The sequence below is a fragment of the Pistacia vera genome, unplaced genomic scaffold (genome assembly GCF_008641045.1).
Source record: "Pistacia vera cultivar Batoury unplaced genomic scaffold, PisVer_v2 Contig225, whole genome shotgun sequence".
Taxonomy (NCBI): domain Eukaryota; kingdom Viridiplantae; phylum Streptophyta; class Magnoliopsida; order Sapindales; family Anacardiaceae; genus Pistacia; species Pistacia vera.
The window spans coordinates 82,024-154,112 of NW_022196030.1; the positions used below are offsets into that span (position 1 = coordinate 82,024).

A 72,089-nucleotide genomic window follows, 5' to 3' on the forward strand; every position below is an offset into this window, starting at 1 on the left:
GAAGATCTTCATGTACTGCAAAAACTTGAGAAACCTTAGGAACAGTAGAGAGATGTTGAGGCACAGCTGGTGTTGCATGGTGTTTGAAAGGTTGCAAAAAGTATAAACCTTCAGCTTCTTTACCAATCCCCTTTACCTTCCCACTGAAGAGATCCTGAAGTATACAAAAGTCAAGAAATAAAGAGATGAAACAAGACAAATCTCTTGTCATCTTTGCAACTGAAATCAAGTTGAATTTGAAATCTGGAATATAGAGAACATTGGTGAGTTTCTAGTCAGAAGCAAGATAATGTGATCCAATATGAGAAACTTTAGACACATGACCATTAGGCAATCGAACTAATGTAGAAATAGGTGAAGATACTAAATCTGATAATATATCAATACAAGGGGACATATGATGACTAGCCCATGTGTCTAGAATCCAGGATTGTTTTTCCACTAGTGAAGATATAAAACACTTTATACCTGCCATGTTCACCATTCCATCTGCTATAGAAGTAGTTGAGTCCTTGTTCAAGAGTTTGAGGATCTCTTTATATTGTTCCTTAGAGAATACTAGAGCAGTAGATCCTGGATTGTTAGGCTCAGTATGATTAGTAGGTGGAGCTAAAACATTATTGACTGAAGATTGAGTTCCTGTGATTTTTTTCCGGTAAACTTAAAGTTAGGAGGATAGCCAATGAGCCTATAACAATTTTCCTTCTTATGACCTCCCACATTGCAGTGCTCCCAAGTAATATTCCATTTTTTCTTTCCCTTGGACTATTGCTGTGATGATGATGATGAGTATAAGACAGTGGATTCCAGGGAAGACTCTGATGTGGATCTAGATCCTGTTATGCTCCTTTGACTCTCTTCTGTCACAAGCATGGAATAAGCTTGGTTGATACTAGGCAGTGGATTCATAATCAAGATCTGTCCTCTTGCTTGCACATATGTCTCATTCAGTCCCATGAGAAACCGCAGAAGTTTTTGATTCTGCATATGTTCCACATAAGTCTTTGACATCTCACATTCACATGTAGGTAGCTGTATGATAGATCCATATTCATCCCATAAAAGTTTGAGTTTAGCATAATAAGTGGATATAGTTGAAGTTCCTTGTGTTAAAGTAACAATGTCTCGGTGCAATTGAAAAATCCTTGAACTATTGATTTTGTCAAATCGCTCCTTTAAATCCTACCATACCAGGTGTGAATTAGAAGCATAGATTATACCACTCAGCAATTCTTTACTTACAGAGTTCATAATCCAAGAGAGCACAATGGCATTGCATCTGTCCCACTGTTGTTGCAAGTTAAGTAAAATTGTGTCTCTTTTACAAGTTACATCAATAAAACCTATCTTGTTCTTAGCAAGCAATGCAATTTTCATTGATCGACTCCATGGAGAGTAATTTTCTAATCCAATGAGTTGAAAAGAGAAACTAAGATAGAACTTGGAGTATCCGAGGGGTGCAAGTACAAGGGATGATTGAAGTCCATTGTTGATGAACTTTGATTATTCTGAGATCCAATTCCAGTTAAGATGCTATCATTTCCTTCAGTTGCCATTGATGTTTTATAAAGATCTCATATGAAATGTTGTATTCGAAGCAACCGAACTTGCTCAATATTTTGAGTGAGGAAAAACAAACTAAAAGAATTGAAAGATTTGACAAAACAGAACTAAAATTTAATAGTAGATCAGCACCAGATCTGGTGAAAAAAAATCTGATGATTAAACAAGAATTTCAGGCCTTAGATCAAGGCTCTGATACCATGTTAAGAAAATGTATTTGGAAGAACTGAAAACAAAATGAAAAGAAAAGAAATACTCACTTCTCTTATTAATCCAACCTTTACATCAATATACATATATATACAACTTGTAAAATAACCGTTTAACTAACTCTAACTAAAACTTCCAGCTCAGCACTCAGCATAACTAATTTTCACAGCTCAGCTTCTCCTCTGTTGCTTTTTAACAAACTCAACAAATACATACACATGCATGTATACCATACACAGAACACTGAGAAAGAGTTCCAACTTTAAAAGTGGGGAGAGGCCGTGAATTATATATGTGTCGCTGAAAAAACTCTACAGGTTAAAAAAAAAGAAAAATCCTGATGAAGGCGAATATACAAAAAAATTATTACAAAATAGAAATAAAAGACACTGAATTCTTGATCAAAAATATTTTATAAGAGAACTTAATGACTCAAGAAACAAAGGGTGACATGACCATGAAAAAGATTAATGGGTAATATGGTTCATAAACACCGTAAAAATTATATAGCACAATGGTGAATCAGCAAACAGAGGGTGGCAATACTTGATAAATAAATGATCAGTGAAGGAAGATAATTGTACAGAACAAAATGATGCTGCAAAACAAAATAGAAACAACATGCAGAAATATGTAGCTTGCCTGTACTAGTGAAGGTTTGTACCGCAGCTGCAACTTTGGAAAGGCATGCCCATTTAAAGCTGGAGATACCTGAACCAGTATATCAAGAAATCGTTCATCTTCTCTTAACCATTTTCTACATAGGCAAAGATCATCTTTTGATTGCCCACTGTACTGCAGAAAGATGAAGAAAATCAGAGGAAATATTAAGGCAGATGTTGAGCAAATGTAAGTAATAACTCATGGAGATAAATAATAACCAGCTTTATCCAGTATCCAGTATGATTTGATAGTACATGGGGATTTGATAATACATATACAGGAAAAAAACTACATCAGTTCCATGCATTTTCATAATAATTAATTACTTCCCCGCAAGACTTTCTTGAAAACACAGATCAAGCCGATTAATGTATTTAGTGTATAATATAATTGAATTAATTTCACCCATGAAAGATGGGCAAAACAAAAGACTGAAATTATTTAATACTTTTTTTAATTACTAATATATATGGATGTGTCTCTCATTCAACCACTACAACAAAAATGGTCTACGGTAACATGCAAAAAGTGTTACCGTAGGTAATTCATAGCATTTATAAGGAGGCTATGACAGCCCATGTTACTAAAAGGTAGGCATTGATAACACTTTTTGTGTGTTACTAATCATTTCAATAACTGTCATAAAATGTTGTTGTTAAGTATATTGTAACACTTATTCGTAGTTACAAATGATTTTTGATAACACTGCATAAATGCTATAAATAAGTTTTCTGTAACATTCTTAACCTGCTACAGTTTAATTTTCTGTAACATTCTCAAAATGCTATAAATAATTTTTCTGTAACATTCTTAACCTGTTACAGTTTAGTTTTCTGTAACATTCTCAAAATGCTATAAATAAGTGTTTTGTAACTTTTTTAACCTGTTAAAGTTTAGTTTTCTGTAACATCTCAAAATGCTATGAATAAATATTTTGTAACATTCTTAACCTGTTACAGTTTAGTTTTCTGTAACATTGTTAAAATGCTACAGAAGAGTTTTTAATAACATGTTAAAAGTGATATCAAAATATCATTCATTGCATTTAGTAAATGTTACAAAATTATTTTCCATAAAATTTTGAAAGTGTTATCAATGTGACTGCTATAGCATATATAAAACTGTTATACTTGTTATTTAAATAATACAAATTATAAATAATGATACACTAATTTTCCGAAGAACATTTCATTGATGGTGAACCTTCATATACAAAAAGTTTGCATATATGCCTAATAAATAGGCACCCAACATCCTTTACATCCATAAAATCTAATATACTTCATATATCATATCACATTTTGTAACATATAAAACTTCATATACAAAAAGTTTTATATATGCCTAATAAATATGCACCTATCATTTTTACATTATAATACCTTGATGATTGGAAGATTAACTATGAGCAATAGTTAATACCTACCAATCATTCAAAAAATTCTAACAACAAAAACCGTCATGCATACCATCTTCCATTCCAAATTGTGCTTTACCTAAAAAGTACTCTTGCATTTTCACAACCTACAAAATCATTAATACAAAAAAATCTTCAATTCCTATGTATATTCTCAAAGATGACAACACATATCTATTGTAAATTCAAGAAAAGACAAAAACACCCCAAATATTAAATGCAAAAGAAAGAGGAAAAGAACATGTTTAAATCTTCAACTTCATAATCACTAGTTCTAAAAAATGGCACCATGCAAGTTTAAAAGAACATGTTTAAATATTCAACTACACAATCACTAGTGCAAAAATGCCAATTGCAGTTTTACAAACTGCAAACTGCAGTGTGCAATTTTGCATACTGCAGTTTGCAAAATGCAGATTGTAGTTTGCAAAAAATGCCGATTGCAAAATTGCAAACTGCAGTTTGCAAACTACCATGGCAAATTATTCTACAGTAATATATAGAGCTTGTTTCATGCAATATTGCATGCTAAATCTGTTGATCCTGCAGCTTAATTTTACTTGTATTTAGTAGCAGAAGCTTACTTGTAACGCCCCACTTGAGGTACGCAGTTATTGTTTCTTCTTTTGCTCTTATTTGAGTTGGGTTCTTGGTAATATTGGTTGGTTGACTTTTGATTGAGTGTTATGTTGGATACTTGCCCTGAAATTGGTTGAAAATAGAAGAAGTCAGTATTCCATGCTTCGCCGGGGCGAAGAATAATCTTTGCCGCGGCGAAGAGGTGTTGAAGCCACGGGGAAACTGCTGGATAGTTTCGCCGCGGCGACAGGCCGACCAAAATGTTGTTAAGTTTTAGATATTTTCTTCCTTAGGGGCAATTTGACCATTCTACCCCTAACTAGCTGGAAAAGTGGGGAGTAAATTGAAAGGATTTTTCATGGAGAGTATGTTGCTATGGGGGTGTGTTTGTAATGAATCAAAGGATATAGATAGAATTCCCAAAGAAGAGTAAGGGCAAAATGGGAAGGCTTGTGTATAAATTTCATTAAAAGGAATTAAGACATTTCAAAAACCCTTCATTCTTCTTCTCCATCGCCACTCTCCTCTCTTGCTTCCTCTCAATTTCTCTTTCTTTTGTTCAAGGAGTTTTGAAGGGCTTTTGGAGTGATTAAGGGTAGAAAATCAATCTAAGNCAGTTTGCAGTTTGCACACCATCAAGAATCTTTCTTCACTCAATTAAATAACAAAGAACACATTATTATGTTATAGTGCAAAACCTTTAAAGTTTTACAAAGACAGTAGAGTGACCTACTTAGATATATTTCATGTCATGCTACACAATTTAAATGAAAATTAAAAACTTCTGAAGATAGATCAAACTCTATACATAAACTGTGTGTTCAGACAATTAAAACATTGAATACATATATACCTCAACATGAGAAAATTTAGATACTAAGATAATGCATACCTCACCAGCAGCTACACTAATGACATGAAAAGTATAACCTTGCCCAGAATTTAAAAGAACATGTTTAAATCTTCAACTGCACAATCACTAGTTCTAAAAAACGGCACCATGCAAGTTTAAAAGAACATGTTTAAATATTCAACTTCACAATCACTAGTGCAAAAATGCCAACTGCAATTTTACAGATTGCAAACTGCAATCTGTAATTTTGCATATTGCAGTCTATAAAATGGCAGACATTTTTGTATACTTGGCACAACCAGGATATAAAGGAGTTTCAGCATCTTCCAATGATTGCGTGAAATCATTGTTTCTTCTCTCTTCTGATGTTGAGGCATAATGATTGGCTCTCATATATGCACTAGTAATTAAGTTAAAAGCATCTGAACTCTTTACTTGAGTAATAGTTTCTATAATATCTTCTATTTCACCATAATGGAACCAAATTTTATATGTAGGATCTATTCCTCGTATAATCAGATGCTCATAAACAACATCTATACCATGATGAGTCAAGTTGCGACAATCTTTACAAGGGCATAAAATCTTTGCTTCATAGCCTGCATTCTTTTCAGCCATCCTGACAAAGTCCCATGCACTTTGAATGTATGCATATGTAGCTCTATCAAAAGACCAAAAAAAAAAAAAAAAAAAAAAAAAAAAAACCCTAAAACATCTAAAACCTTGTTAAGGAAAATCATTATTACTTCATACACATATGGAAGTGTGTCTTTTAATCTTTTTCTTACCTATTCAGATGCACCCAATCCTTATTGATCATCATCATTACTTAATCTACACAATTATTAAAAGTCAAACAATACATGAATAATTATATGTAAACATGGCAAGAACATTATGAAAACAACAAAACATGAGTTGAATGTAAGCAACATAATATGCAAATTCCATTGAACAACACAATAATGCTTACTCTCCGAATACTTAATGATTGTAGCTTATTAACTTCAATCCTTCTTGTTGCAATAATCTTTAATTCCCTCTTGATATGGGACAAATTTCGATCTGCACAAATGGAAACACTATTACAATTTGACAAATACAATAAATTCATATTCAAATATGTACATGCAAATTGTTTGAGACTTCGCTTTTTGCAAACTGCAGTCTGTAATTTTTGCAAGCTGCAGTCTACATTTTTGCAAGCTGCAGTCTGCATTTTTGCAAGCTGTAGTCTGCAAACTGCAGTCTGCATTTTTGCAAACTGCAGTCAATAACCTGTCATTCAAGGTTAGCTTCCCCTCATGCTTGCTTCATACAACGTTTGAGTATTGTTAGCTTCCTCAGCTCTTATCTCCATTTCTGATGATTTTCTATTCTATCTCTTTTTGCTTTATTTTTCATCTATCCCTCTCTCATATTTATATTATCTATCTCTCTTGTGTACAATATTCATTTTAAAACAGTATGATGCTTAAGCACCACTCATTAGATTTGAATATGCAGTTTCATTAGATTTGAAAGGTTGACCTCTCTAGAATTGATATATTCTTTGTCCAATTATTGACTTTGAAATTATATAATTTCCTAGAAGTTTAACCTTTTTGTCTGTTCAATTGAATTTTCAACGAAATTGACTCTGTGTGACAAGGAAATACTATAACAAAATAGACGTCACATTGTTAAATTCCAAATATACAAAACCAGGTCTTAGATAAAACAAGCATACTAATTCCTATAGAAAAATAAGACTTTCCAAATATTCTAGTGAAGTCAAGTCCTGAAGGATCAGACTTTTCAACTGAAGATGCATGCAAGCTATCAACTTTCGATCAATGATTAAATCATCAAGCAGAAGTTCATCAAATTCAGAAGTATATTCAAATCTCCTCTCTCTGCAGTTGTTAGTGTAAAACAGGAGTTACAAAGTTTATGCAGGCCGATATTCAGATGCCAAACAACATCGTGCAGTTGCCTCCAAAACATTCAGTCAAGTTCAAAGATTTCAGGCTTGATCTGATAGGTTATTGACTTCTCCTCAATTATAATTTCCAAGAACTTTACCCTTTTGTCTGTGTAACTTCATTGACCATTGATACCATATAACAAGGAAATATTATACCAAATTAAATAAGGAATCTATATATACAATCCATAAACCAACCACCCAAAAAAATAAAAAATAAAAAGAAAATTTCTCATTACCCGATCGTGATCATCAGTCTCCTTAGCACACTTGATTTCTGAATCAATAACCTGTAGCAGAGACTCATAAGAACTAGGCTTTTTAGTCACAACATCTGAAGAGAAGTGAAGTTGAAGCACAAAAGGGCTCAAAGTTTGCAAGCTGCAGTCTGCATTTTTGCAAGTTGTGGTTTGCAAAAATGCAAGAAAATGATTCACCTGAACTGTAGCTTCACTAATTTGCCTCTTAAAGGATGAGAGCTTCGATTTAGGGTTTAATAGGTTATGGGTATTGGAGATTTTAAGCTAAAAATTCGATGAAACCAATGATTTTCACTATATTTTTCTGAATGAAGATGATTAAGTGTAGGGTATTCTTTTTGAGTGAGTAGGTTGGAAGAGTTAAAAATGCTCGAAGTGTAGGGTGGCATCATTGAGATAACGAAAAATTGTTATAGAGGGAAGTTTGTAGCTGAAATTTTAGTGAAGTAAAATTACAAAAGTGGCATGAAGAAGATGAGTGAATGAGGTATTAGGTATTTTTTTTGGGGGGAAAGTTTGTTTGGCAGGTATACAAATTTTTTCCCGGTTAAACTTTAAGAAAATAGTATTTGTTATTATATTTTGATTTAGTAACACTTTTAAGTGTTACCATATCCTAATTTAGTAGAATCAATATTATTTCAATACACGCAAATTGCCTACGGGCCAGGAGGCGCTGCCCCCTGCACCCCTACCCATTGACCGGACAACGAGACTCTCGAATGCGTATGCGTGACCATTTATTGTTGAAGTGGTGGATAACTCCAACACTTGGGAGAAGAAACAACACCAAAAAGTGACGAAATCACACCAAGAATTAAGGTGAAGAGTCAAGACAGTGAAATGGCTTTTTCAAGAGAGATTTCGAGTCAACAAAGCTTGGGGAAGGTGGATCTGACCTTAGGGAGTATGGACCAGCCCCTAGGATGTCTAGAAGTTGCCAAAAAACTAAGAAATTAAAGTCATCGAGAAGATGAATAGTCACATATGGAGGAAGCTTAATGGTCGTTGGAATCCAGGAAGGTCTTCCATGATGACAGCCAGCCGTTGGAGAAGGAAAATGGTTGTCGAAGGTGGAAGCTGGACGGTCTCCGGAAAATGGATGAAGATGGGTGGACGTTTTTGGCTTTGCATAACCTTCCATCTTCCTTTTATACTATTTGTAAAAACATTTTAGTTTGGTCCCTACATGAATGAGATGTAACAAAGTAAGCCCAAATAGTAAATTTGACCCTTAAACAATAAAAATGAGACAAAATCAATCTCATTTCATATTGGCGGAATAATATTTTGTTTTCCGGTAAATAATTGGGTTTATGATAACACTTATAAAATGTTACTGTATTTTGATTATATGGCAACATTATAAAAAAATTACTATATTATTAGGTTTATTGTAACACTTTAAAACTGCTACTGTAGATATATTTTCCATAACATTTAAGAAAAAGAGTTGCTATTGATATAAAATGTGTTACATATAAAAATTGTTATCATAACATTTTAACATCAAGTGTTACTATAGATAGTCTACGGTAACACTTTAAGGAAAAGTGCTACTGTCTAGTGTTACCGTAGGTCATTTTTGTTGTAGTGCTTCTTCTGTGCCCTTTGCAAAAGTTGAGTAGTTGAAAAGGACTCCTGAAGCTGAGCATATATCTAAATTAGTTTTGCAGTTGACCATTTGGGTATCAATTGTAAATCCCTTTTGTAGATATCTGATATAGTGTGATCTATATTGGAACCATTTCAACTTTTGGTATTATTGAGTTTGATAGGAAATTATTATTCTTGTAAGAGGAGAATATATAGATTTTGGATGTGTCATTCAATTGAATGGCTTCTCTTCTTTGCTTTACCAGATTGAATTTCAGAAATTTCATAATATCTATTTAATAATATAATTAATAACATTAATGCAAGTCTTTCTTTGGACTATCTAATCTTTATACAACATTATTTGATTAAATTTTGTGAAAAGGAATGACGTTCATTAGACATGACATGCAAAGTTTTTTATGCTGTCGCGTACAACAATAAAGGTATAACATGTAATCACCATTAGGTGACTGAATAGTAAAAGAGCAAAAAGAGATTTTATAAGCTTTTAAGTTGAGTTTTCACAGGCCATAAGTGCTAATAGGGGTGGTTATTGAGGAGTTTGCTCAATTGTCAACTTTCTTGCATGCATTGTGAAAGAACTCAAATAAGTATGATAAAAAAGATGAAAACATAAAATGTATGTTAGAATTTCAGCAGTGGCGGATCCATTTTTTTATATTAATATGTATAATTTATATATTTTGGCCCACCCTAACAAAAATATTAATGGACAAAAATAGTAATGTATAATAAATTTTTATTTTGGCCCACCCTAAAAGAAATTCCTGGATCCGCTACTGAATTTCAGTATTTGTCAGGGCAAAGAAACAACAGTCAACCTGCACCTATAATAAGGCTGGTCAATCCATAATGATAAAGTGAATACCTTGCGTCCAAAACGACCAGACCATCCAATACGGTGGATATAGAGCTCACGATTATTTGGAAGGTCATAATTGATCACAGTAGAAACCTGAAGAAAATAATTAAGATGAAGCTCTGGTTTCTTATTTTTTTTATACAGTATAGTGGAACATTGAATAAATTAATAGTAACGTACCGCTAAGGCGCTAAGGTAATTTTCATCCTAAAGGAGACGAATTATCCGAAAGTTGGGTGTTATTGTTGATTGTTTTATTTTGAGGTTTAATTGTTTGTTGCATTTCCCATCTAAAGGTAAGATTGCAATATAACAACTTGAGATCTCATGTGATAATGAGATGATCTTAATTACGGCTTATTCATGTTTTTTTCCCACCTATGGTGATATAGTAAATAAAGTATTATATATTGTGGTGTTTATATTTAGGTTTAGTATATATTTCACAATACAGTAAAATCTCTCTATAATAATACTCTATATAGGAATAAACTCTTACATGGTCATAAAAAATTATAGTCCCTATTTGGGATAGTTATAAATAAGAATAAACTCAATATTGTAATAAGTTATAATTTTCTAATTCTCGTCTTAAGGAAAGTTGTCTCAATATAGTAATAATTATCTGTATATTACCAAAAAATATATGTTATGTTACATTAAAGGTTTAAGATGAAATAAAATATTTATCTAAAGTTGTTTGGGGTAATGATTTATAGTATGTAATTACTTGCTAGCATGGACACTTTTTTGTTGAAGCCAAAATATTTTTAGCTTCTCAAGCATGTTTAGAGTTTCATGGCATGAAACTTTTTGTATTTCCGTACTATCATCCTTAGGATTATTTCATTTATCTTCTTACCTATTTGTAGCAATGATTTCTTCGGTTAAAGCATACATGATTTGTTGCTCATTTGGATGATCGAGGAAGATATTAATATCCATTCGATTAGTGTAATGAAATTGTCGAATCTGATCACTCAATTTTGCAATGACTCTTTTATTTTCCTCATCCACTTTATTTGTAACTTGCAATTCATCGAAATCGGGGATCGTAATTTTGCAATGCTTAAAATCATTGGCAATTGTTTGTGGCTTCACATTAATTGACCATGCATCAACTGCATTTATAGTTCAATCAATGACACTTATCTTTGCTGGTTCCAAGACACGGTCTTCTATCCATTTCAAAAGTAGACAATTGAAGGACTGAATTGAAATCCTAATACTGCTAACATATGAATTGAAATTTTAACATATGACTTGAAATTCTAATACTATACTACTAAAACATGAATTAAAAAAATAAGAAATCAAAACTATAATTTTTGTAACTGCACCTCCATTAAGTTATAACCTCCTTATAGTAATAAAATTAGTTGGTCCTACCATTATGACTATAGAGAGATTTTACTGTATAAGGTTAATTGTTAACATTGATACTTTGACTATGGTTGTTGGCTTGAGAAGGTAATAAAGAATTGATATTCCCTATGAATTATCTTTTTAAATATTAAAACAATTGTGATTGGAATTGAAGTCATGGCATTGAAGAGAAGAACACCAAAGGCTATTAGAACAACCCACCAAAGAGAAAAGGTGGATTGGATGATTAGGACTCTTTGTGGTTATAAGTTTAAACCAAATGGACGTGAACACGAGTTAGTCCAATTAGTGTATCATTTTATTCATGTAAATGAAAAGATACAGGATATTGTCTTAGAAGGAGAATTGATTAAAGATGAGTTGAAGTTCAATGTCCTTAAGGAGACTCTTAATTACCCTAGTCTCGTTGGTTTCGTTGATTTGCTTTGGAACAAGCTGCAAAATCAAAGCTCTAAAGTCTTTAATAATGATTATAGACGTTATCCAATTCATCAAGGAGCACATAAATTAGGGTGCCAGAAAGACGACCGATGCATTTATTGGAGTCTCGACTAGTAAAGGTCATCAGAAGAGATTTGGTGTTCCCTTGCCTAGGACAGATTACAAATTAGATAATGATCTTAGAATAAGGCTTATTAGATCCTTCCCAGTTTGTGGGAAGTGGCATTTCGATTGATGTCTATGATAGTTGGATATTAGAATTTTGGACGGTGATATAAAATTGTGAATGTCTTTATTAGCCTTGTCCTTTTTTAGTTTTATAAAGATTCAATATGCTTGTAATGTTACTAAGGATAATTTGTTGAAATTGAAATCCTTGAATAAAATGGTGTACATTTTTTGTTTGAAAGAAGGTTATTTGTAGAGCTTGATTTGTTTATCTCCCTAGTTGATGCACTACATATAGTTTAATATCTCTTCCTTGGCTACCTCTGTATTTGTTCAAGAAAATATGAATTTTCCTTTTTTATCTTGGTCATTAAAAGATGAAAATTTTCTTCATGCTTGTTTTAGTAATTCTGAAACCATGTTTTAATGAAGTTAAAAATTGTCAAGATTGAAAATTCTCCGCATATAAAAGTTTTCTTTTTCTTAAACAAATAAAAAATAAAAAAAAATTAATTTATTCTTGACAAATTTTTTTATCTCATTTACGGGAAAAGTATTTGCTATATTGTTTTTTCTTTATAACATGTTCATATACGAGTCTTGAAAAGTTTCAAAGAATTTGTTTAAAGCTTTAAATGAAGGTTTTAAAATCTATAAATAAATTTTGAGGTAATAAGTATTGTGCCGAACATGAAACTATTATTTATATAGTTGGTTGTAAAAAGGTTTTGTTATGCCTTGTATACCTAAGCAAAACGGGATGGCTGAGAGTCATAGTTGCACTAGTAAAGGTATGATGAAACATTGTTAATATGTATTCTATGAAATGTACGTAATAGTTTGTGATAGTTTGTGTTTTCTACTATTAAAGTTATACTCATTGGTGATAAGTGAGTGTTTAAAGCTAAAAGGGAATAAAAAAAAATTAAATTGTTTTATGACTAGATTACTAGCTATGAGCTTCACATAAGGAGTATATTTTTCATAGAAATGTTATTTCTCTCATGTATTATGCTCTCATGTTTTTTTAAGGTCAGTGGGAAGGAATTTTAATTTCTCTAAAAATCATCAAATAATGAAGCAAATGAAAATTTTTGCAAGCTTCAATGAATTACACCCCTGCGATCAGGAAATTCCAGATCGCAATTTTGCAACTTCTACAGTAAAAATTCAGCCTTTCCACTCCTCCAATGGCTGGAAAAAAGTCTCTCTAATGGTCGGAATGGCCAGAAAAGCCACATATGGGTTCAATTCACAAAAGCCCCAAATCGGGTTCCTAATTTATACAAGAACCCTAATTCAAAATTAAGCCAAACCCAAATTTCAATCCCTTAAAACCAGATCCTATAATCTAATATGATTAGCTCTGATGCCACATGTAAAAAAATCAATCAATCATTCAATCAATAATAAATCAAACCAAATGATAGAAATCAATCATGATTATCAACATCCCAAAAGATCAACATATAGATTATAGAATACTGAATTAAGAGTATAGAGTCTAAGACAAACCTGATTTATTTATGGTTTCTGATTCTTGGATTCTTCATGGAAGAAGCGACAGTTTTTCATATGTCACAGAAAGCGTAGGTCTTCCTTCCAATAACATACACTTAATGATGACTAATAGATGGGTAAAGTTGTTCTAATTACGTTTGAAAAAGAGACCTAGCCAATTTATATATTAGTTTATTGGGTCCGTCCATTAAAGGTCTAATAAACCCTGAACCCATTACAACCTCAAGTCCACACTAGTTGTCAAAACTAGATTATTCAAAATAAAGTGTATTAGGTAAATTCCGGAATGATCACATGAGCTCATTAAGATATCTCATTGAACTATGTATTTGCCCGGTTTGATTAAATCAAAATATAATTCATGTTAGCCCATTCTTAGGAAATTTTCCAACAATAATTGATCAAGCGGTAGAAACCTGAAGAAAATAATTAAGGTAAAGCTAATCTGGGAAAAAAGAGCAAAAAGATGTTTTTTTTTCCTAATACATTTACAGCGCAACGCATACAAAAAAATTAGAACATTAAAAATAAATAACAAAAGGACTTGTCTGTTGAACATAAAGTCCTCGAGCCCAAATATCTGTTGTAATAAGGACACGGGTTGTACCAGAACGAAATTCTGCCATAATTGCGTCTCTTTCTCTCTGAGGCATGTCTCCATGCATTGATGAGACAGTAAAATTGTAGCCACGCACCTTCTCCGTTAGCCAATCCACCTGATTCGAAAGTATAAAACAATTATATGATATATCCAAAGATCATAATATAAGAATCCAAACTCTGGTAATGAGAGTTGAAAGTGAATATTACAGGTATCTAGTAACTCAATGAGTTCATTTGTCTCACTAAATGCCAAGGAAAACTTTAAGGAGAAAAAAATCGGGGAATGTTTCTCCTAGTCCCCACCATCAATCCAGTCCAGAATGCATGTTCATTCAACATTAATCAGAATTTAGGTTACATTTGCAGACATTTGAATCCAACTGTTCACATGCATTACATATATATCACACTATTGCTTGCTACATACTATTTATTACAGTTAACTAAATGGTTTTCCCAGTGTAGTAATGGGTCCAATAGTTATTTAACGGTAGAAAACAAAAATTAGAAGCTCCTTTTAAAAGGATAACACATCAACATTTTCATATTTAATCTCACCATTCCGAGTGAAATTAGATACCAAAGAGATTCGTTTCCTGTTCAGATTTAAAACCACTAGCCAAATAATACCTTTCGCTTTGTGTTGCAGAAAAAAACAGCTTGCATAATTGTAAGGGTATCATAGAGATCGCACAGTGTGTCAAACTTCCACTCCTCTCTTTCCACTGCCACAAAAAACTGCTTGATTCCCTGTTTTATCACAAAATATACAAAATGGATAAAGAACTTGTCTTAGTATCTAGATTTACAAACAAATGCAACAAGCCTAGAGTAGAACAATCATTTACCTACAAAGTCAACTCATCACGCTTCAGAAGAATCTTTAAAGGATCGGTCATAAACTTGGTTGTCATCTCCAAGATTTCATGAGGAAGGGTAAGTAGCAGATATCAAGACAACCTACAATAACATATTCAAAGATTTAGAATGCCACTGCTACAACTTGTCACACCTGAGCAGTGAGCATTACTATCAGCTATTCTAGAGATTAAAATGAACAATCAAACAGTTAGATGTAATATGTAAGATTGTGATACAATGATAAAACGTTAAAACTATATTAAGAAACAAGAAACTCATTGTAGACTACATTTTCAGATTGTTATCTCTTTTCATCTTCTCATTATGTTACATTTCAATCAAATACAAAACCCATCGACACCACAAACACAGAAAGCAAACCTGAAGATCTGGTGGAAGATATCGGTACACATCGTAAATTTGATCCTTGAACCCTCTGCTCAACATCTCATCAGATCCATCCTAACAACACATAAAAAAACATTAATATTACTGGACCCATCTACTATAAAAGTAAATGCCACAGAGAACGTAAGAACAAATTAACTCACAAGGACTAATAATTTAATAGCTCTAGTACGCAATGTCCTCCTCTTGATCATATCACAGACGATTCCAGATACAATATGGACTCCATTCTCTAGCTTTCTAATATCTTCACCAATACTTTTGCCTCCAATGCCAGCATGGGCTTGTATATTTATAAATTCACCAGTTGCCAGTATCACATTCTCCGTCAGCGACGACAATTCCCTTGTAGGTGACAAAATCAAAGCCTGGACCCCATAATCATATTATTGATAATTATTATTCACTACTAAGGGTTCTGAAAGTTACGGCAACAATTTCAAGCGAATCAAATCAAACAAAAAAAATTAAAAAATAAAGGAGAATTAGGGTTTGTAGAAAACGTACTCTCTGGAAGCCGTTGATGGTTTTGCATGCAAACGAAAGAGAAAAACAGATAAACGAAAGAGAAACTGAAGACGGCAATAATGCTCTGTTTTTGATTCAAAAAACAGGGGTAAAATATACAATGCAAACGTTACTGTTTCAACTAATAACATTTCAAAATTCAAATTTAAACTTACTCCACCTACTAATACACATACAAGCAAGTGAGAAACTACACTTAACCAAACTTAATACACCTAAACAAGTCACTGAACAAATCAAACACAGTGACTCAAAAACAAAATCTGCTTCTGCATGAATTACGGGAGATCAACAGGCGTTAAACTGCAGTTCAAAAATCTGCCAACTTTCTTCATTTCCAGCATGATATCACCTTTCAACACTCCTCCTTGATATCATTGCTGGAAACACCAAGTCTGAACTGAAGATATTCAAACTTGGCTTTGGACAACGGCTTAGTCATAATATCAGCAACCTGTTCTTCTCCACGGCAGTGTATCAGCTCAACCTCATGATCTTGCACAGCTTCCCTTACTGCATGGTATTTTATCTTGATATGTTTTGTACGGCCATGATTAACTGGATTTTTGGCCATAGAAACTGTAGATAGATTGTCATAGAAAATTACAGTAGGTTGTCTCTGAGTTTGGTTAAGATCATTCAAAATCTTCCTGAGCCAAATGGCTTGGTTCACGGTAGCAGCAGTAGAGATGTATTCTGCTTCTGCTGTTGACTGAGCTACCGTTGCCTGCCTTTTGGAAAGCCAACACACAACACTTGTATTTAAGAAAAATACATAGCCGGATGTACTCTTCATGTCATCAATTGATCCAGCCTAGTCACTGTCCGAATATCCCACAAGCTGAAAACTTTCAGATTTCCTGAACCACACACCAAGTCCAGGATTACCTTTAATATATCTGAGCACCCTCTTGGCTGCCCTGAAATGATTTTCACTTGGGTTAGTCATAAACCTGGAGAGGAGACTTGTAGCATACATTAAGTCAGGCCTAGTTGCTGTTAGATACAGCAAACAGCCTATTAAGCTTCTATACAAACTCTCATCCACCCTGACAGCCCCGTCCTCTTTGCTCAATTTCTGAGTAGCAACCAGAGGTATATTGATTGGCTTGCATTTATACATGCCAAACCGTTTAAGAACCTCCACAGCATACCTCCTCTGATTGACAAATATCCCACTTGAAGTTTTATTAATTTCCATACCCAAAAAGTAAGACATTATCCCGAGATCTGTCATTTCAAACTCACAATTCATTGCTTCCTTAAATTCATCCACCTTACTTGGACTACTGCCGATGATGAGAAGGTCATCAACATACAGTGAAACAATGATCAATTCACCCTCCACGTTTCTTACATATAATGTATGTTCATTGGGACTTCTCAAGTAACCCAAGCCACTCAAGTATTCATTGATCCTGCTATACCAAGCTCTAGGAGCCTGTTTTAGGCCATACAAGGCCTTCCTCAAAAGATACACTTTATTCTCTTGGCCTTGAACCTGGTACCCATCCGATTGCTCAACATAAATCTCTTCATTGAGCTATCCATTTAAAAATGCAGACTTGACATCCAGTTGGAATATTTTCCATCCGAATTGTGCCGTAAGAGCAAGTAACAGCCTGATTGTGTGAAGCCTTGCCACTGGTACAAATGTATCATGAAAATCAATTCCATGTCGTCGAGCAAATCCCTTGACAACCAACCTTGCTTTGTGCTTATGTACTGAACCATCAGGATTATATTTCTTCTTGAAAATCCACTTGACTTGAATCACATTCCTATCCCTTAGTCTGTCCACAAGCTTCCAAGTCTGATTTTTTTCTATCATTGCCAACTCCTCCTGCATAGCAACTCTCCAAGCTTCAGATTTTGTTACTTCTGTGAAGTTAGTTGGTTCAAGTGTGGCCAAGTTACTCCTCTCATAAACCTCAGCCAATGAACGAGTGCCTTTAACCGGGAGCTCTTCTTCAGTTTCACTTCCATCTTCTTCTTCAGCAGCTTCATCACCAACCACATCAATCTGTCGTGGACTTTCTTCTTTATCAACTTTGTTCTCTTCCCAATTCCAAACACCTTTCTCATCAACCCTTATATCTCTAGTGACATGTATCTTTTTGGTTTCTGGATTATACACTCTACAAGCCTTGGAATTATTATTATATCCATTGAAAATGCCTATAGTTGCTTTGTCATCCAGCTTCTTCCTCTTGGCTGTTGGAACCAATACATAACAGGTGCTGCCAAAGAACCTTAAATGATCCACAACAGGTTTGATCCCATACAAAGCTTCATAGGGAGTTTGGTTGATCAAGGCTTTTGTGGGAAGCCTATTTAATAAATAAACTACAATGTTCACAGCTTCTGCCCAAAAACTTTTCGGCAGCTTCTTCTCAGCCAACATACATCTTCCCAACTCCACAACGGTTCTATTCCTTCTCTCACTTACTCCATTCTACTGTGGAGTATAACGACTGCTGAATTGGTGCTTGATTCCTGCCTCTATGCAGATTGTTTTAAACTCTTTTGATGTGTACTCACTCCCATTGTCACTCCTCACCATTTTGATACTCAAACCAGTTTGGTTTTCAACCAACTGCTTAAACCTTCCAAAAAATCCAGCCACTTCGTTTTTTTGCTTCAAGAAATGCACCCAACACATTCTAGTTTTATCATCAATGAACAAGACAAAATAACAACTCCCATTCAAGGAAGGTGTTTGCATAGGGCCACATACATCTGTGTGGATGAGTTTGAGTTTTTCTAAAGCTCTCAAAGCTTGGTTCACAGGAAAAGATGGTCTACTCAGCTTGCCAAGATGACATGCATGACACAAGGTCTTTACTTCATCAATTTCGGGCGAGTTCAGAACCATTTGTTTGGTTTGAGCTTGCTTGAGACTGTGGTAGTGATAATGGCCAAAACGCTTGTGCCATATTTCAGATTCATCTAGCTTAACATTGTGAGCTCTGAACTCTGAATTTTTCTAGTCAATGGGAAAGTTTTTTCCCATCATTCTAACTCTCATAAGTTCACTACCCTCACTATCTAGTATCTTACAAGATTGATCCTGAAAATGTAGGACATTTTCTCTCTAACATTTGTCTTACACTAAGTAAACTTTGATTTAATTTAGGAACATAGAGCACATCAGAAATCAACTTAGTACCTGATTGAGTTTGCACAGCCACATCACCTCTCCCTTTAACATCCACAAATTCTCCATTCCCTATCTTGACTTTGGATTGAAACGCCATGTCCAAGCTGATGAAGCTTTGCAAATTTGGAGTTATATGACTTGTGCATCCACTGTCAATCAACCAAGTTTCATTGCATGATGAGTCAGACCTACAGGATGCCACAAATAACTGCTCAGCTTCCTGCCCTTGCTGCAAATCTTCAACCATCTGAGCTTGCTGCTGAGAGGATTCCCCTTTATTTTTACAAACTCTCTCTATATGGCCGAATTGTTTGCAGGCCCTACACTGAATTCCTGGTCTGAACCAACACCGTTTTTCTGAGTGTCCCTTCTTCTTGCAGTGGGAACACGGTAGATACTTTTTTATCCCACTGACCGTTAGCTTTCTCTTTCCCTTTCTTATCTCCTGCATTTCTCTTATTTCCAGCCTGCATAAACTTCCCTTTATGTGTTGCAACCATATCACCTTCACCTGCGTCTTCCAGCATTAAAAGCCTCCTTTGTTCTTGAGCTTGTAAAGAATGGACCAGCTCAGTAAGAGTTATTTGAGTCAGGTCTTTAGAATCCTCAAGAGAGGAGATTTTAGCCTCAAACCTTTCAGGTAGGCTTACTAACACTTTCTCCACAATTCTTCTATCTGTCAACTCCACCCCAAGCAATCTAATTTTATTAACCACACTCATTAATCTATCAACATACTCCCTTACCTTCTCAGTTTCTTGCATTTTCAGCAACTCAAATTCTCTTCTCAAGTTCAACACCTGCATGCCTCTTGCTGTATCACTACCCGTATACTCTTCTCTCAACTTATCCCATGCTTTTTTTGGTGTTTCATACGCCATGATCCTTGTAAATACAAGGTCATTCACTGCAGCATGAATGTGAGAGAGAGCTCTTGGTGCCTTGGCAACCTCTTTTTCATGCATCCTGATTTGATTCGGGGTGGGATTTGGTCCCAAGGGAGGCAGTTGACGGTTCTCTTCCACGTACTGCCACAAACCCTGTCCCCGAAGGAATGCCTTCATCTTGACTGCCCACATGTGGTATTGCTCGCCATTAAAGACTGGAGAAGTCAGAGAGACTGGAGGTTGTGCCATTGAAACTGAAAGTTTTTGAGTTTTGACAAAGAGAGTGACGAAACCGGGGTTGAAAGTGAGAAGAAAGAAGATTAATTATCAGGTTCTCTAAGATCAATTAACGCTCTAATACCATTTGATGGTTTTGCATGCAAACGAAAGAGAAAAACAGATAAACGAAAGAGAAACTGAAGACGGCAATAATGCTCTGTTTTTGATTCAAAAAACAGGGGTAAAATATACAATGCAAACGTTACTGTTTCAACTAATAACATTTCAAAATTCAAATTTAAACTTACTCCACCTACTAATAGCCGTGTCGACCATCTGGCAAACAGAGAGTGCAATCATAGAGGTCTTGCCGGTACCAGACTGGGCTTGTGCAATTACATCTCTGCCCTTGATTATAGGCATGACAGCTCTGTGTTGTATGGCCGAGGGATTCTCGAATCCGTACTGATAAATTCCATGCAACAGATCGTCCTTTATTCCCATCCCATCGAAACTCGTGATTGCCTCCACTCCTTCCGTCGTTTCAAACACCATCTTGTCTTCCTCCATTCTTTCGGCTCCCCTCCTCAAACCGCCACCACGACTCGTCTGCATCGCTGTGGCTGTCGCCATTACTGCAATCTTCCACAAAAATAACAGCGATTGACTCTCTTTGAAAACTAAGGTGCATGAAGAAGGAAATGGCAGAGAGCTCAGATGTATGATATTTTAATATATGGTGACATGTTTCATTTTGATTGGTTATTGATAAACCGTCATGCAAAGTCAACGAATCATCAACAGTGAATTTTAAAAACCCACGTTACCACGCAATTTAACATGTCCAGGGATTAAAATATCAGTAATGGGAATTTTATTTGAACAATACTGCACCAACCCTCTCTCATCAATTTTCTCTTACAATCTTGATGTGGTAGTTCATAATTAATCTATTCATAATAAGTCCCACATAGGTCCCACTAATTAATTACAAGCTAATCAATTATAAGCTACCACGTCAGGGTTATAAGAGAAAGTTTGTAAGAGAGGGTTATTGATGTAGTATTACTCATTTTATTTTCATCGTGAAAACGTGGCATGCTTTTATTAGTGATTTGTTTTGAGTGCTATAAATTTCTCTCCACACAATCTTCTCCCTCCGAAAGTGGTTTGCAATTTGCATTCAACTATGAAAGAGTTTATAACCTTTTTTTTTTTTGGGGGGGGGGGGGGGGGGGGGTGTTATCCGAACCAATTTGTGGGTATCTCAACTAATAACTCGGGCTCTGAAGTTAATAGTCGAGTAAATCCCTTCAGTGCTTTTTTTTTTTTTGGGTGAATGGGGTGTCCAAGCTAGTTTGTACGTATTTCAACTAATCCTTAGGCCCTAAAGTTAATAGTCGAGTAAATCCCCTCAGTTGTCACCCCTATTAGCAACCCAGATGGGTCCAACTCACGACATTTTCAATAACCTCTTTAGTAATACACCCAAAAGTCATAATTAACCACTCGACCACCAAATGGAGGTTATTTATAACAATTTCCTCCACAATGTTTGAGAAAAGTAAGTAAGAGACAACTAAAAGTTTCCGAAAATAACAAATACACAAAAAAAATTTACCTTATAAAAATTATAATACCCTTTGAATAATTATATATCAGTTTTTATTTTTTAATTTAACTATATGGATAATAATATTGATTAATAAAACATATATTTTAAACTATAATCAAAATAAATATATGAAATATTTAAACTATTATTTGATTTTATACAATAAACTAAAAATAAAGTAAAACTTAAATTTACTTAATTAAATTACATACTTAAAAAAATAAATCGGGATTCAAAAGAAGTTTTAGATTCCTTTTAATTTTTATTTCTTCAATATTTTTATAGTAATTTTTTTGCTATAAAAATTTGAAGAAATGACAGTTTAAATAATATCAAATAATAGTTAATATTTCATATAGGAGTATTTATTTTTATTATACTTGAGGAGGAAATTGTTATAAACCCAACGGTCAAAGTACGGCTGACAGAGGCTTTTATGTGTCCATTTAATTACTTTATCAAGCATAAACCCCATTTTCTCTTTCTCGAACGACTTTACAACTCAAAGTTCTCTCTCCTATTGTACAATTTATGGGTATGAATTTCCGATTTGGTTGTTTTCGAGAATAATAGATACGATAATCTGTGTTGTTTAAAATCAATGAATTTTGTAAATTCTAGGGCTGGTTCTGTTGTGTTTATTATGAATAATGCTGTGGGCATGTAGTTGAGTTACGATGAATTGGATTATGCATCCAAGGTGTTTGAAGAAAGTTGTGGGTTGGTTTTGGTGAATTGGGTTTTGTATTAAGATGTTGGAAGAAGAAAGTTGTGGGTTGGTCGATTAAGTTTACCTTGTTTGCCTTGTCTTAAGTTGTTTAAACTTTAAAGTAGTCACTTTCTTCCTTTTCTGTGATTCAACATTTTGTTTTACAATTTCATTTTGTTTTTTTGTTTTTGTTGGTTGCAGACTTGCAGCTTACTTTAGCGGTGGAATCTATGTGTTAGATAACGGAATTTAATTCGTCTGTTAACTTGAATGATGTGCGTTACTGGTTAGTGAAGAAACTGGCCTTGACTAAATGTTTTCCGAATACAGTGCAAACCGACCATTCTTAGTTAAAAGGTAAAGAGACGCAGCCGCTAGTTTCTCTCCCGTTACTGCCGTCTGCCGTTATTCATGCAGGCCGTCGCTGGTGAGTTTTTATACTGATTCAGCTTTATCTTTCTCTTCACTTTGTGATGATAGTTTCTTTTGTTGTTTAAACTTGTGTGATTGTTAAACTATCAAAATTCTCTCTCTTTTTTTTTTTTTTTTTAAATTATTATTATTATTTCTTGACATTGATATTGCTTTCTTTATCTATACTTTTTGGGTGAAATGGATTATAATTCACCTCAAATGCAGCATTCTGTGTCCTGCGTTGGTAGAAATTTGCCCTTAATTGATAGTAGAGAAAACTGTTTTACTAGACTCAAATAATGTATCGATTTTTTACACTAAAAATCTAAGTGTTTAATAAAATATAATATAATATGGTGATAATATAATTACTGTTATATATTTGAGTATAAATATTATCACGCCTCAAAACATATGCATACAAGTAAACTAATCATAATTCATTCTACTCTTTGATTGGCCTTTATTGTATTAATATTGACTATTTTTATGGATCTAGTTATGATGAAATTCGATGATTTTTTTTTGTCTAATTTATCGTGAGAATTTTGTTTTTCTTGATAGGTGACACAAATATTTCATATTTGTATCATTATGTTGACAATAAATAATAGGATGAACTAAAGATTTTCAAATTACTGGAAAAATGTTTATCTAGTATATTCTATACATGATTCAGCCCCTAATTTTAGTTTAGCAACGTCTCCTGCCTTCCAAAATGAAGAGAAAATAACAATGCTGGAATTCCTTTTATAAACGACATGCTCATAATGCAGAAATCCTACCAAGACAATGTAATGCTCATTTATATTTTGGTTTTGTGTGGATTACATTGCGTATCCCAGGTGCTCACAGAACCACATTGAAGCCAGCTTAGTTGTAGAAACGAATCCAGCCAGGGATCCAGTTAGCTCAGTACTTAGAAGGTCTCCAGAGTGTGTTTAAAACACATCAAGTGATAATGAGCAAGAGACCGCCACCTGATCCTGTGGCAGTGCTCAGAGGCCATCGGGCTTCTGTTATGGATGTATGTTTCCACCGTACTAAACCTATACTTTTCTCCGGGTAATGGTTTAACATTCCTACTGCTATCCTATTTTCTTAATTTTGTCCTATTTGAAAGAAACTAATGTTTTTTTTTTTGTTTTTCAGATCTACTGATGGTGAATTGCGCATTTGGGATGTGGTCCAGCATCGAACAATATCATCTGCATGGTTGTTGTTTGTGATATCTTTTAGGATTCTTGTTTTCAAAGATCATGGCCTTGATTGTTGATTGATTATTGCATTGCTTGTAGGGTGCATAGTGCAGCACATGGGATTTTATGTGTTGCTAGTAGTCGTTTCAATGGGGCTAACAAAGTTATCAGGTTCTTTTTGAATCATTTTCTGTGACAAAGTTGAATTCTTTTTTTTAGGTCCTTAGCACTAATGATGTATTGTATATATATGATTTGGTGTTTTTAGTCAGGGTAGGGATGGAACTGTTAAGTGTTGGGACATTGAAAATGGAGATCTATCAAGGTACTATACTTCTTCTTTAAATGTGTCCTATCCTAAGGATTTTTATCTTGCATGGACAATTATCCATGGATAGCAAAATATTGTATGCCATTTTTGTAATTAATTGTGCATGATAGATTTATAGTCCTTGTAACACTTTTGATGCATATATTGATTGAAATAAATTTGTTCAGATGTGTGTGTGTGTGTTTAAATCTAATTGAAGTTCAAAATCATATCAGGAAGATAGATAGGAAAAAGTTTCCATAATAATTGTTATGTTCAGTTACTGCTTGCCTGCATTAGAAGCCAACGTGTTTCTTTTTTCCTCTGGGGTAGAGGAGAGTGCGTTAGACCTGACAAATTGATTTAGTCATTTTAATTGTGGGCTTTTCAGCACTTTTTCACTTCTATTTCTTACCTTCCTCAGAAACCTTTTTGTCTCCTTGTTAAGTTGTCATTGTAATTAAACTTGACTCTTTGTTCTTGACAGGATCCCTTCACTTACTATCAAGACAAATTCTTATCACTTTTGCAAGCTTTCAATGGTAAAGAAACCTTGTGCTATTGCAAACCAAGTTGAAGGGCCTAGTCATTTCTACGAGAGGGAGGTTAGAGAAACCAGTGATGTTGAAAGTCTGCATGAAGGAGGAAAGGCTATAGGATGTCAAATACAGTGTTTTTTGTTTCATGAAAAGCAATCAAACAATGTTTGGGTGAAGGATCTACATATTTTAGAATTGCTGTGCTTTATGGAACTTAAACCTACTAAAATGGGCTTTGGCTCACAAATGATTTGCAAATAATTGCTTTAAAGCTAGTTTTTCTCCCTAGTTTCTTCTATGAGGAGTTGGTGAATGCTGGATAAATAGTGTTCGATTTTTGTGGTGTTATATCATTAACCCTAGTTGCAATACTCAGACCAACCCACATGATCTGTTAATTCCCAGGACCAATTGCAATGATTTTGCTTTAGTAACAACATCCTTTCAGGGAGATAAGCTTAATTCAGTCAAGTATCTATTGTATAAACAGTGTCTACTTGTCCCTGTACAATTTTATATGTGATCATTCAGACCTATGCAAAATTTTGACGACTCCTACTTTGTCTGGATTCTATTTTTGTGTTGATCTTTATAACTTCAAAAGTGATTTCAAGCTAGCACTAACAGATTTTTTTTAATTCACAGATGATGCACATGCTGAAGGACCTAAGTGTGTGGCTATAGCAGGGGAACAATCTTCCGAGGTCAATGCACAGTTTTCAAATTTAAAAAAAAATAATAATAATAATTACTGTTATTTCAATTTTCTTTTTCTGGTGCCCAATTGCTTATATTTCCCTGTGTTTTATGTGGAAAGGTAGAGATATGGAATCTCAACACTGCAGAAAGGTGTGCACGATTATTTGAAAGCTGTTCTGTTGTCTCCTCAAACGTTACAACTAAAGGAAGAGGTATATTCTTTTCCCATATCACTTTTGTATCATATTGTTGTTATAAATTTGAACAAGGGTAGATATATGATTAACATATACAGAGCCATATGTATGCACATTCATGTATTTAATCACATTCCTTGATTGGATAGTTGTATTTGATTTGTTATTTAATTAGTACATTCAAGCACAGTAAGAAGTTTTCTCTTCTTAACTTCTTGAATTGTTGACACCGTATTGGTTCACTTTAATATTTTGGTGCAGCAAACACTAAATGTGTTTGAAGGGCCAAGTATGGTTTAGTTTTTACTTGATGAGTCTTCATATGGAATGTCCAGAACTTTGATAATGAAGGAGAAGAATTAGACATGATATAAAAACAACCAAAAAGAAAAATATATTTGCTGTGCCCAGGAAGTTTAGCAGCATTAGATATGTGATAACTTTTCTCTTTGCAGGGATGTGCATGGCAGTTCAAGCATATTTACCTCCTAACTCACAGGGATGTATAAATGTCTTGGCTGGGTATGTTACTCTTCTCCATTTTAAAAGTACCTGAGCACCTTATCAGTTTAGCATCATAATTAATTTTGTTTGTTTTTCAAAGACCTTTTTTGAAGTTTCATAAGGGAGGTCTCTACGTATTTTCAAAACCAATGGAGTTCACATGTAATTAGGGCAAACCTCAATGGAAGTAAACAAATTTTACTGCTATTATATTGAACTTTATAAGCAATAGACATTCAGTAATCAGGAGATACTATCAATATCTTGAAAAATCACGATATTGATATTGTTAGTCTATGGCTCTACTGAGGTTGAAAATCAATAAAGTAGTTTGCGTTGTTCCATTTTTTTTCTCATCTGAGCCAAAAATCATGATTCTGATAAATCATAGTTTAATTTTGCATTATTAAAGAACTTCAAATGAGTTCCACTTACTTTTGTTTCCATCTTTCTGCGCGTGGCAGTTTTGAAGATGGTTCCATGCTTTTGTGGGATGTAAGGAATCCTGGGACTCCATTAACTTCTGTGAAGTTTCATTCAGAACCAGGTCTGGGATCCAGCTATTGGAGAACCCCTATGTATCCTTATTTATCTTCATTTTCTTCTTCCCATATTTTCCTTTAAATCAAAGTGTGATTCATCATGTATTCTGTCTGCAGTTCTAAGTCTATGCATTGATGGCTCATGCAATGGAGGCATCTCAGGTGCTGCAGACCAAAACATTATAATGTTTAATTTGGATCATTCCACAGTAAGTCATCATATAATCTAATTTATTCTCTTGTATAACATCTCCTGCAACATCATGTTAAGGTTAATTGGTGGATGCTGAAGTTGAAGATTAGATGGATGGATATGTATTTCTCTATATCCATATTATAGATTATGAGCTTTCCATAGATGTGTAAACACTAAGATAGCCCAGTACGGACTACTGACATACCAACTAAAGGAACTGGAATGAATGATAATTTCGTTAATGCTTCTGGGAAAAAAATCTTCTTTTGTTTTCACTTGTTTTGTTCCTGAGTTACTGCCTGATTCTGGTTACATTTTGTGTTATTTGACATAGGGTTCTTGTGTGATGAAGAAAGAAATTAGTTTGGAACGACCTGGTATATCAGGTACCTCAATTCGACCAGACGGCAAAATTGCTGCTACTGCTGGCTGGGACCATCGGTCAGTATTACTAGATAATTTATTTGGATATTATGGGAGTTTATACTCAAGTTTTGTGTTAATTAATAAGGATATTCAGAGCCTTATGAAAAAATTATAAGATGCTCAATGGTTTATGATTGAATCACAATCATATAAAATAGATTAAATCATAGAAAAATTTTCTTGCTCTGACAGTGAATTGTCCTTATTTTGGTTGATTAAAAAGTTTTTTTGGCAGAATCTTTTAAGGCTTCAATTTGCTAGATCCACAAAAGCTTGTTCTGAACTATTTGAAAAAAATAATAATAATACAGTATCTCTAAGCCTGCTCAAATCATCTCGAAGTGGTTATCCTTCACACTTTCACTGCATAACATTTTGCTTCTAAAGAGCACACAGTTTTACATTGTAACTCGTGCTGCTATTCTCAAGCACCTGCTTTAAAGATAACTGTCTGTCCTATTGTCTTTAATTTATGCAGTTGCTTATTCTATTATGCAGTCCACTCTCTTTTTCTTATTTCTTTCTTCTTTTTCATAATAACATTTTTTAATTAATTTTGCCTTTCATGACAGAGTTCGGATATATAACTATCGCAAAGGAAATGCGTTGGCTATATTGAAGTATCATCATGCTATGGTATGTTGGTTGTTTGTGAAAAAGCTGTTTTGAGCAGTTAATTACTTCTTCTTTCTAATTGTGAATTATGTGTTATGATCGTAGTGCAATGCTGTGTCATTTTCAACTGATTGTAAACTCATGGCCTCATCATCGGAAGACACGACAGTTGCACTGTGGGACCTCTATCCTCCTCAATCCTAAAACAGAAGTATTAACTGATATCAGTTTTACACCCATGAACTTCAGCTCATGAGAGGTTATATATCTTGGATCATGTATTCCCCATGCTTAGTTTATGTTTATAGAGGTGTTGAAGTGATAGAATTATCACGTGGTTTATTTTGTATGTTATCTTTTGGAAATTGGTAAAACTATGACAACATTTTGGGGTTTAATAAAATGAATCATTTCCCAATTATGCCCTTCATATTGTTTATCAAATTAGATTAATGGCCAAAATACCATCGCATACTCTCCACATCTTTCACCTTCTTGCCTGTTTCTCATCTCTTAAAAATACTGACAACAATTCATTATCTTTTTACTTATATATAATGGATTGATCGTAGTAAATATGCATGTCATGGTCTGGAAAAATCTTCTCATCAACATATTCTTAGTACATGTAATACAAGTTTTGTAGGATATGTGTTCAAAACAAGATGCTCTTAGTTTGCATGCTATTTGATACTAGCTGTCAATTGTATGTGTGAAAGTGTACAAAGGTCTGGTAGAAGTTAGACTTAGATGTATCCCCTTACATTGTAAATAGAGATTTTGTGCAACCAAGGTGAACAATTCAACACATTTTCAAGTTTGTTGGATGGACAATTTAAAGTTATGGACCATCCTGGTATGGTTTTTTGCTAAGTTACGGGATACCATTGAGAAATTTGGGGAAAGATTCCAGAGTAAATTTTCTTGCCTATATATACATACAAATCAATAACCATAAGCCCATAACAAACACCTGATTCTCTTTCTTAAAAACATCTCAAACCTTACCTATGGAGCAGACCCGAAGTTTGGTAGCATACACACCTGCGCCAAAAAGTAGAATAGATTTTTAAATACTGTGCAAAAATAGTCTAAAGTATTCTAATATCAAAACTCGTCACTTCAAGAGAATGGCTGAATCTAGAAAGCATAAATCACATTGATTTTGCATAGTGAAAGCAATCTGATTGACGAAAGAATTTGGAAACATCTCTCATGTACTATGAATTCAATTTGATATTTTTAATAGTTATTGGGTGGTACTATTACTCTACTAAAAGCAATTTATTTGTTACAAATGGCGACCAAATTCCCACCTTCATTGTCATGTGCACTTATTTATATGAACCCATTTGAGGCAATGCTTCAATTATTATGTATATTAACTGTGTTTTTATTTTTTTTCAAAGACTAAGGGTGTTCGGACTAGCTTTATCCTTTGAGGCCCTGAAACTTCTGGTCGAATAAGAACTGTAGTGACCATTCTTATTAGCAGTCATAAAGATTCAAATTCAGAAAATCATGTTACATCCTCTTTTTGCTTTTTTACTATCAGCAAGATTCAAAATTAGAAGATTGTGTTGGATCTTACTTTATTCTGTTACTGTCAGACCACTGATGGCAGTTTGTATATTAACTTTTATTAACCCTAACCTTAAACCATTATTCCCTCTTATCCAAGTAAATATAAAACTCTCTTTTTCAATCTTCCTTTACGGACTAACTTTCATTTCTCACTTTCTCCTAAGAAAATAAAAATAAAACACTGAAGCTTGTCTTTGCATATTTTTGAAACCGTAAAAATAAACAGTGAAGAGCTCATTGATATTTATCTTAAAAAAAGTTCAAAAAGAAAAAACGTTTATAATTATTATTCTTGTCCCGATTAGAGGTGGAAAAGCGGCTCGGCCCACACCAGGCCTGGGCAATTTGTGGGCCAGGCTTAGCCCACCAACAAGTGTGGGCGGAGTTCAGCCCGTCCCTTACTTAAAAGGGTCAGCTCAGCTCGGCCCAATAACTTGAGCCTGACGGGTTTTTCTATGGGCCGGGCCACCAAAAAATAAAAAAAATTAATTTTCATTTTTATTTTTTGATGTTTTTGTCTTTTGAGTTTTTTTTTTTAATAAACTTTTTAAATATCAATTAAATTAAATTAATTTTTTTTGGTTAACATTTCAAATATTAATTCAATTTTAATATAATTAAATTGTAATATAAGAAAAATTAAATTTATTCATTTATCAAAAAAAAAAAAATTACAACAATAATTATTACCTCATTAAAAACCTTACAAAAAAAAAAAAACTCAATTTTGACAAAAACTTGTTAAGGAAAAAGAGTGTAATAATTGACAGTTAATTTACGAATTATAAAACAACTAGTTTGAGGATTGACTAGGACCCCCCTTATTTGTATCATCTAAATTACAAAATTGAAATGATTCTATTAAAATATCGTCGACAACTTTGTATTAATCTTGATGGCGCAACCGTTTTCAATCTCGAACACATGTGAGGACTTCAATCATTTTTTGTGAAAGTTTAGTCCTTCTTTCCAAAAAAAATCTTTCACTTGCACTAAATGTTTGTTCGGATGAGATAGTAAAAACAAGAACAAAGAAAACATCCAAGACAAGTCTTGATAGTACCAAAAAAACATTTGTTCTGATTTTCCAATAATTAAAGACATCAAAGTTGGCTATTCCTTATGGATTTTCTGGTAGCAAGTTAGGGGTTCTCAAATATTGATGAAGCTCATTACTCTGCAGCTACAAGGAGGAGATTATATTCGTTGTTGATGCTTCTAAAGAGGAGGAGGAAGCTGTGCTTTAGGATCGGGTCTTCTTCCGCCTATCAAGTGCACTCCATAGGTTGAAGTCTGAACTTGTGTCTTCTACTAGTTCTTCCTCGGGTATTGACCCTCTTTGCTGGTTCTCATACCTGTTTTCATATTGCAAATATACTTTTCCAAGACACTCTCTTATTTGTCCTAGTTGATGGGCATAGTCTTTTTCTTGTAAATGTTCACTTAACATGTCTAAAACTTGTTCTAAACCCTCTAATTTAAGCCTAAGATCAAATATGACAACTAGATAATAAAGAAAATGAATGGATTTCCATTTTTTTTTTTTTTAAATTTAAATTCCATTACTTCTATTGGTCCAGCTAAATTTTCATTGTTTTTGTTTCAAGTAAATAAATTTGAAATTTCTATAATTTAATGCAGTATCAATGGATTAGTAAGGCAATACACACAAAAAAAGTTTTAAAGTGGCAACATAAAAAGTTTTAAGAAAAGAATAAAATATTTGAGCTAAATATCAATCACTCTCTACCGAAATATGAGGACCCTCTTATTTGCAACAAAATAACTAATTAAATTTGCATAAGGTAAACATGAATCAAGCATTACATAAGTACTATTCTACTTAACTGACATGTCTAATGCAAAAGTTCTAAGAGACAAACTTGAAGTTCTATAAGCATCTTTAAATTCAGAATTTCTTCTATTACTACTAGTAATCCAATCTAAACAATCCTTAATTTTATCAATATTATTTCTAATTCTTTTCATGTCACTTTTTACAATTAAATTAATAATGTAAACATTGGTGAAAAAACTTTAAATTGTCATAAAAAGGAAAATTTAGTTTAAAAAAATCTATAACTCTACTGTTAATATTTGCATTATCTAAAATTAGACTTATTACTTTGTTAACCAAATTATATTCTTCTAAAACTTCAACAATTTTAAAATAAATTTGTTCATCACTTACATCAATTAATTTAAATCATAATAAAAATTTATTTAATTTACATTCATTATCAAAATAATGACTAGTCATACAAATATAATTTTGTTTAGCTTTACAACTCCAAATATCGGCTATTAAAGCTACACTAACATGACAACTTTGTATTTTATTTTTTAATTATAATTTCATTTTGTGAAATAAATTTATTAAATCATTCTTAATTGCAGTTTTAGAATAAGTTTTAAATTATAATAAAAATGAATATTTAACAAATCTTTCAAAATATCTATCTTTATCCATATATAATAGATTGATCAGTTGCAGCAATATATAAAACTAATTGTTCCCTATATACATCAAAATTATACTGTCAAGTATTACTCGTACTAGTTATTTGAGTTTGATTAGTTTGTTTATATCTATGATGATTTATATGTTTATCTGAATGTTTTTTTAAAGTATTAGTACCATTACCAGCATCAACTTTATAAATGGCTAAAACAACTATAAAATGACTATATTTAATAGGTAAAATTGGTTTTTGAAAAAAAATTTTATTTTTTTAATTTTTTGTCGCCAACTTGGGTTGTCCGTTGGCAACCCGCGGGCCAAAAAAATAAATTATTTTTTTAATTTTTTGTTGTCAACCCACTCGGCTGGCTGTTGGCAGCCCGCAGGCCAACCTCATAGGACCCAACAGGTTTCCAAAAAACCTGTTGGGCTACCGGGCTGTCTAGGCAAGCCCAACCCGCCTGACTGAGGATACCCGGGTCTGACCCAGACCAGCTCAGCTTAAGGGCGGGCCGGGTTCAGACTGACCCGCCTAACCCGGCCCATTTTTTCCACCTCAAAGTCCCGATGAGACGCTGTAGTATCAAGAGTGAGAGCAGAAGAGTAGGTGTTTGTTTCAGAGTTTCTATGCTGATGAAGAACAACTTACTGCTCGTTGCGGTAATTCTCGCTCTAGCATCCTCAGTCGTCGATTGTCAACCAAACGACGTTGTAGAATGGCAGATTCTCACAAAGCTAAACTTCTCTTCTCAGATCCGACTTCATCCTCACCTCCTCCTCCTAGTCACTGTTCCATGTACTCCCTTATAACTTCAACTTCAACTAATCGAATTTACATCGTTTACTAACTTCTTCAACTTCTTTTTCCTTAAAGTAGAATTGTGTACTTTGAATTTCGGTTGATACTTGTGTCTCGACTAATTGATGATCGTTTCTTTTGTGTAAAACAATGAAATTTCATTATAATCCATTTTTAATGAAATTTTGTTAAAATTTTACACTGACAGGGTCTGGTGAGTGTCGATCACTTATGAAAGAAGTGGAAAATTTGGTTAGTTCTAGGAAAAATGAGTTCGGTTTGCTCAAGTTGATGATTTTGTATCGAAACTCCGAGAAGATGCTGGCAGATGCTATCGGTGCTACAGAAAGCATAACGGTTTTATACTATCACCATTCTGTATCTTACAAATATCGAGGAATACTTCGAGCACAGAATATTTTATCCTCTATTTATCCCTATATGTCCATTTTACCTGAAGAACTTCCGCTCAAATCCCTCCATTCTCAGGAGGACTTGAAAGAGTTTCTTGAATCAACTGATAAAGCTCTAATTCTGTTTGAATTTTGTGGATGGGCTCCTAAATTGCTTGCCAGAAAGAAGAATAACGGTACTGAAAGTGGAGGTGCGTCAATCATTCTTTTGTTAACCTAGGCTAACTTCATTTGTTTTAGATGTTTCTATAAACTAAATTTATGGATTTTTTGAAGTTTAAATTGAAATTAGTTTTCATAAAGACCTGGTTTAGGTATGGTTGTGCTGAGGCAAATATTTATAAGTGGATGGTGTCTATGTTGTTTCTATATGTTATATCTTGCCATGTTTTTAGTGCTTAGCCTAAGTGAATGAAGCTGTCGAGGTCCTATAATCTCTTTAGAATTCAATTTTTTATTTATTGAAGTTATAAAAGTTCTACTCTCGAGGTCCTGCGGTTTCTTTATGCTTCAACGCATTAAGGAGATTGGCAGAATATAAGAACAGGAGTTATTTGAAGAAGTTTATTGCATGTTTGCTTCCTTGTTTTTTAAACAGTTTTCTGGTCTCAATATCAGGTTTTTATTTTCTTGATTAGAAATTTTGTTTGATTAACTGTTCCAGACATAGTTTTTTGCTTTGCTTTTTTTTTTTTTTTTTTTCAGTGTTCTTGGAAACTAGTTTGTATGGTCTCATAAAATATTACCTTCATTTGTTTTCTTATTGAAAAGACATCTGCAGTTTATATGAATCTGGTACAAAAGATGCTGGCGTCATTATTTGTATATTATTTTACAATAACAATTGTCCAAATTAACAATGGTTTTGAATACACACAAATAACTGATTTGTTCTCATTTTGATAAACATGTTTTGGGCATTAAAAACTTAAAATGCTGCCAAGCATGATTTGTTTATCTAGTTACTTAAATACTTATAAGGGAAAAGATATAATATTTGAGCTAGTGTATGCCATGTGAATTATTTTGCTTATATATGTTTTTCCTTGCTGCCTGTTTTTTTCTGCTTAGTGCCATCCATTTGAAGTAAATTTTTCCATGATTTATTTCATGATTTATATCATCATATACTTTCTTCACTGCATTCGGCTAGCAACCTCTGCAATAAATAATTCTTCCTGCAAGTCAGTAGTAATTAAAATTCGCATGAGTTATGATTCCTTTGTAGGTTCGCATGTGTTATGCACGATTGAGTAGTTAACTTTTACATCAATCATCCAAAACAAAACTTTTTTTCTAGGGGATCACTTTGGGCGAAGCTTTGGTATAGATACAGAAGGAACACAAATATCAAGAGGGAATGATAACGAGAAGGTGGCTGGTAGTCTCTTATTGCATTATTAGGAAGCTAATGATTATTGATTGAAGAACTTGCTGGACAAATAAGTTAATATTCCTATTATTGGAAATACAGGACACAGAAAATGGGAAGCTGAAGTGCAGCATCGGTAATGGGTTTAGTGGAATCCCTTGGCTCACTGAATTCGGCTTAGTGAACAAAAGTGATCCTTTCAAGGAGACTGAGAATATGACGTCTGGTGGTCAATTGTCCTGTAACTATACAGAGTTTCAGCGATTTGATTCATTTTTCTCAAAATTTATTACTGTTGCTGGAGAATTCTTCCTGCCTCCTGAAAGGCATAGATTTGGCCTGGTTTCAGAAAGGTCTTTACTTCAATATCTTGAAATCAGAGATTCTGATTCATGGTTTGCAACACTTTACTTAGCTGGTTGTCCCAGTTGTTCAAAGATTTTCAAAGAGGAGAATGACCTTAAGAGTATTCTACAGATGAATAATGAAATTGTTGCAGAGGTAACACATATTTTCTGCACTTATTTTTATTTATTTATTTTTATGTCCAGTATGAAGTTTTCTTACATCATGTTCTCTTGAGCCCCAAGTCCTATTTGACTTTAGCCTTTTGAGATGCATGACTTGGTAAAGTTCCCAACTGTGAGTTGGGAATATTATGAGTTAGCTTGGCCAGGAATGACTCCTATAATAGTTTCTTTAATAACATTTTAATACAGACCATAGATAATCTCACTTTCTTTGGTGAGATCACTTTGTGATTTTAGTAGCGTGCTACATTATTTTATAAATTATTGTTTTTTATTTAATTATATGTCTGATCATCAATATGAACTTTTATGACCACAATAGGAGCTTCATAATATTTCTATCTCTTTTCTTATCTTTTCTCATTGCCTTCCAATTATTGTCATTTGCCAATATAGCTTGTTTTTCTTTATAAATGATTGATATAAATATCTTTCATGTCATGTAGTTAGATGGTGATGGGCAGGATCTTGACATTGTTTTACCCGCAAATAAGCCATCAATTCTTCTGTTTGTGGATAGATTGTCTGACTCCTCAGAAACTAGTAGAAAGAGTAAGGAAGCTTTGCATACTTTTAGAGAACTGGCGTTGCACTATATGATTCCTTACCAAACTGGCTGGCAGAAACAGCCAGGGGAACCTCCTGTTCGATCTAATCAAGCTTTGGGTAGTACATCTGGACATCCTGTCTTAAAGCTATCTCCAAAAGCTCAGAAGATTAGTTTAAAGGATAAGATGTCCATCATGATTATAGATGAGGGTAAACCTGTCACTTTAGATAACATAGCTCCAGATTTGCAAGGGAATTCCTTGCACGAGATCTTGGAGTACCTTATTCAAAAAAAGAAGCAAGCAAAATTTAGCTCACTTGCAAAAGAGGCAGGCTTCCATCTTTTATCTGATGATTTTGATGTCAAAATAGCTGATGCATTATCATCATTAACAACAGCATCAGGGGAAGGCCTTACTACAGTAGTTGATGGTCCAGACAAAGATCAGTTAACACAAGGCACTAGTATATCTGCCGTGGAACGTGAAGAAAACTCCAAAGGCACAGATGTTGTAGATGATGAAGGAAAAACTACTTCTTTTGATACAAAAGAACAGTTGATATCTGAAGAACCTGACCAACATCTTCCAGGTCATTATTTGACTAGTGATAAAGATGTCAAGGTTGAAGAAAAAAGCTCTTCACAGGTATACAAGTTGGCGGAATCACCTTACTTTCAAAGTTTCAGGGGTTCCTTTTTCTTTTGTGATGGTAACTATAGATTTCTTAGAGCTTTGACTGGTGGGTCAACTATTCCATCATTGGTAATAGTTGATCCCTCACTACAGCAACATTATGTCTTCCCCAAAGAGACAAGTTTCAGCTATTCTTCACTAGATGGTTTTCTTCATGGATTTCTCAATGGCAGTCTTCTTCCATATAGATGCTCTGAGTCTATTATTCAAAGCTCTAGGGAGGCCACTCAACCACCATTTGTCAATATGGATTTTCATGAAGTGGACTCTATTCCTCGAGTTACAACCCGTACTTTCTCTGAATTGGTTCTTGGTTTAAATCAATCTGAGAATGAAAATGCTTCGCATGCCTGCAATGAGGATGTCTTGGTCCTTTTTAGTGGTGGATGGTGCGGGTTTTGCCAGAGAATGGAGCTGGTTGTTCGTGAAGTTTACCGAGCAATAACGGGCTACATGAAAATGTTGAAGAATGGATATAGGAATGGGCAAAAAGGTTTTAGCGGTGGTAAGTGCTTAGTTTTTGTTTTTTCAATCTTTTGTTCCTCTTTATGTTTTGTATGAATTACAAAATATAGTTTTCGAAGTGCTTTGATCTTTTACTGCTTCAAATAAAAAAATTTCTTCTAAAGTTAATTAGACTAGTTGGTTGACTAGGTAATTTGGATACTAATGATTTGTTATCAGACAAATACCATTGTTATATTATGTATACATTTTGCGCTGGATATAAAGTGAGAGATTTTGAAATGAGGAGATAACTTCGTTTAAATATTTAAGTTTTGATCAAGGTTATATTTGTGACAGACAACTTGAAGAATGTAATGTTTAGGTCTCCACGGATCTACCTAATGGATTGTGCATTGAATGATTGCAGTTCCATCTTAAAGTCAATAGCTCAGGTACTTAATCTGGAACCAATTCTTATTTCATCATGCATAACATATGGTAATGGTTTGTTCCTTAGTGGGTGATAACTGGTACCAATGATAATAGTTGCTCTTTAATGAAGACGAACTTCCTATCATTAAAGTTTGAAGCATAATTTTGTATAGTTGTTGACATGAATGGAATGATTGCAGTTCCATCTTAATGTCAATAGCTCAGGTGCTTATTCTGGAACCAATTCTTATTTTATCACGCATAAAATATGGTAATGGTTTGTTCCTTAGTGGGTGATAACTGGTACCAGATGATAATGATTGCTTTTTAATTATGATGAACTTCCTATCATTAAAGTTTGGAGCGTAATTTTGTATAGTTGTTGACATGAATGGAATGAAAGGTTTCCAATCTCTCTCTCTCCCTTTCTTTCTTGTACTACTTTTTTATTGTTCTAACCCAATATTAGGAGATTTGGGAAGGAGACAAAAACTTGCAGTGTAGATTCTCTTCATGTAGAATTATTCCTTGAAGTTGGATATTTTTGTTATTCTCTTTGCAGAGAGGCCGTCTTTAGTCCTTTCTTCGCCCCACTTTGGTAGATCTCCTTTTTATGCCCTTGTTTGGGCTGTGTTTTGCCTCACTTTTTCCTTCACCAGTCTTGGCTCCTTTCACAAATATTTTATGTTCACTGAGTCATATGCCTTTGCAGAGCATTTTCACCTTTCCGTTTTTGCATGAGGTTTTTCTGGACAGTACTGATTTAAGTTTGATTTATAGATACTTCAGTCAATAAATTTGTTTGACTTCTCCACTCTTAAACCTACTTTTTTCTATATTTGGATATCTGCATACTAGACCCTACAAACTCTTTAGTTGCATGCCAGTTATTTATGTTGTGCAATAAATTATATTTAATTTGAATGGCATGCAGTTCAGAGCAATTATTCCAACAAATTTTTTCGTGTGTTATCAGTTTGTTTAATTATCTCCCTTTTTCTTTTATGGGGGTATGTTTGGAATATGCAGAGGGATGTTTATCCTGCTCTGCTGTTATTTCCTGCGGAAAGGAAAGATGCTATTTCTTACGATGGAGATATAGCTGTAGCCGATGTTATCAAGTTTATAGCTGATCATGGAAATAATTCACATCATCTTATCAGTGACAAGGGTGAGATTTTATCAAGCAACATCTTATAGCACACTATTGATTCTTACAGTTCAATTGAACTAGCTGCATTGAATTGATAGACTTTGATACTGCACTGATTTGAACAATTGATCATGGAATTTCTCCACTTCTAGTATTTGCATTTGCTAATGACTATTTTGAATAAGATTCTTTCATATTGTTTGGAATTCCAACTTTTTTCTTTGGTTGTTCAAGTTATGTTTGCTTTCTAGATCTAGAGAATGTTATTGTTTTTCCACCATCGTAGATATAGGTGTTTCTCTTCTTAAAACAAAATTCTTCCTTGGGCATTTTAATCAGTAGAATTTTGCTGATTTTTTATCTTTAGAATATTATTTTTCTTGCCATAGTACTTTGGACGAAGTTTTCATTTGACATTTTAATCATTAGACTTTGTGAAGTTTTCCTATTACGAGTCTGTGTCATCAGTATTTTCATATATTTTTGGTGGATGATTGTTGCTTCATAGTGAATGATGGTAAAGCAAAGCTAGAAAGCAATATATGATACATGACATTGTTTTGTGAATGTGACGCATAAAAGAAATATTTCTTTTATGAGTGGAAGATGTATAACATTTCTCTGCTGAAGTTTGTAAAAATTTATCATAGGTAACCGTGTCTTCTTTCTATTTTCGTTTAAACAGAAATGTGATCTGACCTAGTGACATATCTTATTCAAATCGTTTAGCCATATTAATCTTCTGTTGGTCCATGAGTCCCCAAATGCACCCTGGTTGTGACAAAATAAAGTTTATTGTTCCTGACCGTATAATCTTCTCATTAATTAAAAATCCGACTACAATCTAAATACGCCAGTTATGTGTTGAAGGACTACATTTAACCTGAAGCATTGTGCTCCATTTGTTTTTTCGTTGTTTATTTACTTTATTATTCTCTGTTTTGAACATTTTATTCTGTGCTCCAACTAATTTTAGGGGGAGTTGTTTTAGATTTTATTCATTTTGTAACTTCTTATTTTGGTAGGAATTCTCTGGAAAATAGCTGAAAAAGAGGGCAGGCGTCAAGATTTATTCGAGGGTTCATCACCAACTACCACTGACCATGAGGAAGCTCCTGTCTTGAAGGAAAGTGTACATGAGGTCATATTAAAGAGCGAAACACCAAGAAGAACCGTAAAAGATAGTCAGATCAAATCTCATGCATCTAAAGGCTTGCTTGGAATGATGCATAATGTGGCAGTTGGTTCTATCCTTATAGCCACTGATAAGCTTCTCAATGCACAACCATTTGATAATTCAAAAATTCTTATTGTGAAGGCAGATAAAAAGATTGGATTTGAAGGTCTAATTGTCAACAAACAGATTAGATGGGAGTCTCTACAAAAACTCGAGGAAGGGCTAGAGTTCCTAAAAGCAGCGCCCCTGTATTTCGGTGGGCCAGTCGCGAAACAAGGAATGCCTTTTGTTAGTTTAACTCGAAGAGTTGATAAAAATCAGTACCCAGAAGTGCTTCCGGGTGTTTACTTTCTGGATGAATCAGCCACAGTTAAGGCGATTGAAGAACTGAAGTCAGGCAATTATTCTGTTTGGGAGTATTGGTTTTTCTTGGGGTATTCAAGCTGGGGTTGGGACCAGCTATTCGGTGAGATTGCTGCAGGAGCTTGGAAAACTGGTGATGACAGTTCGGGAAATATAGATTGGCCATTAAGTTGATGGTTTGATCACTTGCTCTTATCTCGTACTCAACAGACACACAGTTCTGAAGTTCATCGAGCAGGAACTTTGGAGGTTATGGTTGTCATCAGCGGCTTCTAATCTTATTTCCAACTTTTACGGCTCACTATACTTGTAATTTGTAAATATGAAATTTTGTGATTCTTCTGGGCTTGGTTGATTTTGCCGTTACATTAAGCACATATAATTACGTTATTATATAATATAAAATTGTAAATAAATAATTAGCATAATAGTTAATACTGTTAACTGTTACGTACTTAAAATTCAATATTTGAAAATTAAAAAAAGAAGCTAGAAATTTAGTTTCATTAATAATTAATTAAAGTTTTAATTAATTACTTAAATAGTTCAACAAGTTCATTAATCATAAAATAATAATTAAATATTGAACTTAATATTTAACGTTCACATAAATATATCAGTAGCTAATTTTTAAGTTTGAGATAAACCTTTTTTTTTTTCCTTCCAGAACATGGTTGATAATTTAACATAAGATAAGACATCATTACTTTGAGATAAACCTAGACTATTCAATATAGATTTGAAAATGAAATATTTTCATATGTAGTCAACTTTATTGCTCTTAATTTTAATGTCAGATTTATGTTTATTAAAAAAGAAAAAAAAAAAACATTTATCTATTTCAGTTAAAATAAAACAATTTGACATAATTTAATGGGGACTGCGGACGGCCTTCACAGATTTGACCTTCAAGGGGCGATGATGATGTATTATAATTGTAAATATTTAGCGCTCAGATTGGTCCATCCAGAAGCCCAAGCCAAGTCGGAGAACGAATAACGTTTTCGTTCTCTCTCCACTTCGCTCGCCTGGGCTCTACCTTCAACACCACAGCCACGCATGGCCACTTCGGCCGATGTAAGTTTTCGCTTCCTTCTCCTAAATATATATTTTTTTTTTTTTTATTAATTTACCTTTGGACGTTGTTTATTATTAAGCTTTCTTTCTATCCTTTCTTGTTTGTTTTGGAGAAAATTATGTTACTGTTGCTGTAACATCTCTCTTGGAATTGTTTCTTCATTTTTATTGTTTGATATATACACAGAAAATTTCTAATTTTAACTATTTTTATTCTACTAATATTATTCGATTGCCTTATGTCTTGTACTTAGAAGAAACTTGAGATATTAGAAGGAAAAAGATTGAGGTCCTAGTGGATTCACCATGGTCTTTTATTAAGAATGATTGCATGAGTTAGAATGTGGACTCTGATTTTGTAAACTATTTTCCCTTTATAGAGTTTAGTTCTATTATGAGGTTCTTACAGAATTAGTGGTTCATTTGGTTGCAATTATTATCAAGTGTAAGGAATCTTAATTCCAAATTTTTATTTATTTATTTATTTTTTGACATATGCGCACATATAACATTAATAAGTAGTCAAGGAGGATAATCGAAAGACTTTGAAGACACCTCTTTTATCTTTATTCATCTAAATTGGCTAGGGGGTTTGAGTTTATTCTGGTTGGGTTTTTGGGGCTATTCAAGATACGGTAATTTTTCTCTTTTTGTTTGTGCTTTCTGCACGGATTCATATGAAGCCTTAGACCCTGGATACATGAATTCTTTTTGTTGTAGCGCATACCTATCCACGGCTAATTTCTTATTTGTATTTCTTATTTTTATTTATACACGCCTCTATGTTTCCTCTTGAGTAGTATAATCTTCCAATGGTATATACAAGTTAGGGTTGGTTCAATTACTTTCTTATAGAAGTGCTAACTTGATCAAATCTCAAATTTGGGAGACAGGTGAAAGTTAAAAGTGTGTAATAGAAACTAAAAAATTAAATTAAAATAACCAACATAACTACATTGAGGTTTTATTGAATAAATACTGCCTAATAATTGCATGTGATAGGTTGAAAATTTCAATTAACTCTTATACCTTGTAAGTATGGAATCTCTTAACATTGCTATGTGGGATGCTAGATTGAAGACATAGTTCTCATAGTAAAAAACAGAATCAAAGTGATAACATGCAGTAATTATTTCACTTGTAGGAACACTTTGTGACAACGGTTGATAATGTTATGGAGCCAACATGCTGGGGTTGTGGATTGCTTCTTATTCTTCCATCTTACACACCTACTTTTAAGTGTGGTTGGTGTGGAGCCATAACAAGTCAAAACATATGGAAACAGGAAAGCAAGTACTCTTGTTGGAGACGTTTGCGTGACCGGTGCTTTGTTTGTGTCCTCCTTGTATTTATGCTCTTTGTGATATGTACGTCTCTGTACCTTATTTTCTTTCTTTTTTTTTTTTTTTTTAAAAAAAAAAAGTCTACTCTTTTTATCTGATAGTTTGTAAAATTTTGGCTCCTTACCTCTCTTATAAGTGTACACACCCACACACATTCACTTCTTATTTTCTTTTTAGTTCATTTTTCTTTTCCTTTTTTAAGAAAATATAATTAGGGTTCTAGATATTATTTGGTTATATCTAGAAACACATGTACATACAGGCAAAGCATTGTCATTCTTATACCTTATGCCAAGAATATGACCAAGGACTTAAGATTTAAGTAGAATAACTACGTAAGCAAGTTTTAGAATATAGAGATCTTGAGCTCTTTTTCTGTTTCTTTTTCTTTTTTCCTTTTTCTTTTCTTTTCTTTTCCGGTTTGCTTGCAGAGTTGGGAGTGAAGGGAGACTCTGAACTTATACTTAACTTAAACCCAAAACTCTGCCAACCATTTGAGAAAGTCCCAAAGGCTTAAAGAATTTGAAAATTGATGTACTAGTAGATATGTAAATGGGTTAATTACACTCTGTTTAAATTATTCTAGTGAGGACAAAGCATGTGGTTTTACATGAAGGAAAGAACAAGAAGTGGCTTTAGATTAAGGACAACTTTTTGTTTCTTTAAGAGATATAATAAGAGATGATGAGACTTAAAATATAATATGTTCTGAGTAAAAAATGACGACTAGTTGATAATTAATGGTTAATTACTTTTAATTTCTACAATAGTTGTACGGATCTGCTTTCCTTTTGGTTGTCTTTACTTTATAAGCAAACATATTTTCATGAAGTATTCGTATCCAAAGTTGAAAAACAAATGATGCACAAACGATTAGACTTCAAACCTTGTATGCCTTATACATGGATCAGTTGGAATATAACTTAAGATTTATTGGGTTAATGAGAATAATCATATGTAATTTAGGGCAGAAAAAGAGGTGATATTTTTGTTTATTTTGATGCTGATTCATGGCTTTATGGTGGAAATTATGTGAATTACTCATAGTATAACGCGAGAGGAGGGGGGTTGGGGGGGTAAGTAGAGGTTGAAACTGAAATATGCAAAATAAACAGTAATTTTGAACTGCTTTCATGGGTGTGAACAGTGATTTGAGATTAAGTAGAACAGGAAAAAAAATAACATGTAGATTTCCCAGCATCACACAATCACGAAGTATAGTTGCTGCAAAAGTGTTATGAACTTATCTGATCTCATTGGCTTGTTTGGCATCACAGAAAGCTATTTTTATAGAATCTTTTGGTTGTAACCAAATACAGACTTGGATTCCTAGCCAAGAAAATAATTCAAAACCAAATTTTTATGTAACATTGTGGCCTAATGACATAACTGAAAAGTAACATTAATTAATCCAGTAACCTGCAAAAATAAAAAATAGCAAAGTACTTTTGACTCAAAAAAATGAAGAAAATTATAGCAAACTAAAGCAGAAACTATATAACTAAAGGAACCTAAAGAGAAGACTCTTAAGTTCATTATAAAAGAATACCCAAGATCCCCTAGCATATTCGTTATCCTTCAATCCATGTTTTCAGAGGTTGCTGCTACCATAAAATTTACTCTGTCCATCTGTAAGGAGGCTGTGATGCACATATGATGGCTTGTGCTACGGACCACTAGGTTTCAGAATTTTATTTTCATTTTCTATCTTCGTACCGCCCACTTTTTTCCATGCCTAAGATATTTTGTGTGCATATTAACTCATTCTAATTGTGATTCTAATTTAATTAGTCTTATTTTGATTACTTTATTTCCAAGTGCAGGTGGTGGAGTGTGGGCGGTGTATCCTGTTATTTTCTCAATTAGCTACTTTTATGGGGTTTTTCACTTGACCATCGCGATAGTCCTGTCTATATCTACACTTTCTACTTTCAGCCTTGCAGCATTCTGCTGTGCTGGCACACCGCCGAGCATTATGTGGGGTAGCTATCCACTTGTGGGGAGTGGTGACCTTGAAAACTATACCTTCTGTCACTATTGTTCAAAGCCAAAATCTCCTAGAAGTCATCACTGCCGGACATGTGGAATTTGTATACTGGATATGGATCATCACTGCCCATTTGTAAGTACTTTGTCAACTTTTCTGGTTGGAGATCATTTATTATATTGGCGATGTGTTATTTTGGATCTCTGGTTCTTTTGAAACCTGTATTAGTTAGGCATTACTTTTTCAACTCTTAAAGCATTGGAGCTTGGAAAGCTACTTAATATGGAAATTTTTAGCTTAATTAGGGAGTTCTACTTTTAGCTTCTTTTTGAAGCCCCATAACAAAATAATATCAAGAATTTTGTTCTTTATTCGCTTATCCCAAGAAGGCTTTGGGTTAATTTTAATATTTTGGATCACTTCATTTCACAGAGTAAATCAGGTCAAATAGAAATTTTTTTGGTGCAATAGGTTTGGTCTTGGAGCTGTTTAGGGTATACCTTATATGCCTGGGCAGTATTTTGGGTTTCTTGGACAGCTTGTTCAATTTTTGTGACATCTTATTAATCTAATTCTCTTTAATTCTTATAAAACAAAATGTTGAAATCATTATTTAAATGGATATTGTCCCAAGCAAGCCAAAAATGAATCTCATCTTTGATTTTCTTCTGAGCTAAGAAGTTCCAACTTGTTTCCCAGAGTAAAATAATTATGACTTTAGTGAAGAGAGCTTAATAAATTATTGTGGAGACCACAAGTTGGACCAGTGAGTTTGAATTTGTTTTGGATGTTAAAAGTTTCCTGTTACAATTAGTCTCTCTTCTTTGAAATATATAATGCTATTATGATATGATAGGTTGCTGCTTCTCCTTTCGGTCTTAATTTTTAAATCTTTTGCATGGAATATTGATTTGATGCTCCTATATTCTCTTTGGGATTGGTTGAACTGTGATCTGTGTGCATTGGTAAATTTATCTTCCTTAGCTGGTAATTAGCTCTAAGAAGCTGGTAATCATCTGTCTTGGCGTTTTGGGTTTGGATGTGATTGTTATATTAGAGATTGTTATTTGGCAAGATTTGGTTTTTATATTCTCAACCACGATCCTATTGTTCTTTTTTCTTAATTGTCTTAGTTCCATTGAATTTTAGTTCCTACCAACATGTAATGCTCTGCTTTTTCATGTAATGCAGATTGGGAACTGTGTTGGTGCAGCTAATCACCGGCACTTCATCACCTTCCTCATTTCAACAGTTGTCAGTACGATTTACGTTGCAATCATGTCTATAAATGTGGGGTTGCAAATCTGGCCGCCATTAACGTTGAGTTCTCATAACCGCTTACACGGGTCCAGTACTGATATGGCTTTGACAATCATGAGGGAAATCATTCTTGCTTTGCTGAACTCTGCAGAGCTTTTGTCTACAAGAGGTCTTCTTCTTATTTATCTTTTTGTTGCTTGTATTTCTGTAAATGTCGGGTTAAGTGTACTTCTGTGGCAGCAGCTGTGTTTTATATACAAGGGTAACACTTACTTAAGCCATTTAGCTTCTCAAGGAAGTGAGCAGGATGGAGTAAAAGATTGCCAAAATCTTTTTCGTTTTTTTGGTTGCTCATATTCTGTTTCCAGATACTTGCCTATCATTCGCACTTCTCCTAAAACACACAAGAAATGAAAAGAGATATGTAGACAGTAAAAAGTGGATATCTTCTTTATCTGCTTTGTAATTTAATCTTTCTTTTGTTAATGGGGTGTTTTTTATTTTATTTTTTTCATTTTTTTAAAGCTGAATCCACCCTTTCCCTCATACAGCTAAGCTATTTTAAAATGTGACAGATCCAGAAAGAATGCAAAGTACAAAGAGCTTTTTGAAGGTAGTATTGGTCTGTTTATGTTGAGGAAAGCCTCATCATGCAATCCAAGATTTACCTTGATCAAAAGAATGATTTTCGTTTATGTAACCAAGACCAAAATTAGTTTTTTTTTTTTCAGTACACAGATTAGTATATGAATCTGTACTTTTATTTTTCGTACAGGTGATCAAGGATGTTAGTGTAATTAATGTGAAATTCAAGGGTTGAAAATGACATTTTTAATTGAAATAAAGCAGTTAACTCATTATATATATACACATTAAATTATAATTTAATCTACACTAGTGAAAATTTATTGTTACTCACATACTGGTAAAGAATATTACTTATGGTTTTTCAATTCAATAATTCAATTATTGGCGCTTACCACTTCGGTGTTACAGGATCATGTATGTTTTTGATAAATAGAATAAGATGCATTTTCAGTTCATTATATCTACCCACAAAAGCAAGTAAATTACTTGTTATAAAGAGTAAATGACTTTCTCTCATCCACATAATAGTTTAATGACACTTTCTTATCCACAAACTTTTAAAATATCATTTTATTATCCAAATTTGTATTCCATTATTGATTTCGGTATCATTGCGACCTCATACTTGCACTATTCTCTTCCTTGATCATTACTCATCGAAACCCCTTAAACTCTACTCCAGTGGACCCCACCAATCGTTGACAATTGAGCAATTAGGGTTTGTGCAGTCGCCCCTCCCAAGTTAAATTCTTATCAATCCCAATCACCGAAATCCAACATTCCACCACCAAAAGGCTCATCGACCTCTCTTCAAAAGCCCCAATAGTCTGGACTGAGTTTGGTCTCTTTTCACTATTGAAATATAAATTTGAATAGTAAAATGATATTTTAAATGGCTGTGGGTGAGAAAATGTTATTTAGTCATTATTTGGGTGGGAAAATGTTATTTACTCTTATAAAAACTATGCAAATTTGAGTTTTTGAGTATTGCATGCACACTAACCATAGAGATTAAAATTATGAATTTGGTAAAAATCTTAAAGAAGTAAAATCCTATTCCTTACTTTTATTCATGAAGATATATACTCAGAGCATTAATGGTACAAAACCAGGGAAGAGTTGAGTCCACTTCCTGAATGTCAATGAGATAAAAACGAAAACACCAGACCATAAAACACTCCCTTGAGTGGCTTTCTTAAACACATACCTATACCGATACCTGTACAAGGCACAGTTGAGTCACCATTCCAAAGAGACTGCTGTTTTATTCATGTACAAAATGACAATATGTTTTAATGCAAATGTTAAGCCAGGCAATACATCTTGGAAGAAGGACACATATATTGAACTGAGTTGACACCAATTTCATTGAAGAACATCTTTCCAACTTCATCATCGTTGCCTATTTGTTGTGGCAGGTTTTTAGTGTCATGCTTTCCACTACTTTCTTTGTTGGTGCTGTTCAGATTCTTCTCCACCAGCTCTTTAAATACTGAAGATCTCAGGAGGAGGCTTAGAGCAGTCGGTGAAGAAGAAGACGATGATGACTTGGTGCAAGGAGTACTGATTGGTGTCTTTGTTTGGAAAATGTGCTTTGTTTTTGGGGTACTGTCTAAGGCTTCAACTTTAAAAGGATTAGAATTGAAGATGGAGAGTTTAGTTGTTTGGTCCTTTGGAATAATGTGGTTACAGAGATTTGTCATGGGCTGGGACTCAAAACTTAGTTTTTGTTCTTCAAAAGGTGGAGAACGATTAGCTCCCGGTTTTAGCCACCTGATGTATGTGCTTAAATCAAAGTTGGTCACTGCATTGATCCCTCTGTACTCAATTGCTGCAATGTCATAGGCATGAGCAGCCTCCTCCTGGGTGCCTGAAAAGCATTTTAAAGATTATGATGCATATCTTTTTAATTTGCAATTAGTATCTAGTTTTAAAGATACCATGTTGAGAGAGGGAAATTAACTTACTGTAAGTGCCAAGGTAAAGATATTTGTTTCCAAACACCCTTCCTATTCTTGCTTCCCATCTTCCATTATGATGGTGCCTGCAGTGGGTTTAAAAAAAAAAAAATCAGTTCTAATTCTTTCAACATCCATAAATTGTGCAGGTTATCAAGTTGAACTGATGATTTTGCGTACTTTGCAACTCCTCTGTACTTGGATACACCCCTTGAGAAACCACTACTTCTCCTGTTAACCAACCAAAACAACTATTTAACAACTAATTAATGAGTTAAAAATCTGAATTTCTATGCCTACCACAATTAGTTTTGCACAAACAGTACCTTCTTAAAGAGGCCAAGTACTCCTCTTTAGTCACAGATGCCATTATCTCAATTTCTTTGTCATAATCTGACACCTGCATGATATTATTAGGAACGTTTTTCAAAATATTAGATTTCTGCCGAAGTCCGGAAGGGATAAATTAATTTGCATGAAAAGAATATAAGATATATAGCATAGCTATACCGGGAAATTTGTAAAAGTTGATGTTCCCCAATACTTGAGGGCAGCTAAATCATATGCTCTAGCGGCAGATTCCTCTTCATCATAAGCTCCTGAGGAATAAAAGATCCCAAAAATATCAGTTTCAGCTGTTAAATTAATTTGCAGTCAATGGTTTCAAAGAAAAGATAGGAGTATTCACCAAGATATACTGCTCATGCCAGCAATCGATCATTTCCAATGCACGGCCATATGCAACACAATTCACAATAGAGAAGCAGAAGCTTTAGCAATCAGCAAAAATAAATACAGGCACAAAAGAAAATAGCCGCAGGGACCCATATATCAAGTTTCAAAAACTACCTTGCTTTCCCTTCTTTCTCTGTGTTGGATTCCAGGACCCTTTATCCCATAAATGAGCTTCATACCGTCCAGTCCATCGATGTCTGCATAGCATGTACATTGTCAGCTTCAACTATAGACATAGAAAATATGCTTCATAAAACAAATCATGAAGATAATTAATTTAAATCCTGTAAAAAAACCTGCTAACTCCTCGAAATTTCGAACTTCTTTTGACAATAGTAGCAGTAGGTTGATCCGCCTGCAGCAATTGTTGCTGCTTTGGTAATTGATTGTTATATGAAGCTGCAGCCGGGTCGCGTCGCCTTCTCTTATTACACACGGTCTCCATAGTGTCGCCATCAACTGCGCAGGCGCGGCGCCTTGCAGGAGGGCTTAATTCAGAAATAGTAGAAGTCATTCCCCTATTCGTTTTTGCTTCCCACAGCAGTTACAAACAATCGGCTTGAAGATAGAAACTGAATGGAAGGATTATTATTATATATAAAAACTTTTCAGAGATTGTTTTCTGAATGAATTTGGCATCTTGCTGCTACCAACTTGTTCATCATTGACAAGACAAACAATGTCGATTATTTCGGTACCATTTGAGAATTGAGACAAAATTCAAGTGTCCACACTCCGTTAGGCTGGTAGCTAATAAGAAGCCATGCACAGTGATATCGAGTTATATACAGTTAAAGCATGTTACCAAGTTATCCATCCACTTTCATTAAGGGTCAGAATTGACTCCGACAATTCATCTGCAATTTCAATGTTCTAAATGTTAAAATATTTTCCGATATTCATTTTAAATGGGATGATACGACTCTTATTTAACGCATATACCATTTTTTTTATATCAGCCTGTTAACAGTTAACTCATACTATCACCTCACTTAATTATCAAGGCAAATCACTAAAAATATTGGTCGCTTTTACTATCATATGGCTCACATTAATGTTATCAAAAGTTCAAACTTGTTCTATACACTGAATTAAAGGAGGAGTGAAAGAGAAACTAATGAACAGTGCTTTCAATTCTCCGATTCTCAGGTTGGGTTGAACGGAGAAAAGGCTAGAATAAAAGGGTGGCGAATATTGGAGGAACCCAACTAACAAAATATATGTGAGACAAAGTTTGTTTTGTTTTGTGGGAAAAGCGATCTAAACAGGAACCTGATATGCCATGTGTGCGAAAAGTTTTGGGTCGTCCAGTATTGTTTGGGGTTTAGCTTTAGCTTAGGATTCTGCATCAAGTTACTGTTCAAAATTTGACGTTTGTTTGAGCTTCTAATTTAACACATAAGAAGTACGGTATTTCCTATAATATTCCTGATAACAAGAGGTAGCGGTGTTCTGTTTTATATGTTTCATTGTAAGCTTACAATTATGGACTTCATCTTTGTGTACTAATCTCCTCCCAAGATACTATTGTACTGTTTATAGATACTATTCATCATCTACTGTTCACGTAATTTTTCATCAATCGATCCAAAGTAGGATCGCATTCACGAAAGTTCACACGAAGATAATTCGCAAAACTCTTGATTATTTTGCTAGAACAATCAAGAGCCTCAAGAATCAAGAAAAGTTTTCTTCTTGAGAGAGAGAGATATGGTGGCTAGGGTTTTAATTAAATGAATAATTCTCACATGTTTTAATTTTAAGTTATGCTTATATAGTGTAACAATTAAAACCCTATTCTACTTAGGAATAGCCATGGGCTTCAACCCTAGTTCACCCTTGCAACCAAACACACCCTTTATGGTATTTTAATTAATTAATTATTATTATAATTAAAATCAATTAATATGTAATAATATATTAACATTCAATTAATAATAATAATTCATTTAAATATATACATAGATATATTTAAATATAATCTCACTAATTTAATTTTAATATTAAAATTAAATACAAGTAACAACCTCAGCAAAGTTAATTGTACTGTGAGATTACCAAAATACCATTTCATCCTGAAAGACGAAAATATACTTCTCACAAATTGATTCTTAAATTATCTTCTAAGTGTATGACCGGTAGACTCCTTATCATATCGGCAGTGAGTAGTATCGCGATTAACACCAATTAATCGTCTCACTACACACAGACCAAGATTGGCCCCTAGTAAGACATCATGGCCACCCGATAGATTCGGATTCGGTGAAACCGCAACCTGTCAATGATATGGTTACTGTGCAATCAAATCTTTTGATCAACTGTTATCTCATCGAGACTGAGGTACAGAAATAGTGTCAATCTCAGATATCCTCGACATGTTTGTATTCAGTTACTAGACCAATGACAAGAATGTTAAATTGGATTGAACATCAACTTAATCCCACTGTGGCCACAGATTTAGTGTCATTGCCAATTACTGAATTATCCAGTGAGATAACTTATCTCGTACCCAGAAGTGATGAATCATTTGTCGATCCATCATAGTCTCGATACACTTCTCAATGTAGCCAATCACTACTGTATTGATAGCTTTGAATAGAACTACGTTGAGCTAGTGTCAAACTACACCAATTGGTGCACAAGGCGTTTCGGTGATCTCAATTCTAAGGATCAGATGCACCACCATCCGTTAGAGGATTTATTCTATAGACACTATGGTTATCATCCATATGAAATCCTCTGGTGGGTTTGTCTAGTGAACTTGCCTCTAGCAAGCGCCCATGCGTTGCACCAGGTTGTCGGCAAACAACCTTGACAAGTAAGATCAGTCACTACCTTTCTACAAGGTCATTCAACATTATGATAGCCTTTCCGTATTATCTGTGTCCTTGGTCAGAATAATACTGGGGCTACAGACGTTTCTAGAATGGCCATCATATGTGATCATAGGGTTCTTACTATCAAGATTTGAAACACTTGATACACTCGTCACGATTCTATCATCCTAAGGACATATATCATTACATATACGATATAGAAGAATATGACTTTTATTGATAAATAAACATTTATTACAGAGTCAATTTTATAATAATTGATTGGCTCTAGAGCCCTTACTCTAACACGATATGGTTACCGTACAATCAAATCCTTTCATCATCTATTATCTCATCAAGGCTGAGGTACAAAAATAGTGTCATCCTCAAATGTCTTTGATATCTTTGTATTCAATTACTAGACCAATGACCGGAATAATAAATTGGATTGAGCAACAACTCAATCCCACTATGGTTACAATTTAGTGTTACTGCCATTTACTGAATTGCGTAGTGAGATAACTTCTCACATACCTGAGAGTGATGAATCCTTTGTCGATCCACTATAGTCTTGATACACTTCATGATATAGCCAATCACTACCATTCTGATAGTCTTGAATAGAACTACGTTAGGCTAGTGTCAAACTACACCAATTAGTGCATAAGACGCTTCGATGATCTCAAGTCTAAGGATCACATGCACCACTATTCGTTAAAGGATTTGTTTTATTGACACTGAGGTTACCATCTATATGGAATTCTCTAGTGGGTCAATCTAGTGAACTTGCCTATAGCAAGCATCCATATGTTGTACCAAGTTGTCGACAAACAACCTTGACAAATGAGATCAATCACTGCCTTTCAACATGGTCGTTCAACACTATAATAGTCTTACCATATTATCTGTGTCCTTGGTCAGAATAATACTAGGGCTACAGACATTTCTAGAATGGTCACGATATGTGATCATAGGGTTCTCACTATCAAGATTTGAAACACTTGATACCCTTGTCACGGTTCTACCATCCTAAGACATATATCAATACATACAATTATGAATTACACAATATAGAAGAAAATGTCTTTTATTGATAAATAAACATTATTACAAAGAGTCAATACTACAAAATTGATTGGCTCTAGGATACCTACTCTAACAAAGGATTCATCACTCCCGGATACAGAAGAAATTATCTCACTGATCAATTTGGTAAATGGTAATGACACTGATCAATTTGGTAAATGGTAACGACATCAAATCTGTGGCCACAGTGGGATTGAGGTGTTACTCAATCTAATATATTATGGTCGTTGGTCCAATAACCGAATACAAAGATATCAAAGACATATGAGGTTGACATTATTTTTGTACCTCGGCCTTGATGAGATAATGAATGATGAAAAGATTTGATTGCATGATAACCATGCTGTCGATAGGTTGCAGTTTGGCTGAATATCTATCTGTTGGATGGCCATGATGCCTTGCTAGAGGCCAATCTTAGTCTGTGTGTAGTGAGATGATTAATTAGTGTTAATCGCGATACTACTCACTACCAACATGATAGGGAGCCTACGGGTCACACACTTAAAAGATAGTTTAAGGATGATAATTTTTTGGAAGGGCATATTCGTCGTTTAGATGAATGGCATATTGAGAAATTTTGCTGTGTAATTAAATTTGCTGAGGTTGTAGCCTATGTCCAATTTCATTATTGGAATAATTTAGCAAAATTATTAATTTACTTATTATAATTAATATTAATATTTAGACTAATAATTAAATTGGGTTAGTATGTATTTTTACCTAAAGTTTAGGTGATGCTAAACTTGAGGGGTAGAAAGGATATTTGCTTTTATTTATATATATATATATATATAAAAAGGTTTTATTTAATATAACCTAAACCTAGCCGTCCCCACCACTTTTGAAAAAAGATAATTTTTCTCTCAAATTCTCTCTTCAAAATCGGCGGTTCTTTGAAGCCAAAAATAAATTCTAGAAAAATTGATCTTTGGTAGTTGTTGTTCTGTCTTCATGTGGCGACGTGAGTCCGATTCTGCTTTAAATCAGATTGCAAAATCAATTTCAGAGACATTGAAGGAGCCTCCTATGTTAGTAAGAAAATTGAATCCTTTTATGGATTTATTATATATTGATATTGTATTAAAGCTTAAGATAATCTATATCTAGATTTTGGGAAAAGGTAATTGATATACTGATTTTTAATTGTATTTTTCCATTGCGTTTCGTTAATCAATTACTTACAGGGCATATCTTGGATTCTACTCGGGCCATGCTTCTATCATCTTCTTGTCCCGAATCATTCTAAGGAGAGGCTACCCTCACTTTCGTTCTTCTCATCAATCACATGCCTTCTCCCGTTATAAATAATCAAACTCCTTATAAGCGTCTTCTTAGCTACTCTCCTAACTACAGTCTCTTAAAAGTGTTTGAGTGTGTTTATTTCGTTCTTTTGTAGCCTCATGAGCAGTCTAAACTTGTATCGCATGCCCACTTGTGTTTTTTCTTGGGATATGGTATAGAACAGAAGGGGTATCGATGTTGGGATCCCATCTCCCAACGTTTACGTGTCTCTTGTCACGTGTATTTTAGAACATATAATGTTCTCTTCTTTGTAAAAAATTTGTATCTCATCTTCTTCTTCCCCTATTACTCACTCTTTTGCAAAATTATTTTCATCTAATGCAGGGACCTGTTTTGAGTTTGACCATGTCATTCCTCCAATGTCCACTCCCAATGATTCTGCACCTTTTGAGGATTCGGCACATGTGACACATTCTGATCTCCCCGATGAGCCACATACTCTAGTTCTTCACCGCTCTACTTATGTAAGAAAACCCTCTTCCCGTCTTACTGATTTTCATTTTTTCTCAGCTATAGTTTCCTGGCATGAGCCTCACACTTATCATGGGGCTCGCTCTAACCCTCTTTTGGCAGCAAACAATGGACAAAGAGATCAAAGCTCTAGAGAAGACGAGGACATGGGAATTAGTGGATCTTTCGCCAAATAAAACATTTGTGGGTTGTAAATGGGTCTACAAGATCAAAACTCGTTTAGATGGGTTTGTGGAACGTTATAAAGCACATCTAGTGGCCAGGGGTCACAAGTGCCGAATCCTCAAAAGGTGCAGACGTCTTTATATATCTTTGAAATTGATTTGTTGAATTTTGATCCTATAGGAGAGTGGTGAGTTTTTTTGTTGAGATGGTGGCTATATATTAAAAAAACAAAAAAATTAAGGTTTTATATGAAAGGAAAGGTATATGGTGGAATTATAAATATAGTGTGAGGATATATTTGATATAAGAAAAATTTTAGAGAAGCCCAAAAAGAGCTTATGGGAGAAACTCAAATTTTGAGTTTCTTTCGGAGGCCATCAAATAACCTTTTTATAATGAAAAATGTTATCCTTACAAAGACCCATACTAAGAGGGCTACAAAGTGACATCAGCAAGAAGAAAAAACAAAGAAAAAACGGAAAAAGAGAGAGAGAGAGAGAAAGAGAGAGAAATCATGAAAATCAAGGGTGATAATTGTCTTTGTATGCCCTTTTTGTATGTGTCTTTGTAAAATTAGTATTACTCTTTTATAATTGCATAAACACTTTTGAAATACAACTAATAGACCTATACAAAATTTAAAAGTACTTGTAGGATTAAAAAACTCTTTTGACTAGTTGAGAAACTCAACCACACAAGCTATAAAAGATTCTAAAAGCTCGGGGTGAACGGTTCCGGGTACCCTGCATTTTCCGGGGGAACTAGAACCGGAACCGCACAGTGTAGGTTCCCAAAAAAAGGAACCGGACCCGGACCCAGAACCGCATAGTACATGTTCTTCAATTCAAGGAACTGGAACCTAAAATGCAAGTTCCGGTTCCTTTCCCGGGTACCCTGTAAAAAGTCAATTACCCCCCTATTAGTTTAAAAAATGATAAAAATACCTTAAAAGTTTACAAATATACCCCTAACAAATTTTGATTACTCATTCATCTGTGCCCAATGTAACTCATAACCTGTAAATTTAATATTATAAATTAATAATGTTTATAATGTAATATAGTAATGTTGTAATTAATTAAGTGATCATACTATAATGTAATATTATAAATACTTATAATTATTTAGTAGTTATTTAACAATAATGTAATGTTATAATTAATTAAATTTCTAATAATTTAATTAATTATTTATGTTTAATGTTTATAATATAATGTCATAATTAATTAAGTAATCATTTAATTATGTAATGTTATAATTAATTAAGTGATCATATTACAATGTAAATTGTAATGTTATAATTAATTAAGTAATATACTATTTAATTATAATGTAATATTATAATTAATTAAATTGTTAATCATTTAATTAAGTATTGTAATATTGTTTATAATATAATGCTATAATTAATTAAGTAATCATACTATAAATTTATAATGTAATGTTAAAATTAATAAAATTCTAATCATTTAATTAAGTATTGTGTAAATTAGTAAATTATTAATGTTTATAATATAATGTCATAATTAATTAATTAAGTAATCATTTAATTATGTAATGTTATAATTAATTATGTGATCATACTATAATGTAATGTTATAATGAATTAAGTAATCATACTATGAATCTATAATTTAATATTGTAATTAATTAAATTTCTAATCATTTAATTAATATATTAATGTTTATAATAGAATGTTATAATTGATTAAGTAATCATACTATAAATATATAAGGTAATATTATAATTAATTAAATTTGTAATTATTTAATTAAGTAATGTAATAATATAATAAATTACTAATGTTTATAATGTAGTGTTATAAATTCATAACTAATTATGTAATCATTTAATTATGTAATATTATAATTAATTAAGTGATCATAATATAATGTAATATAATAATGTTATAATTTAATTAAGTAATTATTTAACTATAATGTAATGTTTAATTAATTAAATTTCAGATTATTTAATTAAGTAATTATTTGTTTATAACGTAATGTTACAATTAATATTTATAATATAATGTTATAATCAATTAAATAATCATCTGATGTTATAACTAATTATATAATCATACTATAAATCTTTAATATAATATTATAATTAATTTGTTTATAATATAATATTATAATTAATTAAGTGATCATTTAATTATGATATAATGTTACAATTAATTAACTAATTAAGTAATCGTACTATAAATTTATATTGTAATGTTATAAATAATTAAATTTCTAATCATTTAATTAAGTATTGTGCTAAAGTTTATGTAGTAAATTAGTAATTACTAATGTTTATAATATAAGGTCATAACTCATAATCAATTAAGTAATTATTTAATTATGTAATGTTATAATTAATTATGTGACTATATTATAATGTAATGTTATAGTGAATTAAGTAATCATACTATAAATCTTTAATGTAATATTATAATTAATTAAATTTTTAATCATTTAATTAAGTTTGTACTAATGTTTATAATGAAATGTTATAATTGATTAAGTAATTATACTATAAATCTATAATGTAATGTTATAATTAATTAAATTTCTAATTATTTAATTAAGTAATATACTGAATGCTATAACTTATAAGTTAATTAATTAAGTAGTAATCAATTAATGTAATGCTATAATTAATTATACTATAAATCAATTAAGTAATGTTATAAAATCATAATTAATTATATAATGTAATGTTACAATTGATTAAGTATGATATTTAACTAGTAATAAAATTTATTAATATTTATCAATTTATCATATATAATTAATTAATTGCTAATTTACTAGAGATTTACTTAGAACTTGATAATCGAAGTAAATAACTAAATATATTATTATTCAATCAAATATATTGTTTTATTCAAAAATAATTCTTTTAATAACATTAAAAATTTAAAACACTTTTAATTGGATTATAATTTTAATTATTCACTTAATTAATCAAAACTTTAATATTAATATATTATAATATATTAAAGTTTTTAATATGGTGTAATTTATATGTAATAAGTATAATTGTATTAGTATGTTTATTTAATTAGGTTATTCCAAAAATTTAACTTTTTTTATATGTAAAATAATAGAAACCCCCCATTATTCATATTTCACAAATATTTCATTGCAGTCCAGATTCCAAAAATCGGTTCCAAACCAGGTACCCGCTACAGGTTCCAAACAGGGTACCCTTTTTCCCGGTTCCGGTTCTGGTTCTGGTTCCGGTTCCTCCACACACAAGAACCGGAACCGCACAGTGTCGGTTCCAAAAAATTAGAACCGGAACTTACTCGCACAATACCGATTCTGGGTAGGTTTCGGTTCCGGTTTTGGTTCTACCCCAAGGTTCCGGTTCTACCCGCTACCCGTGCTCACCCCTACAGTAAGAGCTATCTAGATTCTAGGGTAGCTTTTCAAAACCACATTATTTTGAAAGCTGAGTTTGTATATGTAAATGACAAATATACCCATATGTAATAAATTAAATTACAACACAATATTTATATTAGATTTTAGCTAATTAAATAAATTAATTTGAATAATTATTTTTTAAAATGAAAAAACTTTGGACACGTTGTAGCTGCCGGAATAGTCACCACCAACATCGGTGACTTTTCCGACAATGCATCTTGAAACACTGCTGGTGTCATTGGGATTGATGTGAGCTAATCCATGTGATCTCAGTGGTATCAATGGAAAAAGAAGCGATGTTAAGTCGTAGGAGGTTGTCGAATGTTTTTGAGCCTCCTACAGCTAAACATAGTGGATAAATTTGGCGATGTAACTAGCATCAAATAGATTGTCTTGTGCCCATCATTCTAACGTTGTTTGTGTCGTCGGACATGCCACCAGGGGGTGCCCGCCGGCAACCACCACCAGTGGTGGTCTGGCAACGTACATGTTGGCACTATTCTTTAGTAGTCCAACTTTAATTTTTAATTTTTATATATTATTAATTTATTTTAAGAAATTATTTATTAAATAATTCCAAAATGTATTCAAACAATTATATTGAAGAGATAAAAATATAAGTCTTTTTTTTTTTTTTTTTTTTTGGTCTTTATACATACTACCACAATTTAAAAATCTATTTTACCAAACATAACATTATATATTGCAAAAATCAAAGCAATTTGTTTTACCAAATACAATGAAAATTATTTCTAAAACTAATTATTTTCAAAGCTGGGTAAAACTGATTAAACTTAAAGATATAGCTGTCCAAACTAGCCGTTACTCTCACTAACATCAGCATGATTGAGGAGTCCATGTATATAAAATCATAGAACATTGAAAGTTGAAAGAGAACTGAAACCCTAATATATATAATAATTGACCCATATTTTATCTGATGGTATGCAAGAGATCTTTTATATTATCTATGTATATATAGGCAGTAGGGGTGTTCAAAAGAACCGATCGGAACCAAAACTGGCAGGTACCCTAGGGTAGGTTCTGGTTTCAAAAATTTGAAACCGACACTGTACGGTTCCAATTCTGGTTCCTGTAGTTAAGAACCGAAACTGGAACTGGGAATCGGGACTAATATGAAATAACATTAAAGAGTGGAGTGTGTGATTTTAATTTTGGAGTTTGTAATTTTGAATTTCTAATTTTTCAACGGATTATTGTAATTTGTAATGTGAAATTCTTAGTTTTTATAAAGTTGAATTGGAGGTGGAAGGCTTGAAGGCTTTATAATGTATTTGTAATTTTTTTTTTTTTTTTTTGTTAACAAGTGCTAGGTAGGGAGGTATTTGTAAGTTTTTAAGGATTTTTTTTTGTCATTTTATAAACTTTTGGGGGGTAAAGAATTTTTTTAGGTACCCGAAACTAGAACCAAAACCGTTGTTTCGGTTTTGGGTGCCCAAGAACTGGAACCGTTGGTTTCGATTTGGGTTCCAAATTTCAGGAACCGTTGGTTCCGATTTTACTGTTTTTATAGATACTATTCATCATCTACTGTTCACGTAATTTTTCATCAATCGATCCAAAGTAGATCGCATTCACGAAAGTTCACAACGAAGATATTCGCAAAACTCTTGATTATTTTGCTAGAACAATCAAGAGCCCTCAAGATCAAAAAGTTTTCTTCTTGAGAGAGAGAGATATGGTGGCTAGGTTTTAATTAAATGAATAATTCTCACATGTTTTAATTTTAAGTTATGCTTATATAGTGTAACAATTAAAACCCTATTTACTTATAATAGCCAGGGCTTCACCCTAGTTCACCCTTGCAACCAACACCCCCTTTATGGTATTTTAATTAATTAAATTATTATAATTAAAATCAATTAATATGTAAAATTATTAACATTCAATTAATAAATAATTCATTTAAATATATACATAGATTATTTAAATTAATCTCACTAATTTATTTTATATTAAAATTAAAATACAAGTAACAACCTCAGCAAAGTTAATTGTACTGTGAGATTACCAAATACCATTTCATCCTGAAAGACGAAAATATACTTCTCACAAATTGATTCTTAATTATCTTCTAAGTGTATGACCGGTAGACTCCTTATCATATCGGCAGTGAGTAGTAATCGCGATTAACACCAATTAATCGTCTCACTACACACAGACCAAGATTGGCCCCTAGTAACATCATGGCCACCCGATAGATTCGGATTCGGTGAACCGCCAACCTGTCAATGATATGGTTACTGTGCAATCAAATCTTTTGATCACTGTTACTCATCTCAGACTGAGGTCAGAAATAGTGTCAATCTCAGATATCCTCGACATGTTTGTATTCAGTTACTAGACCAATGACAAGATTTTAAATTGAATTGAACATCAACTTAATCCCACTGTGGCCCAGATTTAGTGTCATTGCCAATTACTGAATTATCCGTGAGATAACTTATCTCGTACCCAGAAGTGATGAATCATTTGTCATCCTCATAGTCTCGATACACTTCTCAATGTACCAATCACTACTGTATTGATAGCTTTGAATAGAACTACGTTGAGCTAGTGTCAACTACACCAATTGGTGCACAAGGCGTTTCGGTGATCTCAATTCAAGGATCAGATGCACCACCATCCGTTAGAGGATTTATTCTATAGACACTATGGTTTATCATCCATATGAAATCCTCTGGTGGTTTTGTCTAGTGAACTTGCCTCTGCAAGCGCCCATGCGTTGCACCAGGTTGTCGCAAACAACCTTGACAAGTAGATCAGTCACTACCTTTCTACAAGGTCATTCAACATTAGATAGCCTTTCCGTATTATCTGTGTCCTTGGTCAGAATAATACTGGTGGCTACAGACGTTTCTAGAATGGCCATCATATGTGATCATAGGGTTCTTACTATCAGATTTTGAAACACTTGATACACTCGTCACGATTCTATCATCCTAGACATATATCATTACATATACGTATAGAAGAATATGACTTTTATTTATAATACCATTTATTACAGAGTCCAATTTATAATAATTGATTGGCTCTAGAGCCCTTACTCTAACACGATATGGTTACCGTACAATCAAATCCTTTCCATCATCTATTATCTCATCAAGGCTGAGGTACAAAATAGTGTCATCCTCAAATGTCTTTGATATCTTTGTATTCAATTACTAGCCAATGACCGAATAATAAATTGGATTGAGCAACAACTCAATCCCACTATGGTTACAATTTAGTGTTTACTGCCATTTACTGAATTGCGTAGTGAGACTTCTCACTACCTGAGAGTGATGATCCTTTGTCGATCCACTATAGTTCTTGATACACTTCATGATATAGCCAATCACTACCATTCTGATAGTCTTGAATAGAACTACGTTAGGCTAGTGTCAAACTACACCAATTAGTGCTAAGACGCTTCGATGATCTCAAGTCTAAGATCACATCCCCCTATTCGTTAAAGGATTTGTTTTAATTGACACTGAGGTTACCATCTATATGGAATTCTCTAGTGGTCAATCTAGTGAACTTGCCTATAGCAAGCATCCATATGTTGTACCAATTGTCGACAAACAACCTTGACAAATGAGATCAACTGGCACTGGTTTGGTTCCTTGATCTCACTCCAGAAATATAGGGGGTCGGGGGGGGGGGGTCGGGTAATGGGTAACCACGGCGTTTGCTACCACCGAAGACTTATATCAATTACCGACAATTCTGACATGTAACCACAAGGGTAGAACAAATCTGGCAGGTTTTGAGTCCATGTAAACATGAGCACAGTTTCGCTCCATACCGGATCAATGGGGGGCGCTATCTGGTGCTCTGATCGTCGTACCCGTTACGTCGTCGTACGGAACCAGCGGCACGAAACCCTCGTATACAGAAGAAATTATCGCACTGAAGTCAATATCGCTGGTCGCACTGTTGTGACTTGACACTCGAGGCTGGGCTGTCCCCCACCGACGTCGCTCCGTTCAGAGCGCAGGAGAGGAGACACAAGCTAGTGTGTGGAGCGGGTCGTCTGCGTCTGACTCGGGTCCGAGTCAGTGAGAGTCTACCTAAAAAGCCCGGTGATCGCTAACACCGCTGACTCGTCTCAAGTGTAACACTGAAGGAGTGGTAGTATGGTGGTGGCCCATAAACCTACAGACGCGCTGCGATGCGCGTGTCATGTCGGACAGAGAGTGCATCAGGAGTACGGACCCACCGAGTCAGGTTCGGGGTCACAGACAGGTGTGACATCGTGAGAGGCTACGTGTCGCAGACCCAGCCGCGCGCCGTTGATGAGCAGGTGAGAACAACGGGGAGGTAGAAAGTGTGCGGACAGAGTGTAGTACAGTGAGAATTCAGGGGGGACAGTGGGGGCGGACGCGAAATGCCAGGTGCGCCAGGTGGCAGGACTGGACCCATATCGAGCTGAACTAGTGGCTAGGCACTGGAAAGGCCAGGGGGGAGAGGGGACGGAAAGCGGCGTGTGTCTCGCAGGGGACCACCGAGCTCAGATCCCAACTTAGCATCCTCTAATGGGACTACATAGATGGATAGAGATGACAGACTGTGGAAATGCATCGCGATACCAACGCACAATACAACAGAAGACAGGGGACAGCCTACACACACAACACTAAGATATTTAAGGGAGAGGGGTGAAGGCTGTCGCGGTGTAGAGAACATATTAGCACAATTGTTGAGGGCTTTATGAAGGTCGACGGACCACTCCATTCAATAAGATCGCAAAATTATATTTACTTATAAATTAATATTAAGAGTTAACAAGAATAAAATATGGTATATGACCATTTACCTAAGGTTAGCCCGTGATCGAAACTCTAAAGGGTATGAACGGATCTTCTCCTATCTCTTTTATAATCTACTATAATATATAGATATTATATAAATAGAGATATATATCAAAAGGTTTTTATCATTGACTCATAACCTTCCAACCTGTACCCGCCGTCTCCACCCTACGCTCTTGGCAAAAACAAGACTCTACCCTTGATGTGGGGATTCTCCGACCGCCCAAAGGGGGCGGGGCCCCAGCGTTTCGCTCACTTGCGGGAGCCGCGGTGCTATCGCCGCTTCGACTAACGCCCCAGGCTCGTATCCGATCCAACATCCAAGTGCAACAAACACCACACACAACAAATAAAAATCGAGCAAAAAATATGATCTTTGGTATTGTGTTGCGTCTTCATGTGGCGACGTGAGTCCGATTCTGCTTTAAATCAGATTGCAAAATCAATTCAGAGACATGAAGGAGCCTCCTATGTTAGTAAGAAAATTGAATCCTTTGAGATTATTATATATGATATTGTATTAAAGCTTAAGATAATCTATCTAGATTTTGGGAAAAGGTAATTGATATACTGATTTTTATTGTATTTTCCATTGCGTTTCGTTAATCAATTACTTACAGGGATACTTGATTCTACTCGGGCCATGCTTCATCACTTCTTGTCCCGAATCATTCTAAGGAGAGGCTACCCTCACTTTCGTTCTTCTCATCAATCACATGCCTTCTCCGTTATAAATAATCAAACTCCTTATAAGCGTCTTCTTAGCTACTCCCTAACTACAGTCTCTTAAAAGTGTTTGAGTGTGTTATTTTCTTCTTTTGTAGCCTCATGAGCAGTCTAAACTTGTATCGCATGCCCACTTGGTTTTTTCTTGGGATATGGTATAGAACAGAAGGGGTATCGATGTTGGATCCCATCTCCCAACGTTTACGTGTCTCTTGTCACGTGTATTTTAGAACATATAAGTTCTCTTCTTTGTAAAAAATTTGTATCTCATCTTCTTCTTCCCCTATTACTCACTCTTTTGCAAAATTATTTTCATCTAATGCAGGACCTGTTTTGAGTTTGACCATGTCATTCCTCAATGTCCACTCCACATGATCTGCACCTTTGAGGATTCGCACATGTGACACATTCGATCTCCCGATGAGCCACATACTCTAGTTCTTCACCGCTCTACTTATGTAAGAAAACCCTCTTCCCTCTACTGATTTTCATTTTTTCTCAGCTATAGTTTCCTGGCATGAGCCTCCACTTATCATGGGGCTCGCTCTAACCCTCTTTTGGCAGCAAACAAGGACAAAGAGATCAAAGCTCTAGAGAAGACGGACATGGGAATTAGTGGATCTTTCGCCAAATAAAACATTTGTGGGTTGTAAATGGGCTACAAGATCAAAACTCGTTTAGATGGTTTGTGGAACGTTATAAAGCACATCTAGTGGCCAGGGGTCACAAGTGCCGAATCCTCAAAAGGTGCAGACGTCTTTATATATCTTTGAAATTGATTTGTTAATTTTGATCCTATAGGAGAGTGGTGAGTTTTTTTGTTGAGATGGTGGCTATATATTAAAAAAACAAAAAATTAAGGTTTTATATGAAAGGAAAGGTATATGGTGGAATTATAAATATAGTGTGAGGATATATTTATAAGAAAAATTTTAGAGAAGCCCAAAAAGAGCTTATGGGAGAAACTCAAATTTTGAGTTTCTTTCGGAGGCCATCAAATAACCTTTTTAATATGAAAAATGTTACCTTACAAAGACCATACTAAGAGGGCTACAAAGTGACATCAGCAAGAAGAAAAAACAAAGAAAAAACGGAAAAAAGAGAGAGAGAGAGGAAAGAGAGAGAAATCATGAAAATCAAGGGTGTAATTGTCTTTGTATGCCCTTTTGTATGTGTCTTTGTAAAATTAGTATTACTCTTTTATATTGCATAAACTTTTGAAATACAACTAATAACCTATACAAAATTTAAAAGTACTTGTAGGATTAAAAAACTCTTTTGACTTTGAGAAACTCAACCACACAAGCTATAAAAGATTCTAAAAGCTCGGGTGAACGGTTCCGGGTACCCTGCATTTTCCGGGGGAACTAGAACCGGAACGCACAGTGTAGGTTCCCAAAAAAGGAACCGGACCCGGACCCAGAACCGCATAGTACATGTTCTTCAATTCAGGAACTGGAACCTAAAATGCAAGTTCCGGTTCCTTTCCCGGGTACCCTGTAAAGTCAATTACCCCCCTATTAGTTTAAAAAATGATAAAAATACTTAAAAGTTTACAATATACCCCTAACAAATTTTGATTACCATTCATCTGTGCCCAATGACTCACCTGTAAATTTAATATTATAAATAATAATGTTTATAATGTAATATAGTAATGTTGTAATTAATTAAGTGACATACTAATATGTAATATTATAAATACTTATAATTATTTAGTAGTTATTTAACAATAATGTAATGTTATAATAATTATTTCTAATAATTTAATTAATTATTTATGTTTATGTTTATAATATAATGTCATAATTAATTAAGTAATCATTTAATTTGTAATGTTATAATTAATTAAGTGATCATATTACAATGTAAATTGTAATGTTATAATTATTAAGTATATACTATTTAATTATAATGTAATATTATAATTAATTAAATTGTTAATCATTTAATTAAGTATTGTAATATTGTTTATAATATAATGCATAATTATTAAGTAATCATACTAAATTTATAATGTAATGTTAAAATTATAAAATTCTAATCATTTAATTAAGTATTGTGTAAATTAGTAAATTATTAATGTTTTAATATAATGTCTAATTATTAATTAAGTAATCTTTATTATGTAATGTTATAATTATTATTTGATCTATAATGTAATGTTATAATGAATTAAGTATCATACTATGAATCTATAATTTAATATTGTATTAATTAAATTTCTAATCATTTAATTATATATTATGTTTATAATGAATGTTATAATTGTTAAGTAATCATACTAAAATATAAAGGTAAATTATTTAATTAAATTTGTAATATTTTATTAAGTAATTTATATATAATAAATTACTAATGTTTTATATGTAGTGTTATAATTCATAACTAATTATGTAATCATTTATTATGTAATATTATATTAATTAAGTGACATAATTAATGTATATAATAATGTTATAATTAATTAGTAATTATTTAACTATAATGTATGTTTAATTAATTAAATTTCAGATTATTTAATTAAGTAATTATTTTTTATAACGTTGTTACAATTATATTTATAATTAATGTTATAATCAATTAAATAATCATCTGATGTTATAACTAATTAATAATCATACTTAAATCTTTAATATAATATTATATTAATTTGTTTATAATATAATATTATAATTATTAAGTGATCATTTAATTAGATATAATGTTACAATTAATTAACTAATAAGTAATCGTACTATAATTTATATTGTAATGTTATAATATTAAATTTCTAATCATTTAATTAAGTATTGTGCTAAAGTTTATGTAGTAATTAGTAATTACTAATGTTTATAATATAAGGTCAACTCATAATCAATTAAGTAATTATTTAATTATGTAATGTTATAATTAATTATGTGACTATATTATAATGTAATGTTATAGTGAATTAAGTAATCAGACTATAATCTTTAATGTATATATAATTAATTAAATTTTTAATCATTTAATTAAGTAATGTATAATGTAGTAAATTATAATGTTTATAATGAATGTTTAAATTATAACTAATTAAGTATCATTTAATTAAGTGATCATAATATTGTAATGTAATAATGTTATAATTTTTACTAATTATTTACTATAATGTATATTTATTAATTAAATTTCTAATCATTTATTAAATAATCATTTGTTATAATATATATTTAAATGTTATAATTAATATTTAATATATAATGTCATAATCAATTAATATCATCTAATTAATAATATTATAATTAATTATGTAATCATACTATAATAAAATATTGAAATGTTACAAGAATTAAGTAATCTCTATAAATCTTTAATATAATATTATATTAATTTGTTTTAATAGAAATTATAATTAATTAAGTAATTATTTATTATAATGTATGTTACAGTTAATTACATAATCGTACTATAAATTTATAATGTAATGTTAAATTAATTAAATTTCTAATAATTTAATTAAGTATAGTGCTAATGTTATGTTAGTAAATTATACTACTATTTTATAATTAATGTCATAATCAATTAAGTAATCATTAATTATGTATGTTATAATTAATTATGTAATCTTCTATATGTAATCTTATAGTGAATTAAGTACTCATATTAAAATCTTTAATGTAATATTATAATTAATACGCCGACAATTCATCTGCAATTTCAATGTTCTAAATGTTAAAATATTTTCCGATATTCATTTTAAATGGGATGATACGACTCTTATTTAACGCATATACCATTTTTTTTATATCAGCCTGTTAACAGTTAACTCATACTATCACCTCACTTAATTATCAAGGCAAATCACTAAAAATATTGGTCGCTTTTACTATCATATGGCTCACATTAATGTTATCAAAAGTTCAAACTTGTTCTATACACTGAATTAAAGGAGGAGTGAAAGAGAAACTAATGAACAGTGCTTTCAATTCTCCGATTCTCAGGTTGGGTTGAACGGAGAAAAGGCTAGAATAAAAGGGTGGCGAATATTGGAGGAACCCAACTAACAAAATATATGTGAGACAAAGTTTGTTTTGTTTTGTGGGAAAAGCGATCTAAACAGGAACCTGATATGCCATGTGTGCGAAAAGTTTTGGGTCGTCCAGTATTGTTTGGGGTTTAGCTTTAGCTTAGGATTCTGCATCAAGTTACTGTTCAAAATTTGACGTTTGTTTGAGCTTCTAATTTAACACATAAGAAGTACGGTATTTCCTATAATATTCCTTATAACAAGAGGTAGCAGTGTTCTGTTTTATATGTTTCATTGTAAGCTTACAATTATGGACTTTATCTTTGTGTACTAATCTCTTCCCAAGATACTATTGTCAGATCCAAGTTATTGATGTTTTAGTAAATTTACAAAGAAAAATATCATATCATTAGTTAGTTCCTTCTGAAAGTAAGCGATTACTTATAGGCAAAAAAAATCATGACATTATTGAATGGTGTCACCAAAATATCTCTAGATGACCGAATACTTCAATAGAGATTCTTTGGTGTATTATTCAAAAGATCTAAAGTTTAAGTCTTTCATTTGTTGTTAATAGAGGTGGTTACTAGAACTTTTATCTGACCAATAGTTTCAAGGTCCCGGGGGATTAGTTAAGATGCGCATAAGCTGATCCGAACACCACCGCCCATAAAAAAAATATATGTTCATTTTATTTTTTGATTAAATTTAAGTAAGAAACAAAATAAAATCAAAAGATGATTCAGTTTACTTATATTTAGAAACATTTTCAACTAACTCTTCATCTATAAATGTATGAATATTGTTGTAATTTTAGTGGTATAAGTGTAATAGATTAAGGAAGACAAAATTTTGAAGAAAGTAAAGTCGAAAGGGGGTTGTAAAACTTCTTTTCTTTTCACTTAATTGTTATTGTAAAAATGAAGGGGATGGGGGGTTTATATAGCCAACTCCCCCTCCCCCATTCACCGCCTCAAAGTTAAGGTGATGGATGGCCAATTACAACACTCCTCCTTGGACATCCACTGCTTACAGATAATTATATTTAATCTTACTGAAGAAAAACCCAGTGGGGAAAAAACTTCAGTAAAGAAATACAACTCTAGTGTAACGTGAAATTTGACGTGCTTTATACTGTCTCATTAAAAACCTTATCAGGAAAATCCAGTGAGACAAAACCTGATCAAGAAAAAAAGAGTACAGTGTATATATGTCTAGTATAATAAACTTTTCTAAAAACTCCCCCTAATCGATGCTCCTCTTGATCATTGCTCCCCCTCAGAATGGTAGAATTAATTTAGTAACTTATTGAACTGCCGCATACTGATGTTATACACTAACTTTTCAAATATTGATGTTGGTAAGGCCTTAGTGAATAAATCTGCAAGATTATCACTAGAGTATTTGTTTGACATCAATCTCTCGATTTTACTGGAGTTCGTGTGTGTAAAAGAACTTCAGTGAAATATGCTTGGTTCTGTCTCCTTTGATATATCCTTCATTGACTTAAGCAATACATGTTGCATTGTCTTCATGTATAATTAAGGGAGCATCTGAGGTACATAGCAATTTGCATATACTTTCAATATGATGGATGGCAGATCTTAATCATACTCATTCTCGATTGACTTCATGAAGCGCAAGAATTTCGGAGTGATTAGACGAAGTGGCAACCAATGTTTGTTTTGTAGAGCACCATGATATTGCAGTACCATTATAAGTGAAAACATATCCAGTTTGCGAGCGGGCTTTATGGGGGTAAAAATGTACCCAGTATCTGTATAGCCAACTAATTTAGGATCATTAACAGATTTCCTTGGATAAAATAATCCTAATTCTTTTGTTCCACTGAGGTAACGAAAGATATGTTTGATCCCATTCCAATGTTGGCGAGTTGGTGCAGAGCCAAATGTTGTCAATAGATTCACTGCAAATGCTATGTCTGGTCTCGTACATTATGCCAAATATAATAATGCGCCTATTGCATTGAGATACGGTACTTCAGGATCAAGTATCTTTTCATCATCTTCTTTAGGATGAAATTGATCTTTTTTAGGATCAAGAGACATAATGACCATTAGGGTACTCAAGGGGTGAGATTTATCCATATTAAATCGCTTAATGATCTTTTCAGTATAATTTGATTGATGGAGGAAAATTCCACTTGAACAATGCTCAATCTGCAGGCCGAGACAATACTTTGTTTTCCTTAGACCTTTTATTTCAATTTCTCTTTCTAAGTACTCAACAACTTTTGTGACCTCTTCAAGAGTCCCTATTAAGTTCATGTCATCGACATAGACCGCCACAATTGCAAATCCCGATTCTGACCTTTTTATAAAGACACATGGGCATATAGGATCATTGATGTATCTTTCATTCATCAAATATTCACTAAGACGATTATACCACACTAGTCTTGATTGTTTTAACCCATGTAAAGATCTTTGCAATTGTATTGAATACATGTTCATTTTGTTTTCTTCTGGCACTTTGAATCCTTCAGGGATTTTCATATAACTATTAGTATCCAGTGTACCTTATAAATATGTAGTGACAACGTCCATGAGACGCATATCGAGTCCTTTTGAGACTGAAAAACTAATCAAATATCGAAATGTGATAGCATCCATCACTGGTGAATACGTCTCATCAAGTCAATTCCCGGTCTCTACAAGAAACCTTGAGCCAGTAGTCTAGCCTTATACCTAGCAATCTCATTTTTCTCATTTCGTTTCATTGTGAATACCCACTTGTATCCTACGGGTTTCACGTTTTCAGGCGTTTGGATTACAAGTCCAAATGCATTACGTTTTGCTAGAGAGGTTAATTCTGCTTGAGTTGCCTCTTCCCATTTTGGTCAATCATGTCTTTTTTTTTTTTTTTTTTTTTTTTTACATTCATCAATAGAACGTGGCTCAAACTCATCATTCATAATTTCAATAGCTACTATGTATGAGAATATGTTATCGACAATGGTTGTCTCACGATTGTACATTTCTTTAGAGTGAGCATAGTTTATAAAAATTTCTTCATTTCTATGTTCTTGTATTCCTTCAGTGATTTCTTCATTTTCAGGGGCATATGTCCTTTTAGGGACTATTAACTCTTCTAGAGTTAGTATAGAAGATGTTGAATTGTCAATTATTCTAGTATTGTCAATATTGACACCTATTTGATTATGTCCTTTTCATTTCCTAGGAGCAATATCCTTGGCTCCAACAGGCTTACCACGTTTCTGGCGTGTAACAGATGAAACGATTGCTGCCCGCATGGACTGTTCATTAGTAACATCAATCCTTGTTGGTGTATTCATAGTAGAAATATATGATCTCGTTATTTTTGCTGCATCTGTAAATGCATCAGGCATTTGGTTGACAATATTTTGCAAATGTGTTATTCTTTGCACTTCAATTTCAGATTGAGATGTGCAAGGTCTAAATGAGACATAGAATTTACTTTCTAAGAAATTTTAGGCCTCACTTTAGGAGGCTTTATCCTTTTCCGTAAAGGAAGAAGTATTGTCTCATCAAAATGGCAATCCGTAAAACATGTGGTAAACAGATCACCCGTTAAGGGCTCAAGATATCTGATGATGGATGGTGAGTCATAACTAACATATATTCCCAAATGATGTTGGGGTCCCATTTTGGTGCATTGAGGGGTTGCAATTGGAAGTTGCACATCACAACTAAAATTTCTTAAATGTGATATATTAGGCTGATGTCCAAATACAAGTTGTATTGGAGAGTATTGATGATATGCAGTGGGTCTTAGGTGAATTAACGCCGCAACATCTAAAACAACATGAGCTCAAGCAAAACTTGGTAATTGCATATGTAGTAGCAAAATTCTTCCAATTAATTGGATACGCTTTATAAATGACTCTGCCATATCATTCTGGGTATGTACATGAGGTACTGGGTGCTCAACATCAATTCTCATTACTGTACAATAGTCAACAAATGTCTTTGAGGTAAACTCACTAGCATTGTCTAGACGTATTACTTTAATTGGTTAATCCGAAAAGTGTGCCTATAATTTGATAATTTGTGTCAAAAATCTAGCAAAGGCAACATTATGGGTTGATAGTAGACAAACATGTGACCATCGTGCTGATGCGTCAATCAGTACCATAAAGTAGCGGAAAGGTCCACTTAGTGGATGAATAGGTCCACATATGTCCCCATGAATTCTTTGTAAAAATGATAGAGGTTCTAGACCAACTTTAG

General features: G+C 33.3%; 4 protein-coding genes across 8 annotated transcripts; 3 read left to right on the forward strand and 1 right to left on the reverse strand.

Moving 5' to 3' along the window:
* The first annotated feature begins 22,705 nt into the window (after window positions 1–22,705).
* On the forward strand, window positions 22,706–28,558 carry LOC116130734 (protein DECREASED SIZE EXCLUSION LIMIT 1). Of its 2 annotated transcripts, XM_031416444.1 has the most exons (14): window positions 22,706–22,926; window positions 23,759–23,978; window positions 24,066–24,128; window positions 24,212–24,283; window positions 24,381–24,437; window positions 24,910–25,067; window positions 25,607–25,665; window positions 25,779–25,872; window positions 26,313–26,379; window positions 26,826–26,908; window positions 27,021–27,112; window positions 27,434–27,540; window positions 28,098–28,161; window positions 28,246–28,558. In XM_031416444.1, the coding sequence occupies exons 2-14, from the start codon at window positions 23,875–23,877 to the stop codon at window positions 28,342–28,344; spliced, it is 1,119 nt and encodes a 372-aa protein (XP_031272304.1). In that variant the 5' UTR covers window positions 22,706–22,926; window positions 23,759–23,874; the 3' UTR covers window positions 28,345–28,558. The 2 variants fall into 2 exon arrangements, with proteins under 2 accessions (XP_031272304.1, XP_031272305.1); XM_031416445.1 differs by lacking the exons at window positions 22,706–22,926; window positions 24,910–25,067 and having other exon boundaries at window positions 23,800–23,978.
* Window positions 28,559–32,884: 4,326 nt separating this feature from the next.
* On the forward strand, window positions 32,885–40,496 carry LOC116130845. 3 transcript variants are annotated; one of them, XM_031416532.1, is made up of 8 exons: window positions 32,885–32,981; window positions 33,193–33,588; window positions 34,698–34,771; window positions 34,872–35,270; window positions 35,746–37,048; window positions 37,348–37,442; window positions 38,452–38,593; window positions 39,601–40,496. In XM_031416532.1, exons 2-8 carry the CDS (start codon window positions 33,216–33,218, stop codon window positions 40,287–40,289), a joined length of 3,075 nt encoding a protein of 1,024 aa, XP_031272392.1. In that variant the 5' UTR covers window positions 32,885–32,981; window positions 33,193–33,215; the 3' UTR covers window positions 40,290–40,496. The 3 variants fall into 3 exon arrangements, with proteins under 3 accessions (XP_031272392.1, XP_031272393.1, XP_031272394.1); XM_031416533.1 differs by lacking the exon at window positions 32,885–32,981 and having other exon boundaries at window positions 33,455–33,588; window positions 34,698–34,778; XM_031416534.1 differs by lacking the exons at window positions 32,885–32,981; window positions 34,698–34,771 and having other exon boundaries at window positions 33,537–33,588.
* Window positions 40,497–40,978: 482 nt separating this feature from the next.
* Window positions 40,979–46,556, forward strand: LOC116130844 (protein S-acyltransferase 11). 2 transcript variants are annotated; one of them, XM_031416531.1, is made up of 5 exons: window positions 40,979–41,192; window positions 42,337–42,559; window positions 44,359–44,657; window positions 45,714–45,951; window positions 46,358–46,556. In XM_031416531.1, the coding sequence occupies exons 1-5, from the start codon at window positions 41,175–41,177 to the stop codon at window positions 46,417–46,419; spliced, it is 840 nt and encodes a 279-aa protein (XP_031272391.1). In that variant the 5' UTR covers window positions 40,979–41,174; the 3' UTR covers window positions 46,420–46,556. The 2 variants fall into 2 exon arrangements, with proteins under 2 accessions (XP_031272391.1, XP_031272390.1); XM_031416530.1 differs by lacking the exon at window positions 46,358–46,556 and having other exon boundaries at window positions 45,714–46,305.
* Window positions 46,557–47,434: 878 nt separating this feature from the next.
* LOC116130873 (AP2-like ethylene-responsive transcription factor At1g79700) lies at window positions 47,435–49,622 on the reverse strand. Its single transcript, XM_031416568.1, has 8 exons — window positions 49,360–49,622; window positions 49,178–49,260; window positions 49,017–49,025; window positions 48,839–48,927; window positions 48,655–48,728; window positions 48,509–48,559; window positions 48,338–48,414; window positions 47,435–48,240 (listed from the first exon to the last, which is right to left on the reverse strand). Exons 1-8 carry the CDS (start codon window positions 49,575–49,577, stop codon window positions 47,675–47,677), a joined length of 1,167 nt encoding a protein of 388 aa, XP_031272428.1. The 5' UTR covers window positions 49,578–49,622; the 3' UTR covers window positions 47,435–47,674.
* Between the last annotated feature and the right edge of the window lie 22,467 nt (window positions 49,623–72,089).

What these genes read in the sequence shown, in the direction of transcription:
- LOC116130734 (XM_031416444.1), top strand. Translation starts at nt 23,875, where the DNA reads ATGAGCAAGAGACCGCCACCTGATCCTGTGGCAGTGCTCAGAGGCCAT. An exon ending in CGTTACAACTAAAGGAAGAG is followed by an intron (nt 25,873 to 26,312) that starts GTATATTCTTTT and finishes TTCTCTTTGCAG; the next exon opens with GGATGTGCATGGCAGTTCAA. An exon ending in GAAGTTTCATTCAGAACCAG is followed by an intron (nt 26,909 to 27,020) that starts GTCTGGGATCCA and finishes TTCTGTCTGCAG; the next exon opens with TTCTAAGTCTATGCATTGAT.
- LOC116130845 (XM_031416532.1), top strand. Translation starts at nt 33,216, where the DNA reads ATGAAAGAAGTGGAAAATTTGGTTAGTTCTAGGAAAAATGAGTTCGGT. An exon ending in GAGGGAATGATAACGAGAAG is followed by an intron (nt 34,772 to 34,871) that starts GTGGCTGGTAGT and finishes TTGGAAATACAG; the next exon opens with GACACAGAAAATGGGAAGCT. An exon ending in GCAAAAAGGTTTTAGCGGTG is followed by an intron (nt 37,049 to 37,347) that starts GTAAGTGCTTAG and finishes TATTTGTGACAG; the next exon opens with ACAACTTGAAGAATGTAATG.
- LOC116130844 (XM_031416530.1), top strand. An exon ending in ATTTATGCTCTTTGTGATAT is followed by an intron (nt 42,560 to 44,358) that starts GTACGTCTCTGT and finishes TTCCAAGTGCAG; the next exon opens with GTGGTGGAGTGTGGGCGGTG. An exon ending in TGGATCATCACTGCCCATTT is followed by an intron (nt 44,658 to 45,713) that starts GTAAGTACTTTG and finishes CATGTAATGCAG; the next exon opens with ATTGGGAACTGTGTTGGTGC.
- LOC116130873 (XM_031416568.1), bottom strand. Translation starts at nt 49,577, where the DNA reads ATGACTTCTACTATTTCTGAATTAAGCCCTCCTGCAAGGCGCCGCGCC. An exon ending in AAATTTCGAGGAGTTAGCAG is followed by an intron (nt 49,261 to 49,359) that starts GTTTTTTTACAG and finishes CATGCTATGCAG; the next exon opens with ACATCGATGGACTGGACGGT. An exon ending in CAACTTTTACAAATTTCCCG is followed by an intron (nt 48,729 to 48,838) that starts GTATAGCTATGC and finishes AATATCATGCAG; the next exon opens with GTGTCAGATTATGACAAAGA.